The sequence below is a fragment of the Anomaloglossus baeobatrachus genome, chromosome 10 (assembly GCF_048569485.1).
Source record: "Anomaloglossus baeobatrachus isolate aAnoBae1 chromosome 10, aAnoBae1.hap1, whole genome shotgun sequence".
NCBI lineage: Eukaryota > Metazoa > Chordata > Amphibia > Anura > Aromobatidae > Anomaloglossus > Anomaloglossus baeobatrachus.
Genome location: NC_134362.1, coordinates 57,053,907 through 57,125,995, shown reverse-complemented (window position 1 = coordinate 57,125,995; position 72,089 = coordinate 57,053,907). Strand labels below are relative to the sequence as shown.

At 46.6% G+C, this 72,089-nt stretch overlaps 3 protein-coding genes across 6 annotated transcripts in view; 1 reads left to right on the top strand and 2 right to left on the bottom strand.

Moving 5' to 3' along the window:
* Positions 1–144, bottom strand: part of SNX15 (sorting nexin 15) — a 35,841-nt gene extending 35,697 nt beyond the window's left edge. For all 3 annotated transcript variants that reach the window (XM_075326775.1, XM_075326776.1, XM_075326777.1), the window contains exon 1: positions 1–144. This exon is cut by the window's left edge and continues 1 nt beyond it. In XM_075326775.1, the coding sequence (XP_075182890.1) occupies positions 1–89 (89 nt within the window). In that variant the 5' untranslated portion in view covers positions 90–144.
* Positions 145–13,687: 13,543 nt separating this feature from the next.
* On the bottom strand, positions 13,688–33,063 carry ARL2 (ARF like GTPase 2). Its single transcript, XM_075326772.1, has 5 exons — positions 32,742–33,063; positions 29,760–29,870; positions 20,232–20,394; positions 19,918–19,998; positions 13,688–14,242 (listed from the first exon to the last, which is right to left on the bottom strand). Exons 1-5 carry the CDS (start codon positions 32,804–32,806, stop codon positions 14,108–14,110), a joined length of 555 nt encoding a protein of 184 aa, XP_075182887.1. The 5' UTR covers positions 32,807–33,063; the 3' UTR covers positions 13,688–14,107.
* A 61-nt stretch (positions 33,064–33,124) lies between these two features.
* On the top strand, positions 33,125–50,927 carry LOC142255246 (uncharacterized). 2 transcript variants are annotated; one of them, XM_075326771.1, is made up of 2 exons: positions 33,125–33,210; positions 46,809–50,927. In XM_075326771.1, exon 2 carries the CDS (start codon positions 46,852–46,854, stop codon positions 47,881–47,883), a length of 1,032 nt encoding a protein of 343 aa, XP_075182886.1. In that variant the 5' UTR covers positions 33,125–33,210; positions 46,809–46,851; the 3' UTR covers positions 47,884–50,927. The 2 variants fall into 2 exon arrangements, with proteins under 2 accessions (XP_075182886.1, XP_075182885.1); XM_075326770.1 differs by lacking the exon at positions 33,125–33,210 and adding an exon at positions 33,576–33,698.
* The last annotated feature ends 21,162 nt before the right edge of the window (positions 50,928–72,089 follow it).

Sequence of the window (72,089 nt, the reverse complement as noted above, 5' to 3'; positions counted from 1 at the left end):
TCAGCGATCACCTTGTACTCTGTAAATCCCTTTGGATTAGTCCGGGTTTCAGTCACGTGATACCTCCGGTCATACTGAGCCCGGGACATTATAGATCCAAGTCGCTGCTGTCACTTCTTCTCCTTTAAGAAAACAAAGCCTCATGTGATACTGCCGCGCGTGCGCACTAAGCTCACAGTGCCAACCAGCGATTACCGATTAAGGAAATGCGGCTCGCAAAGCGGAAGTCAGCAGCTGCCAACCAGTGGGACTGACGCATGCGTACTTTTTTATTGCAAAATAAATGACCATTTGTCAGTGTCCCGTTGTTTTATGCATGGTGCAGGGCAGGACTAAAGTTATATACACAGATTATTTTCCTTTAATTGGAAAGTGAGAAAGTTGAGGAGAGGGCGTGGTTTCAATACGGTTAGGGGCGGAGTTTGCTGTTAAAGGGAAGTTCCATATACGTGTACTGTGTTCACATGAGTATTTGGTGAGTTTTTTACCTCAGTATTTGTGGCCAAAACCAAGAGTGGAACAATCAGAGGAAACGTATAATAGAAACCCGGGCACCACTTCTGGATTTATCACGCACCCGTGGTTTTGGCTACTAATACTGAGGTAAAAAAAAAACCTCACTAGATCTGAAGTAAAAAAAAAACCCTCACAAAATACTCAGCGTGTGCACGTGGCCTAACATTTCAGTCCTATACTGAGCACTTCAGCTTCATATAATATCCAATTTTACTTATGTCACCTATGGAGTATTTTTCCCCCTTTCCTTTACAAAGCTACATTTCTGAAGACATTTCTTAAAGCATAACTTTAAGTTTGATCCAATTTTTTACATTTTCTAGGTCTTAAGATCCTGTGCAGATTGGTCAGAGGCCTAAGACCCCCATCGATAGCTCAAAAGACCCCTCAGATGTGCACAGATCATGCCTGATCGCACAGAGTGGAAGATGGGCACAGGAGAAAGTATATGGCCTTCATTCATCAGTTATCGTGTGGAATTTGTTTACTTTATTGCACCAAATTCTTCAAAATGGAAGAATCGTTCAAAAAAAGTTTTCCTTAGACACCAGTAGAGCTTCTCATTCAGCCAGATCAGATCTCATACTTTGCACTGACGAGGGACAATCATCCCGACAATCATCTCTGCAAGGAGAAAAGTTTTCCCCTTTAGACACAAAATGAAAAAAGCTGTTTTTGACAATGTGTTTACTGACTTTTTAAGCACAAAAAGTCACATATTGTGCTAAAGATAAATAAATGGTCTGCACTCAGCCTGAGATGAAGATGGTGCCAGTGAAAAAGGGGGGTAAATCCCCAAATCATATAATAATAAATTCACTGCAATCGTTTTTTAGGTGAAATAAACGTGAGCAAAATTTATTGAAATGTGAAGAAGCAAACATCCAACGACGTTTCGATCCTCCGAGTCTTTATGAAGTCGCTGTCTGATGGGTGACTGCAGGGTGAAGGGTACAGTGCACTGGAGCACTAAGGCAAATGAAAGGGGTGCCTTGGAGATGTGTTATGCTAGCGCAGCCGCGCTGCTGGAGAGGAATTTAAAAGGTCGAAATTGATGGATCTGCAAAAAATATACGGAAACAGAAAACCCGACCCATGATGATGAACAAAAAACAAAAAAACAGAGAAACACAAAAAATAGACTTTTTAAAAGGTGCAAATTAATAGAAGAATAAGGTACAAATAAAAAAAAAACCCAAAAAGTAGTAAAAAAAAGATGCACAAATGCAATAATAAATCAGGCCCTAGGTGTCCGCACTCTGCTCAGTGTCCTCATGCAGGAGCGGCGCCCTTCTGGGGGTCTCACAACAGGCCCCCACCAATAGGCAGAGTTGTATTACTTGTTTCCAAGATCCTAACCGAATAATAATAATATTAGCACATACCTCCAATTAGAAATGTAGTATAGTTCTCCTGATACAGCCATGTCACTTACCTCATGTGCAGGGCATTGCAGGAGCTTAGGTATCTATGGTTACAGCCATGAGCAACTAACTGTCACTATATGAGTGGATGTAATCATGGATACCTTAGCTGCAATGCCCTGCACATGAGGTAAGAGACATGGCTATATCAGGAGAACTATACTACATTTCTATTTGGAGGTATTTGCTAATATAATATTATTATTATCACACCTACCATATACTGGGATAGGGATACCTCTCTATTAAATATTTAATAAATAAAAAAAAAAAGTACCAAAGTTTACAGTATTACACTGCAATGATTCAAACATCCAACTTTCACGGTCAGAATACAGAGCACAATGTCTTGACCGGCCGGCGATCTCTTCCTCCTAAGCATAAATGGAGCTATTGGACAAGAGACCCGGGGACCAGTCTGGACATCGGAAATCATACTGGGAAAGTCGGATGTGTGAAACCAGCTTGATAAGCATTCAGGGATTTACGTCCATAAGGAGGGCGCCTGCTATACGCACAGTGAGAGAATATAGGGGCCCTAGATCAACCATACACTGCTTTATGATGGTCCATACATCACTTACAGGGTTATTCTCTCTAAGGATTCGCTCCTATGTGAGAGTAACGGATGCGATATGCTAATGACCCACAGCTCAGGCTCTGCTGCGAGCGTGAGCCGAGTGTCATGCGACTGTGATCTGATCTTGCGATCAAGTCACAGTTGTGAAGCTGAGGACGGGCTCTGCGGAGGAGAGGGAGGGGTTAATCCCCCCATCTCCTCCATATTCAGCCTGTGCATATATCGCACTGCACTGGGATAACATCCGAGGGCAGTCCGATGTTTCTCTCGCACCCATACACTTGAATGGGTGCGAGTGATACGGCTCTTGCAGACATTCACAGCATGCTGCGATTATTTCCGCAGTCCGATTAGAGCTGAGGAAAAACACGCAGATCTGAGCTGCAGCATTGTCTAAGATGGGGCCGAGTGCAATGCCAGATTTTCTCACATTGCACTCGTGCGAGTCATACGCAAATGTGACTCTGTCTTAATGGTCTCCATTTTACTTCTGGTAACACGTCCTAGGGTGGGGATTTATGAGCAGTGATTACCACCCATTTAAGGGCCGAGTCACACTGGCGTATGACTTGCACGAGTGCAATGCAAGAAAATCTCGCATAGCACTCGGCCCCTATGTAAGACAATGCTGCAGCTCAGATCTGCCAGTTTTTCCTCAGCCCTAATCGGACTGAGGAAAAGAATTGCAGCATGGTGCAAATCTCGGATCGCTCGCACCCATTCAAGTTTATGGGTGCGAGGGAAACATCGGACTGCACTCTGATGTCATCCAAGTGCAGTGCGATATACGCACAGGCTGACAATGGAGGAAATGGAGAGATCACTCTCTCCCTTTAGTCCACAGCTGTGATCCAATAGCAAGATCAGATCACAGTTGCATGACACTCTGCACACGATCGCAGCAGAGTGGGAGCCAAGGATTATTAGCATATCTCATACCATGCTCTCGCATTACATGCCATATGCTAATGTGACTCCAGCTTCACTGACTGCTCGTAAACCCGGCTCTGACACGCACTCTCAACTCGCTCAGCATTTACCATGCTGGAGCCTACTTTCAGGCTTACATCACCGAGGCTATCAAACTCATTGATACAGATCTCCACTCAAGGACTTTAGTGACCTTCTCACAGTTACATGAATGAGTTTTTGAGGCTGTATATTTTCACTATGCAAAAAAAAAAGGTTCAAATCTTATGCCCACTGTTGTTTTGGTTTTTTTTTTAAATGCAGCGTAAATTGACATGCAGTGCATTTTTGAAGTCTGCACCATGGTAATTTCCCATGTAGGCAGGCTGAGTGTGATGTGCAAATTGTCCCCAGAGAATTTCATCAGATATGGAAAATCTGCACCAAAAGAAGGGAATTTTGTTTACTTACCGTAAATTCCTTTTCTTCTAGCTCCTATTGGGAGACCCAGACAATTGGGTGTATAGCTACTGCCTCCGGAGGCCACACAAAGTATTACACTTTAAAAAGTGTAACCCCTCCCCTCTGCCTATACACCCCCCGTGCATCACGGGCCCATCAGTTTTGGTGCCAAAGCAGGAAGGAGGAAACTTATAAATTGGTCTAAGGTAAATTCAATCCGAAGGATGTTCGGAGAACTGAAAACCATGAACCAAAAGAACAATTCAACATGAACAACATGTGTACACAAAGAACAACCAGCCCGAAGGGAACAGGGGCGGGTGCTGGGTCTCCCAATAGGAGCTAGAAGAAAAGGAATTTACGGTAAGTAAACAAAATTCCCTTCTTCGTCGCTCCATTGGGAGACCCAGACAATTGGGACGTCCAAAAGCAGTCCCTGGGTGGGTAAAAGAATACCTCGATAAAAAGAGCCGAAAACGGCCCCCTCTTACAGGTGGGCAACCGCCGCCTGAAGGACTCGCCTACCTAGGCTGGCATCTGCCGAAGCATAGGCATGCACCTGATAGTGTTTCGTGAAAGTGTGCAGACTCGACCAGGTAGCCGCCTGACACACCTGCTGAGCCGTAGCCTGGTGCCGCAATGCCCAGGATGCACCTACGGCTCTGGTAGAATGGGCTTTCAGCCCTGAAGGAATCGGAAGCCCAGAAGAACGGTAGGCTTCAAGAATCGGTTCCTTGATCCACCGAGCCAAGGTTGACTTGGAAGCCTGCGACCCCTTACGCTGGCCAGCGACAAGGACAAAGAGCGCATCAGAACGGCGCAGGGACGCCGTGCGAGAAATGTAGAGCCGGAGTGCTCTCACCAGATCTAACAAGTGCAAATCCTTTTCACATTGATGAACTGGATGAGGGCAAAAAGAAGGTAAGGAGATATCCTGATTGAGATGAAAAGGGGATACCACCTTAGGGAGAAATTCCGGGACCGGACGCAGAACCACCTTATCCTGGTGAAACACCAGGAAGGGGGCTTTGCATGACAGCGCTGCTAGCTCAGACACTCTCCGAAGTGATGTGACTGCCACTAGGAAGGCCACCTTCTGCGAAAGGCGTGATAGAGAGACATCCCGCATCGGCTCGAAAGGTGGTTTCTGAAGAGCCGTTAGCACCCTGTTAAGATCCCAGGGTTCCAGCGGACGCTTGTAAGGTGGGACTATGTGGCAAACTCCCTGCAGGAACGTGCGGACCTGCGGAAGCCTGGCTAGACGCTTTTGAAAAAACACGAAAAGCGCCGATACTTGTCCCTTGAGAGAGCCGAGAGACAAACCCTTGTCCATTCCGGATTGAAGGAAAGAAAGAAAAGTGGGTAAGGCAAACGGCCAGGGGGTAAAACCCTGATCAGCGCACCAGGATAAGAAGATCCTCCAAGCCCTGTGATAGATCTTGGCGGACGTTGGTTTCCTGGCCTGTCTCATGGTGGCAATGACATCTTGAGATAACCCTGAGGACGCTAGGAGCCAGGACTCAATGGCCACACAGTCAGGTTGAGGGCCGCAGAATTCAGATGGAAAAATGGCCCTTGAGACAGCAAGTCTGGTCGGTCTGGGAGTGCCCACGGTTGACCCACCGTGATGTGCCACAGATCCGGGTACCACGACCTCCTCGGCCAGTCTGGAGCGACGAGGATGGCGCGGCGGCAGTCGGACCTGATCTTGCGTAACACTCTGGGCAGCAGTGCCAGAGGAGGAAATACATAAGGCAGTCGAAACTGCGACCAATCCTGAACTAATGCGTCCGCCGCCAGAGCTCTGTGATCTTGAGACCGTGCCATGAATGCCGGGACTTTGTTGTTGTGCCGAGACGCCATGAGGTCGACGTCCGGCGTTCCCCAGCGGCAACAGATCTCTTGAAACACGTCCGGGTAAAGAGACCATTCCCCTGCGTCCATGCCCTGGCGACTGAGAAAGTCTGCTTCCCAGTTTTCTACGCCCGGGATGTGAACCGCGGAGATGGTGGAGGCTGTGGCTTCCGCCCACAGCAGAATCCGCCGAACTTCTTGGAAGGCTTGACGACTGCGTGTGCCGCCCTGGTGGTTGATGTACACGACCGCCGTGGCGTTGTCCGACTGTATTCGGATCTGCCTGCCCTCCAGCCACCGCTGGAACGCCTTTAGGGCTAGATACACTGCCCTTATCTCCAGAACATTGATCTGAAGGGAGGACTCTGTCGGAGTCCAGGTTCCCTGAGCCCTGTGGTGGAGGAAGACCGCTCCCCACCCTGACAGACTCGCGTCCGTCGTGACCACAGCCCAGGATGGGGGCAGGAAGGATTTTCCCTTCGACAAAGAAGTGGGAAGAAGCCACCACTGAAGAGAGGTTTTGGCTGCCAGTGAAAGAGAGACGTTCCTGTCTAGGGACGTCGACCTCCTGTCCCATTTGCGGAGAATGTCCCATTGAAGTGGACGCAGATGAAACTGCGCAAAGGGAACTGCCTCTATTGCTGCCACCATCTTCCCTAGGAAGTGCATGAGGCGCCTCAAGGGGTGTGACTGGGCCCGAAGGAGAGAGTGCACCCCTGTCTGCAGCGAACGCTGTTTGTCCAGCGGAAGCTTCACTATCGCTGAGAGAGTATGAAACTCCATCCCGAGGTAAGTCAGTGATTGGGTCGGTGTCAATTTTGACTTTGGGAAATTGATGATCCACCCGAACCTCTGGAGAGTCTCCAGAGCAATGGTCAGGCTGTGTTGACATGCCACCCGGGAGGGTGCCTTGACTAGAAGATCGTCTAAGTAAGGGATCACCGAGTGGCCCTGAGAGTGTAGGACCGCCACCACTGCTGCCATGACCTTGGTGAAGACCCGTGGGGCTGTCGCCAGGCCGAAAGGCAGTGCCACGAACTGAAGGTGTTCGTCCCCGATGGCGAAACGCAGGAAGCGTTGATGCTCTGGTGCAATCGGCACATGGAGATAAGCATCCCTGATGTCGATTGATGCTAGGAAGTCTCCTTGTGACATCGAGGCGATGACAGAGCGGAGAGATTCCATCCGGAACCGTCTGGTTCTCACGTGTCTGTTGAGCAGTTTGAGGTCCAGAACGGGACGGAATGATCCGTCCTTTTTTGGCACCACGAACAAGTTGGAGTAAAAACCGCGACCACGTTCTTGAAGGGGAACGGGGATCACAACTCCTTCTGCCTTCAGAGTGTTCACCGCCTGAAAAAGTGCATCGGCTCGCTCGGGGGGCGGAGATGTTCTGAAGAAACGAGTCGGAGGACGAGAATTGAGCTCTATCCTGTAACCGTGAGACAGAATGTCTCTCACCCATCGGTCTTGGACATGTGGCCACCAGGCGTCGCAAAAGCGGGAGAGTCTGCCACCGACCGAGGATGCGGTTTGGGGGGGCCGAAAGTCATGAGGAGGCCGCCTTGGAGGCGGTTCCTCCGGCGGTCTTTGTAGGACGTGACTTAGACCGCCATGCAGAAGAGTTCCTCTGGCCCTTCTCTGACCTGTTGGACGTGGAGGAATGGGACCTGGGTTGTATTTTTCGTTGCTGAGGTCTGTTTGGTTTGGACTGGGGTAAGGACGAGTCCTTTCCCTTGGATTGTTTAATAATTTCGTCCAATTGCTCGCCAAACAAACGGTCGCCAGAAAATGGCAAACCGGTTAAGAACTTCTTGGAAGCAGAGTCTGCCTTCCATTCGCGTAGCCACATGGCCCTGCGGACTGCCACCGAATTGGCGGACGCTACCGCTGTACGGCTCGCAGAGTCCAGGACGGCGTTCATGGCGTAGGACGAAAAGGCCGACGCCTGAGAAGTCAAAGACACAACTTGCGGAGCAGAGGTACGTGTGACCGCATTAATCTCAGACAGACAAGCTGAGATAGCTTGGAGCGCCCACACGGCTGCAAAGGCCGGAGAAAAAGACGCGCCTATGGCTTCATAGATGGATTTCATCAGGAGCTCTATTTGCCTGTCAGTGGCATCCTTGAGCGATGAACCATCTGCCACTGATACTACGGATCTAGCCGCCAGTCTAGAGACTGGAGGATCCACCTTGGGACACTGAGCCCAACCCTTAACTACGTCAGGGGGGAAGGGGTAACGTGTGTCATTAAGGCGCTTAGTAAAGCGCTTGTCCGGAAATCCTCTGTGCTTCTGGACAGCATCTCTGAAGTTAGAGTGATCGAAAAACGCACTCCGTGTACGTTTGGGAAACCTAAACTGGTGCTTCTCCTGCTGCGAAGCCGACTCCTCTATAGGTGGAGTTGGGGAAGAAAGATCTAGCACCTGGTTGATGGATGCTATAAGGTCATTTACTATGGCGTCCCCTTCAGGTGTATCAAGATTGAGAGCAACGTCAGGATCGGAGCCCTGAGCTGCGACCTCCGCTTCATCCTCCAGAGAGTCCTCATGCTGAGACCCCGAACAGCGTGATGAAGTCGGGGAAGGTTCCCAGCGAGCCCGATTAGCCGGTCTGGGACTGCGGTCCGTGTCGGAGTCCTCACCGTGGGACCTAGGTGTCACCCCAGGAGCACTTTGCTGCGCCGACCGAGAGGGACCTGGGGGCAATGAACTCACAGTGCCCTGGGCCTGTGTTACCGATCTGGACTGCAAGGCTTCTAGTATCTTAGCAGACCATTTGTCCATAGACTGAGCCATGGATTGTGAAAGCGACTCAGAGAGTTTCTCAGCCAAAACTGCAAACTCTGTCCCTGCCACCTGGACAGTGGAAGCCGGCGGTTCTACCTGAGCCGAGGGTCCCACCAGTGCCCGAGGCTCCGGCTGAGTGAGTGCCACAGGGGCCGAGCATTGCACACAGTGAGGGTAGGTGGAACCTGCAGGTAACATAGCCGCACAAGAGGTACAGGTTGCAAAATAAGCCTGTGCCTTGGCACCCTTACTCTTTGCGGACGACATGCTGTTGTCTCCTCTGAGAGTGATCAGTGAGGGTATATAGCCAAAAGCAAAATAATGTGGCCGAACAGAGAAAATGTATACAATATATACACTTCGGCACCCTAGGGGGGCCAGCACCTGGTAACCGGTGTGGCTTACCGACCGCCCAAAGCGGTTGTGTGTCCACCAGATTCCCTGCCTGGGCCTCCCAGAGCTGTAGAGCTCGTTCTGAAATCCTCCACCGGCAGAAGTGATTGTAACAATGGCTGCCAGAGTTCTCAGGGGAGGAGGGAGCCGTGGGCGGTGACTAATAAAGTGCGGGAATCTGGTGCCCCACAGTGCTCAGTGAGGGGGGAGGAGAACAGCTAAGTATGCTCCAGCCCTCACTGCCGACGTCCAGTCGGCCGTCCCGCCCTTACCCCTGACTGGCAGGCCCGGGGGCGGGAGTTATGGTACTAGGCCGCAGAAGCCGGGGACTAAATTTAATAACGCGGCCGGCGAACAGGCGCGGTTGGCGCGGTAGTCCCGGTCGTCACAGAAAAACAGCAGCCGCTGCAGCGTCTGTAACACAGGCGCTCCATGCACCGTCCCCAAGGGGACACAGAGTACCTTTTAGATGCAGGGCCTGTCCCTGATGATACCCAGTCTCCTGTCCGTCAGATTCCCCCAGGGGCTGCGGAGGGAGCCTGGTCCCAGTGAAAGGTGACCGGTTAGGATCCCACTTCTCCCAGAGCCTCTAAGGGATGGGGAAGGAAAACGGCATGTGGCTCCAGCCTTTGTACCCGCAATGGGTACCTCAACCTTGACAGCACCGCCGACTTAGTGGGGTGAGAAGGGAGCATGCCGGGGGCCCTGTGGGGGCCCTCTTTTCTTCCATCCGATACAATCAGCAGCTGCTGCTGACTAAAATGTGGAGCTTGCGTGGATGTGTGCCTCCTTCAACACAAAGCATAAAACTGATGGGCCCATGATGCACGGGAGGGTGTATAGGCAGAGGGGAGGGGTTACACTTTTTCAGTGTAATACTTTGTGTGGCCTCCGGAGGCAGAAGCTATACACCCAATTGTCTGGGTCTCCCAATGGAGCGACAAAGAAATGCATGTAATCTGCACCCAAGTGTATGAAAAAACTTCTGTCAAAGCCAAATACCAGAAAGCATAAAAAACAAAGCAGCTTTATTTAAAGGATGACCTTAAAAAAAAAAAAAAAAAATCACAGCATCAAAATCGGATAAAAACAGATCCTCATAGTGAGAACGCAGCTCTAGAGAGAATAGCTCCGTAATATGGTATCCAAAACATAAAGAAAGAAAAAAAATTCTGTAGGATCCACATAGAACTTGGCACTGTGGACCCCCTGCATTTATTATACGCAGACCTGCTCTGCACTTGCTGGGGATTTCACTGTACACATTTGTAATCTTAAGGCCCAGTCACACAAAACAACTTACCAGCGATCCCAACAACGATCCAACCTGATAGGGATCGCTGGTAAGTTGCTAGGAGGTTGCTGGTGAGATGTCACACTGCGACGCTCCAGCGATCCCACCAGCAACCTGACCTGGCAGGGATCGCTGGAGCGTGGCTACACGAGTTGCTGGTGAGCTCACCAGCAACCAGTGACCAGCCCCCAGCGCCGCGTGGAAGCATGCTGCGCTTGGTAACTAAGGTAAATATCGGGTAACCAACCCGATATTTACCTTGGTTACCAGCGCACACCGCTTAGCGCTGGCTCCCTGCTCTCCTAGCTACAGTACACATGGGGTTAATTACCCCATGTGTACTGCAGCTACATGTGCACAGAGCAGGAGCCAGCACTGACAGCTGAGAGCGGCGGAGGCTGGTAACGAAGGTAAATATCGGGTAACCAAGGTAAAGGCTTCTTGGTTACCCGATGTTTACTGTGGTTACCAGACTCCGCAGAAGCCGGCTCCTGCTGCCTGCACATTTAGTTGTTGCTGTCTCGCTGTCACACACAGCGATGTGCGCTTCACAGCGGGACAGCAACAACTAAAAAATGGCCCAGGACATTCAGCAACAACCAACGACCTCACAGCAGGGGCCAGGTTGTTGCTGGATGTCACACACAGCAACATCGCTAGCAACGTCACAAAAGTTGTTCGTTAGCAGCGATGTTGCTAGCGATGTTGTTTAGTGTGACTGGGCCTTAAGGCCTCGGTTCCACTTGCGATTAAAGGGAACTTGTCACCTGAATTTTCACTATGAAACTAAAAGAATCCCCTTCTGCAGCTCCTGGGCTGCGTTCTATAAAGGTTCATCTTACTACTGGCCCCCCTTTCAGACCTAAATAAACACTTTACCATAGCAAAAGCTAATTTTTTATAATGAGGTTTGCTGGCCCCGGGGGAGGGCTGTATTTCTTCCGTTATTCCCCCTCCTGCCGCTGTTCGCCGTCCCCCTGTGTTGATTGACAACGATGAGGCTGCCGCCCTCATGTCACGCAAGGCTCCTGAAGTCTCGCGCATGCCCAGTGGCACCATCGCGGGACTGAGCGCTGTTCAAATCGCAAGCGCCGGTGATGTAATTGCGCAGGCGCGAGATTATGGGCGGCGCTGTGACCAGCGTCATCCAAGTACCCGCCCATAATCTCGTGCCCGCGGTAATAGGTAACGTGGATGATATGGCCAGCGCTTGCGCATAACGGTGGAGGCAGAGGGAAAAGCGCGGGCACGAGATTATGGGCGGGTACTTGGATGATGCTGGTGATGACATTCACAGCGCCGCCCATAATCTCACGCCTGCCCTGCGTTTAGATGTCATCCGAGTGCAGTGTGCTGTACGCAGAGACAGGCAGCGGAGGACATGGGGAGAAAGTGCTCCCTCTCTCTTCTATGCTGCCGTGATCTGATTGCAAGATCGGCTCACAGTCGCATGACTAGGCTCACACAGGTGAAACAATGGATTTGCAGTGGCCAAATCCAAAGCAGGGCAGAGAGAAGTGCGCATGCGATGCGCAGCAGCACAATGGAGGACACTGTGTGGCTGACATAGGATGCGTCTTCCACACGGAGCAGGGAAAGAGGACGGCGATCACAAGAAGACAGGTGGCACCAGGTCAAGTCCAGTGACGCCCAACGAACCGGACAGCCCCGCAGATCAGGAGACAGGTTCCTTTTAAATGCTGAGTTTTTAAGAGCAACTTGCTTTACAAGCTCACTGTGTTTTCACTAAATGCTTCCATTTGTCTTTTTGGTCTACCCATAAAGCTCTTTATTTAGTTTGAGCCATCTTCCAAGGAGAAGACACCAAAAGAATTGTCTTGTCATAGACTTGAGCGAGTACCTAACTATTCGTACTCGCTATACACATAACGAGTACTGTCAAATACTCGCGTATTCGTTCCGCATAGTGTGTGCAATGCAAGTCAATGGGGAGAAACTGGCAATGTAACGAGTGACCAGAGTGCCGTACTATTCATGTGAATAGCGAATAGTGTGGAATTCGGGTCACTCGTTACATTGCCAGTTTTCCCCATTGACTTGCATTGCACACACTATGGCTGGTTTCAGACGTCCGTGTTTAATCAGGTACCAGTCACACGCATGGTTATGGTCATACGTGTGTCATACGTGTTTGCATACGTGTGACACGTACCAGGTAAAACACGTGTCTCTGTAATGAAAAGATTTTCTATATTTACCTGTATCCGGCTCTGCTGCGTCCCGCTCCTGACCCCCGCTCATTATTTTCATTGATTATTCATTACCTGAGGATCTGGAAGCCGGAGCATCGCGGGGACAGGCTGGGTACAGCACAGCTGAGGACAGCACCGGGGACAGGTGAGTATACAGCAGTTTGTGCAGTGATATCCAGGGACTCATCAGGGTTCCCAATGAACTCTCATGAACCCCTGGAAGTCACCACCATGACACTCACTGTAGCGCAGTTGTCGCAGGGGTGTCATCAGGAGGTCAGAGTTCATTGGGAAAGCCGATGACCTCCTGGACGTCTCTGCACACACAATGCTGGCAGGATACTCACCTGTCACTAGCGATGTCCCCAGCGATGCTGTCCTCGGCAGTGCTGTCCTTGGCGGTGCTGTCTCTTTTGCTGTCACCGCGATGCTCCTGCTCTCAGCTGCTCACTGCGGTGAATATCAATGAAAATAATGAGCGGGGGTCAGGAGCGGGAGGCAGCAGAGCCGGAGACAGCATCACTGGATACAGGTAAATATAGAAAATCTTTTTAATTTAAAAACTTGTGTTTTCTCCGGTGCGTGTCACACGGATCACATCAGTGTGCGGTCCGTGTGACATCCGTGCTGCTGGAGAAAAAACAGGCACGTCTCCGTGTGAAATAGCGGGGCCACACGGTCCGTGTGAAAACATGGCCATGTGAGTACACAATAGGGTAACATGAGTATGTGTGACATCAGTGTTAAAAACGGATCTCACACGTACCTAAAACACGGACGTCTGAAACCAGCCTATGCGGAACGAATACGCAAGTATTAGACAGTACTCGTTCTGAGTATAGCGAGTATGAATAGTTAGGTACTCGCTCAGCTCTACTTGTCACTTCTTTTAACCACTTTGTATGTTTTGAAGCCTCAAACAATTAAAAGACTGAACCTATGAACAGCAAGTGAATATGACATTGAACCTATGCATTTCGATCTTTTGAGCATCCTCGGCGCATTTTTCTCAGCCACGTTTTAGTGTAGACCCGCCTGAAAGAGTCTTCAAGTGCACGTACCCTAAAAGAGTTGCCCAAAGCATTTTAACGGATTGCCATCTCAACCCCTGATGAGATCTTAGGTATCAGGAGAGGATATACGAGTGAATCTGCTTTGTAACTCGTTTGTCATTTGGCTTTTGCAAGGCCATTAATACCTCTTGTAATTTATTCACAGAAGCAACATCACAAATAAGATGCACTCGGTACATTTTAATAATTTAGAATGCAAATTTAATTTTTTGGTGGAAAATGCTTTGTTTTTCTGCCCCACATTGCACAAGATTTATTAGATTATTGTTGGTTATAGCATCCCCAATCCTTCCCATGCAGGTAGAGGAATGTTACAAGTAGTTTCATTCTTCTGGTTGTCAATTACAGGTGAATACCGTATGTTATCCTTCCTGCAGCCACATTGCAGGACACCAGAGACCTGGTTTTCTAGTAAAAGCTGTGATTCCTTAAAGACCAGTCATATCAATAACGACTTGTGCCTCTTGGCGCGCTCGTCATTTCATCATGTCTGACTGTCATGGACCTGTTAGACGCTGGATCAGTTTTAAGAAAAAGTTAATAAATAAAAAAGGCCATTTTTTCCACTTTCTCCTTCACTTCTTCTACCCGGTATTATTCAGTCTGCTGTAAAAATACGAGAAGAGATATCGTCCAGTAACCAGTCTATCCCTATTAGGAGGTTCTCTCCAGTCACAGCACTACATCCCTGTATGCACCAATGATGTGTCTTGATGTTATCCAACTCCAATGCCTGCAGGAAAACAGAAAGGGAAACCAATGTTAGGGTCCAGATCCAAATCATACATTAAAAAGGTATCAAAAATGTTCTTTTAAATTCATTTTATGGAAAACGGTTAAACAACAATCTAATATATAAAGCTGTATGTATGTATGTGTGTATGTCCACTAAAGGAATCCGCATCGTCGCATTTACAATCACAAAATTTTGCACAGACGCCTCATGTGACTGATGGAATGTCATAGACTATGTTTTGACCAGAAAATGTAACCCTGCGCTTTACAGTTACTCTTAAAGTGAATGGAGCTGCGAGCTACAGGTCATTAATAGGAGATGTGATTGGATGCTATAGGAACAAAGGACATTCATAGCAAAAGAAGCTTATGTGTGAGGTAATATGATGTCGGAGGAGAGACAGGAAAAAAAAAAAAAAAAGACAGACGGGGAAAGAGAGACAGACAGACGGGGAAAGAGAGACAGACAGACGGGGAAAGAGAGACAGACAGACGGGGAAAGAGAGACAGACAGACGGGGAAAGAGAGACAGACAGACGGGGAAAGAGACAGACAGACGGGGAAAGAGACAGACAGACGGGGAAAGAGACAGACAGACGGGGAAAGAGACAGACAGACGGGGAAAGAGACAGACAGACGGGGAAAGAGACAGACAGACGGGGAAAGAGACAGACAGACGGGGAAAGAGACAGACAGACGGGGAAAGAGACAGACAGACGGGGAAAGAGACAGACAGACGGGGAAAGAGACAGACAGACGGGGAAAGAGACAGACAGACGGGGAAAGAGAGACAGACAAACGGGGAAAGAGAGACAGACAAACAGGGAAAGAGAGACAGACAAACGGGGAAAGAGAGACAGACAGACGGGGAAAGAGAGACAGACAGACGGGGAAAGAGAGACAGACAGACGGGGAAAGAGAGACAGACAGACGGGGAAAGAGAGACAGACAGACGGGGAAAGAGACACAGAGATAGAGAGAGACACAGAGACTGATACAGAAACAGACAGAGAGATAGACACAGACAGACACACAGAGACTGAAAGGGAAAGAGAGACCGTTACTATCCCAGGCAAAGCATGGGTACTACAGCTAGTAATACATACGGTATATTCCACAAGACTTCTGCAGAAGTTGGAAACTAAGGTACAGTACTATGCTTTGTTCTTCAAAAGGTCTACAGTATATAAAAGGAGCTACTTAGGTACACGGATCACTACATAGTTTGATATTAGCAAGACAATTAAAATCCATGTTGTGTTGAAGAAGCATAAAAACAATATACAGGGCACTCTTCTGTCCTCAAACCAAAAGAACAAGCTCACAATTTAAAAACGGTTCAGATCTAATAAACACAATAAAACTTTTTGCTACCCACTGAAGATTCCCACCTACATCTCCAAAGTACGGTACTTTTCGCTATATAAGATGCACCAAATTATAAGACGCACCCCAAAGTTAAAGAAAAAAAAAAGGCGGGGGGCCTGTCTTATAATTCAGTAGTGTCTTATTGGTGGGTGGGGGGACAGCAGCAGTGGTGGAGCGAGGTCACAAGAGGCAGGAGCAGTGGTGGAGTAGGGAGATGCTGTGGTGGGTGTCCCAGAAGTTCACTGCAGGAGCTGTGAGGCAGGGACATCCAGAAACTGTCAGTGGTGCGAGCTTCAAAGAAATGGCACCTGTAGTCGGCCCATGTGCAGATTGAGCTATCGGCTCAATGACAAGCAGACATCTCATCTGCACACGCACCACCTCCAGGCGCCATTTCCCTAAGTCCGTTGCAGGGAGACCAATGGGCCAGAGGAGGCGCGTGCGCAAATGAGATCTTGAGTCGAGAGCTACATCTGCATATGCACCGACTCAGGGTGCCATTATTTGATGTTTGCACTGCCAACGTTTTCAAGATGGCCCCCGCAGCACAGCGCCCGATACCTCCTGTGACCACTTTTCCCCACCTCTTGGTAAGCTACATTTGGATTATAAGACGCACCCCTCATTTTCCTCCCAAATTTTTGATAGGTAATGTATGTCTTATAATCTGAAAAATATGGTATATGTAACCTTTAACTGGTAACATAAATGATACCCCAATTGTGGAAGCCCGTCTGCTCCGATGATTTCCTGATATCCCATACCTTATTACATTTCGGAGGGCTCCTGTATCATCATACACTGTCTTCTCAGAAGTGATTATTGTATTTACGGAAACAACCCTAACCCTTAATGTTGGGGGAGAATTACCAATCAATTTTGTAGCTAAAAAGTTTCTGGCAAGAAATCAAGTTTCTGTAACAACATTTTGGTATGATGACTCCATATTTCCTCCTCCCATAGTCCAACCAAAAATGCTCTTTCTTAAAGGGAACCTGTCACCACTTTTTCGCCCTATAAGCTGCGGCCACCACCGGGCTCTGGTATACAGAATTCTAACATGCTGTATATAAGAGCCCAGGCCGCTGTGAGAACATAAAAAACACTTTATAATACTTACCCAACAGTCACGCGGTTGGCCATATAGGCGTCTCCATTCTCCGGTGCCGCCTCTTTCGGTCATCTTCATCCTCCATCATCTGAAGCCGCGGTGCATGACGGGTCCGACGTCATCCACACTCGCCGGCATTCAGGTCCTGAGCAGGGCAGATCAAAGTATTGTAGTGCGCCTGCGCAGGACCGGCGAGTGTGTATGACGTAGACACATCATTCACCCAGGCTTCAGAAAGAGGACGAAGATGGCCGAAAGAGGAGGAGCCGGCACCGAAGAACGGAAACGCCCATATGGCCAACCGCGTGACCGTGAGGTAATTATAAAGTGATTTTTATGTTCTCACAGCGGCCTGGGCTCTTATATACAGCATGTGACAGGTTCCCTTTAAAGGAGTTCTCCTGGTATAGGATATTGATGATCAATCCTATCCCCAGGATAGACCATCAATATGAGCAACTGCAGCTGTTATTAGCTCCAGGAGCAGCTGGTTTAGCCTTCGGTCACACATTCGCTTCTTGGTCAGTATTTAACCTCAATATTTGTAGCCAAAACCAGGAGTAGGTGATAAACACAGAAGTAGTGCCCGTGTTTCCATTATACTTTTCCTCTGATTGTTCCATTCCTTGTTTTGGCTTATAAACACTGATGTAAAATACTACTGTGTGACGTTGGCCTAATGTGTAAGACGCTGCAGATCAGCTTTTAGTCTCTTGAACTGATGTCCAGTTCTCAGCATCGGCCATTATACAGCGAACAGAGCTGCGCAATACAGCTCTGGACCATGTTCTTATCCCACTGTCGTCAAAGCTACCGTGTTTTTCCAAAAATAAGCCCTAGCAGGGATTTTCAGCATTTTCGGAGAAAGGCTTAAATATAAGCCCTCCCCCGAAAATAATCCCTAGTCCCGGATCAATAATGAAGTGTCCGTGCAGCTAAAAAAGATACAGATACTGCAGGACACTTCATTATACACAGCGGCACCTGGCAATTACACTCACCCGACACTGAGCGGCAGGACCTGCAGTGATCACACACCCGCACACATCACATCACATCACATCACATCACACACACACACACACCAGATCTCACACACATCGGATCGCACACACAACATCGGCTCACACGCAAACCACAAATCACACACACACACACACACACACCAGATCTCACACACAAACATCGGATCGCACACACAGTCAGATCGCACACATAATCAGATCTCACACACAAACATCGGCTCACACGCAAACAACAAATCACACACACACAAACATCAGATCGCACACACATCGGATCGCATACACACTCACCTCATCCAGTGACACCGATCTCTTCTCGGCGGGAGAATCCGAGAGGTAGTGCGGTGCAGCGCGACGAACAGGACCTGCGGCCGGACATGTGACTTGCTCTCATTCCCTGCTGCCGTAAGTGGTGGATGTGATGTGATGTGTGTGTCTGCAATCGGCTGTGTGTGTCTGCGTTCGGCTGTGTGTGTCTGCGTTCGGCTGTGTGTGTCTGCGATCGGCTGTGTGTATCTGCGATCGGCTGTGTGTATCTGCGATCGGCTGTGTGTATCTGCGATCGGCTGTGTGTATCTGCGATCGGCTGTGTGTATCTGCGATCGGCTGTGTGTATCTGCGATCGGCTGTGTGTATCTGCGATCGGCTGTGTGTATCTGTGATCGGCTGTGTGTATCTGCGATCGGCTGTGTGTATCTGCGATCGGCTGTGTGTATCTGCGATCGGCTGTGTGTATCTGTGATCGGCTGTGTGTATCTGTGTGATTGGCTGTGTGTATCTGTGATCGGCTGTGTGTATCTGTGATCGGCTGTGTGTATCTGTGATCGGCTGTGTGTCTGATCTGCTGTGTGTGTCTGGGATCTTCTGTGTGTGTCAGCGTGTCAGCCAGCAGCAGGGTAGGACGGCGTGCAGCACCGACTGGAGATCACAGGAGGACCTGGGAACCACGCAGACGTCCTGGTCTGGTGAGTATGAGTCTCCTGGAAAGTGGGGGGGGGTCTGCTTTTTTGGGGGGTAAACTTATCCCCAACCGTGTTTCTCCAAGAATAAGACCTCATCCAAAAATAAGCCCTAGTGCTTTTTTGGGGGGCAAAAAAAATATAAAACAGTGTCTTATTTTTCGAAAAACACGGTAATAGGGACTGATCAGTGGGGGTGTTGGGTGTCAATACGCCCAGCAATCATTATATGTATATATTTACACACACTGGGTACACAGTAAACATTCCACAGGCAGCAATACTGGCCCAGTGCCTGGTGTTTTGTTATTATCTTTACATTTTATCAATTTTGGATTAAGAATTCATATAATTGATCCAGACAGCCAACATGGCACTTGCTATGGAAACCTTATTTTGCAGCCGTGCTGTCCATCAGACGTGACATACGAGTGAAGTATAAGGCTAGGGCCCCACTTTGCGCTTTGAACCTGCGTTTCTGCAGCGTTTTGAGCTGCAGCGTTTTATGGCCAAATGGCTTGCGTTTTGTTTTTCCATGTTATCCTATGAAAATTGTGAAATTTCTGACCCCACTTTGCGTTTTAAAACGCTGCGTTTAATTTGCATATTTTGTGGCAAAAACCATGCGTTCAAAGAAGCAACATGTCAATTGTTTTTGCCATTTTGGGTGCGTTTTGCTGACATTGAAGTCTATGAGAAATGGCAAAAAACAAGATTCCAGCAAATTCCTGCGTTTTACCTGCTTCTCCAGTGCAGAAAACATGCGTTTTGGACTTCAAAATAATGAATTCATATGTCCCTTTACACACACACAGACACACACACAGTCCGACAATTAAAAATAAGAATTTTAATAAATTATTGCTATTTTTCCAATAAATATCATATTACCGCTATAATTTCATTAATCTATGTTCATTATTTTTCACAAAAAAATAGGTTTCTTTTTTTCCAATTTTTTCATTGAGTTTGACTATTTAATCTTTATTTAGCAGTGTCATGATGTTCAAAACGCATCTATCAAAACGCAGGTGGAAAAGCAGGTAAAAAGCACTGAAAACGTATCAAAAATGCGGTAAATATGCATGCGTTTTCAGCGCTAAATTTCTGAAAAAGGCAACTTTGGTCAAATCAATTAAGCCCAAAACGTGCGTTTAGAACTGCAAGTATGTGAACGCAAAGTGGGGCCCTAGCCTTAGAAAGCACTCACCTCTCGGATAGCATCTTTACACAGTGCACCAGGCAAATCTTGTTTATTAGCAAATACCAGTAATGTTGCTCCAGCCAACCTCTGAAACGAAACAAAAGAGACATGATGACTAAATATCTTGCCAGAACAGGACAACTATGAATCGTTGCTTCCATCTCTCCACATTAAGAAGACACATGAAATCGGAATTTACTGCAAAACGTCACTTTTAATACATTGGATAAATACATAATTAACAATTCTCTAATAATTAAAAAATATAGTATATGTACCACCCCTCCTAAAAGAAACAAACAATGTGCGCATATTCCTACCTCTTCCAACAAGAGCCCGGCTAGTTCCTGCGCACAATCTTGTAGACGGGCACGGTCCGCGCTGTCTACCACCCAAATCAATCCATCTGTGCTCTCAAAGTAATTCCTCCAATATGAACGCAGGGACTTCTGACCTCCAACATCCCACATATTCAGTTTGAACCTAAAGGAATATACACATTAGGCCCCGTTCATAAGTCGGCTATTTTTGTGTACATGGCCACCTGTTTTTAGAACACGTGACATTATAATCTATTGGGCCATCCACAAGTGCAGACAGGTGAAAGTGAAACATGCCCGTCAATGAATGACGTAAAGGGCAGAACACAGAGGTCATCAGAGATGCATCTGCACGCCGCCTGTTGATTGGGGCTGTTCATGTGTTCACTCTCTGTCTCAGACCAAGATTACGCAAAAAAAAAACCCAAAAAAAACCCCACATGAAACACATTTTTTATCCAATTTGTTGATAAAACTTGCCCTTCCAGGTCAATAAGGAAGTGAAAAAATAAATAACTAAATAAATAAATAAACCAGCGCATGAATCATCCCTGTATTTTTTTTTTAATAATTTAGTGCGTAAGAGAAGCGTGAACATTTTTTTGCTAAGGCAAAATTAAATCCAAACACAATGATTAAAATGTTCTGCATTTTCCAAAAAAAAAAAAAAAAAATCTGCTTGAGGCTAAGCATGACTTCCCACCGTACAGTGCCGTGAATTTTACAACTGAAAACTAGCTTTATTCACTCTTCACAATAAAACATGCAGCAAATATGCAACCTTGATATATACATATACACACACACATTATATATATATATATATATATATATATATATACACACACACACACACACACACATATATATATACACACACATACACATATATATATACACACACACACACACCATTTTTCGGACTATAAGACACACCCTGGTTTTAGAGAAGGAAAATAGGAAAATAAAATTTTAAGCATAAAATGTGGTCATGACACACTGCACTGTTATGGGGCGAGGATCTGCTGCTGACACTGTTATGGGGGTAATGTCCCCAAATTCTCTACTAAGGTACTCCAGCCTGGTAATGATCCTCCTGCCTTGTATAATATATGTCCCTCATCCTGGTATAGCCCCATCTTGCCATATACTGACATCCTAGTATGTACTCCCATCCTGCTATATACCCTATCCTGGCATATGGCCGCATCCTGTCCTGCTATATACCCCCATCCTGGCATATGGCCGCATCCTGCTATATTCTCCCATCCTGGTATATATGCCATCATCCTGCTATATGCCATCATCCTGCTCATAACATACCCCCATCCTGCTCATAACATACCCCCATCCTGCTCATAACATACCCCCATCCTGCTCATAACATACCCCCATCCTGCTCATAACATACCCCCATCCTGCTCATAACATACCCCCATCCTGCTCATAACATACCCCCATCCTGCTATATATCCTGCATCCTGTGGCACACACAGAAAAATAAAACAAACATTTACATTCACCTTTCCTCGCTCCACGCAGCCTCGCTCCTCCTCCATCTGTGCTAGCAGCGCTGTGTGGAGCCGGCCACGATCCCTGCAGCATCGCAATGTCCTCCTGCCTTTGCCGGCGCGGCCGTGTGGACACGTGTGCACAGCGATGACGTCATCGCTGTGAGCACCGCTATGACGTCATCGCTGTGAGCACCGCTAGTCTCCACACAGCGCGGCGGCAGACAGGAGGAGATCGCGGTGCTGCAGGGATCGTGGCCGGTGAGTTATACTGATTCACTGCACCGCGCACTGATGATGATGTGCGGAGGGGGGGGGGGGAGTGAATACAGCCGCACTTGATCACTCCAGGCTGTAGTTGCCAGGGGTGATCATGCAAGCAGGCTGTTTAGTATGCGCGCACCCCCCGCCCGTCATCCCGCCCACCTGTCAGGGCTGGCTTCAGCGCTGAGAGATGATGGGCGGGAGGATGGGCGTGCATATGAAATGAGCGAGCCTACGTGGTCAGGGCAGGCGCTGCTGCAGCCTGCTCATGCCACCGATGACCTGCTCCACCGCAGCACCCTCATTCCCCGCAGCCCTACAGTCAGACTATAAGACGCACCCCCCACTTTCCCCCAACATTTGTGTAAATGGGCTAAAGAGTGTAAGTATTTACAGAGACCTATCCAAAGTTAGATAGTGGTGGTTAGGCTGTGTTCACACAGGGAGTTTTTGAAGCTATTTTTTCTGCAGGAAAACCTGATCTCTTGGCAGTTCAAAAGCTGTGTTTTGGTGTGTCATTTGTCTACAGTGCTTGTTTAAATACAATTAGTTTCATTCACATAAAATACAGTTGTTTTATTTTTAACTCTGTGCTTTTAATGGTGAGAAATGCGGTAAAAACACTGAAAAAATTGACATTAAAAAAAAAAAAAGCAACAGTTTTCCATTTCAGTCAGGAGAAAAAAAAGCAAGTGTGTCTGTGTGCATGAGATTTTTGGAATCTCACAGGTTTTGCTGGTACTGTATAAAGCAGATTTTTATTAGCATTTATTTGCATAAAACCAATGAAGAAAAGATGCAAAAAAAAACTGCAGCAAAAATGTACTGTGTGAACAGAGCCTTAAAGGGAACCTGTCAGGTCCTTTATGCACCCAGAACCACAAGCAGTTGTGGATGTATATTGCTAATCCCTGCCTAACCGTCCCTGTATACACTAGAATAGATAAAGAGATCTTTAGAAAAGAAGGGAATTTTGTTTACTTACCGTAAATTCCTTTTCTTCTAGCTCCAATTGGGAGACCCAGACAATTGGGGTGTATAGCTATTGCCTCTGGAGGCCACACAAAGTATTACACTTAAAAGTGTAAGGCCCCTCCCCTTCTGGCTATACACCCCCAGTGGGATCACTGGCTCACCAGTTTTAGTGCCAAAGCAAGAAGGAGGAAAGCCAATAACTGGTTTAAAGACCAATTCAATCCGAGGAAACATCGGAGAACTGAACCATACCACATGAACAACATGTGTACCCGAAAAAACAGAAAAACCCCGAGAAAACAGGGCGGGTGCTGGGTCTCCCAATTGGAGCTAGAAGAAAAGGAATTTACGGTAAGTAAACAAAATTCCCTTCTTCTTTGTCGCTCCATTGGGAGACCCAGACAATTGGGATGTCCAAAAGCAATCCCTGGGTGGGTAAAAGAATACCTCATGATAGGGCCGTCAAACGGCCCTCTCCTACAGGTGGCCAACCGCCGCCTGAATGACTTATCTACCTAGGCTGGCGTCTGCCGAAGCGTAGGTATGCATCTGATAATGCTTGGTAAAAATAAGTAGACTCGACCAGGTGGGTGCCTGACACACCTGCTGAGCCGTAGCCTGGTGCCGTAATGCCCAGGATGCACCCACGGCTCTGGTAGAATGGGCCTTCGGCCTTGAGAGAACCAGAAGCCCAGTAGAACTGTAGGTTTCAAGAATTGGTTCCTCGAGCCCCCGAGCAAGGGTGGATCTGGAAGCTTGCGACTGTTTACGCCGACCAGCGACAAGGACAAAGAGTGCATCCGGGTGGCGCAGGAGCGCCATGCGGGAAGTAGAACCTGAGTGCTCTCACCAGAACCAACAGATGCAAATCTTTCTGAAATTGATGGACTGGACGAGGACACAAAGAAGGTGAGGTGATATCCTGATTGATATGAAAATGGGATACCACCTTAGGGAGAAATTCCGGAACCGGACGCAGAACTACCCTGTCCTGGTGAAGGACCAGGAAGGGAGTTTGTATGAGAGCGTTGCTAGCTCGGAAACCCTCCTAAGAGACGAGACCGTTACTAGAAGGCCACTTCCCGTGAAAAACGGGAAGGGAGACATCCTTCAAAGGCTCGAAAGGCGGCATCTGGAGAGCAATTAGAACCTTGTTCAGATCTCAGGGCTCTAACGGCCGCTTGTACGGAGTGCTGAGAAGACAAACTCCCCGTAGGAACGTGCGTACCTGAGGAAGTCGTCGTTTCTGAAAAAATACAGATAGCGCTGAGACTTGTCCCTAAAGGGAACTGAGCGACAACCCATTTTCCTACCTAGATTGCAGGAAGGAAGGAAACATAGACGATGCAACCGGCCAGGGAGAAACACCCTGCGCCGAGCACCGAGATAAGAACATCTTCCACGTCCTGTGGTCAATCTTGGCGGACGTTGGTATGCTAGCCTGTCTCATGGTGGCAACCACGTCCTGAGGTAATCCTGACGACACTAGGTTCCAGGACTCAATGCCACACCATCCGGTTGAGGGCCGTAGAATTCAAATGGAAGAATGGCCCTTGAGACAGCCAGTCTGATTGGTCTGGTAGTGCCCCCGGTTAGCCTACCGTGAGGCACCACAGAACCGAGTACCACAACATCCTCGGCCAATTTGTAGCGACGAGGATGGCGCGGCCGCAGTCGGTCTTGATCTAGCGCAGTACTCTGGGCAACAATGCCAGAGGTGGCACCTAAGGTAGCTGGAACTGCGACCAATGCTGAACTAAGGCGTTTGCCGCCAGAGCTCGATGATTGTGAAACCGTGCCATGAAGCTGGCACATTGTTGTTGTGCCGTGACGCCATTAGATCGACGTCCGGCCTCTGTCAGCGGCGCCAGATCTCCTGAAACCCGTCCGGGTGAGGAGACCATACTCTTTCGGCCACACCTCAGCGACTTAGGAAGTCAGCTTCCTAGTTTCCACACTTGGGATGTGAATTGTGGATATGGTGGATGCCGTGTCTTCCACCCACATCAGAACCTGCCGGACTTCCTGGAAGGCTTGCCGGTTGCGCGTTCTTCCTTGGTGGTTGATGTATGCCACCGCTGTGGAGCTGTCCGACTGAAGTCGGATATGCTTGCTTTCCAGCCGCTGTTGGAAGGATTGTAGGGCAAGATACACTGCTCTGTGTTCAAGAACATTGATCTGTTGAGGGACGTCGACTCCTCGTCCCATTGGCGGAGAATGTCCCATTGTAGTGGACGCAGTAAAACTGCGCGAAAGGAACTGCCTCCATTGCTACCATCTTACGTAGGAAGTGCATGAGGCGTCTCAATGTGTGCGACTGGTTCTTAAAGAAGAGCTTGCAGCCCGTAGTGAATGCTGTTTGTCTAGCGGCAGCTTCACTATCGCTGAGAGAGTAAGAAACTCTATGCCTAGATATGTTATCGATAGGGTCGGGGTCGGATCTGACTTTAAAAAGTTGATGATCCACCCAAAACTCTAGAGAGTCTCCAGCGCAACGTTCGGGCAGTGTTGGCATGTTTCCTAAGAGAGTGCCTTGACAAGTAGATCGTCTAAATACGGGACCACAGAGTGACCCTGAGAGTGCAGGACTGTGACTACTGCTGCCCTGACCTTGGCGAAGACCAGTTGGACTGTCGCTAGCCGGAAGGTAGAGCTACGAACAGAGGGTGTTCGTCTCCTATAATGAAGCGTAGAAACGCTAGTGCTCTGGATCAATCGGCACGTGTGGATAAGCATCCTTGATGCCTAATGATGCTAGGAAATATCCTTGGGACCTTGAGGCGATGACATGGCGGAGGGATTCCATCCGGAACCGCCTGGTGTCCACGAGCTTGCTGAGCATTTTTAGATCCAGAACGGGACGGAACGGCCCGTTGTTATAGGTACCGCAAAGAATTTGGGGTAAAAACCGTGACCTTGTTCCTGAAGAGGAATGGGGGTCATCACTCTTTCTGCCTATAGAGTGCACCCTGTTTGCAGAAGAGCAGCGGCCCGGCCGGGAGGTGGAGAAATTCTGAAGAATCGAGTTGGAGGACGAGAAGTGAGCTCTATCCTGTACCCGTGAGACAGAATGTCTCACACTCAATGGTCATTGACCTATGGCAGCTAAATATCGCCAAGGCGGGAGAGCCTGCTACCGACCGAGGCCGCAAGTCATGAGGAAGCCGCCTTGGAAGCGGGTTTTCAGACTGTCGCTTTTTTGGGCGAGACTGAGCCCGCTAAGAATCTTAGCTCCTCTGATCCTTTTGAGTCCACATTGGACGAGGAAAAATGGGACCTGCCCGAGCCTCGAAAAGGCCGAAAACCCCGACTGCCTCTTGCTCTGTTGGGGTTTGTTGTGTCCGGGCTGAGGAAAGGATGAATCCTTACCCCTGGACTGTTTGATGGTTACATCCAACGCTCACCAAACAGTCGGTCAGCAGAAAAAGGCAACTGGTTAGGCAACCTTTTTTTGGAAGCAGAATCTGCCTTCCATTCACTTAACGAGCAGACCAGGCTCTGCTTAAAAACACGGAGTAGCGGAGGCTACCGCCGCACGGTTCGCAGAGTCCAGGACAACCTGAATCGCGTAAGAAACAAATGCAGACATTTGAGAGGTTAAGGATGCCACCTGCGGCACAGATGTACGTGTAACCGTGTCAATCTGTGTAAGACAAGCTGAAATAGCTTGGAGTGCCCCAAGGGAGAGAATGCCGGAGCCAACGGTGCGCCGACAGCCTCATAGATGGCTTTCGACCAGAGATCCATCTGTCTGTCAGTGGCATCTTTGAGTTTGCAGTTCCATCTCCCACTGCAACTATGGATCTAGCTACAAGCCTGGAGATTGGAGGATGACGCTCGGGACATTGGGTCCAGTCCTTGACCAAGTCAGGGGACAGGGATAGCGTGTATCCTAAGCCGTTTGGAGAAGCGCATATCTGGATAAGCGTGGTGTTCCTGGACTGCCTCTCTGAAGGCAGAGTGGTCCAGAAAAATACGTGAAGCTGACTCCTCCACTGGAGGAGCTGTGAGAAATAACCCACATTCTATAGATGGACGCTATAAAGATTATTTACTATGGCGTCACAATCAGGTGTATCCAGATTGAGAGCGGTCTCAGGATCAGAATCCTGAGCCGCTACTTCCGCCTCATTACACAGCGAGTCCTTCTGTTAGGACCCTGATGAAACCGAGGCCGCTCATAGCGAGCCCACTTAGGCTGTCTGGGACTGACGTCCGTGCAGAGCCGTGACTCTGGGATGCGTGTGACATTCCCGGAGCTGTTAGTTATTCACACTGAGGGGGGCCATGGATCAATGATTCAACAGTGCCCATATTGTGAGAGACATGTCCGGACTGCTAGGCTTCTAGTATCATAGCCATAGTCTCAGAAAAACTGTCAGTAAATACTGCAGACACCGTCCTCATCCCCTGGCCATTAGTGCATACAATGGGAGTCTATGTACCTGCCGGCCGTATAGCCGTACATGCTGTACCAGCTGTATAGAAAAACATGTGGTTCTGCACCTTTGTTTTACACAGAGAATATGCTGATAACTCCTCCGCATAATCCAGGAGGGTATATACAACGTGCGACCAAACAGTGCAATGTATATAGTACAAGCATATCTATAAGTGCACTTCTGCACTAGTGGGGTTAGCACCACAGGTGCTGCTTAACGCCTGTTACAGCGATTGTGTGACTATCAGAATGCCAGGGTCTTCCACACTTGTCTCTGTATCGTACAGAAACTGACACTAATGGCTGCCGGTGTCCTTGTAGAGAAGGAAGCCGTGGGCGTGCCTGAGAAAGTGCGGGAATCCGGATTCACAGTGCACACAGTGAGAGGGGTGGAGTATGCAAAACATACTCCAGCTCTCAGCTCTGCTCTATGCAGCGTCACGCCCCTACCCTGACTGTCAGGGCTGTGGGCGGTAACGAAGGGAGACTAGGCCCAGAAGCCGGGGACTCGAGTTAACAGCGCGGCCGCCGTAAAAGCGCGGGCCGCGCTGAAGTCCCCGGCGCACCACAAGTGCCAGCCGCGCCGCAGTTCCAGCAGCCGGCGCGACCGATTCATAGAAGTGGCCAGCGTCCCGCCCCTCTCCTGACTGGCAGGTCTGGGGGCGGGAACGAACGGAAGCAGGCCGCAAAAGCCGGGGACTCTAGTTATCAGCGCGGCCGCCGTAAAAGCGCGGGCCGCGCTGAAGTCCCCGGCGCACCACAAGTGCCAGCCACGCCGCTGCCAGCGGCCGGCGCGACCGATTCCTGGAAGTGGCCAGCGTCCCGCCCCTCTCCTGACTGGCAGGTCTGGGGGCGGGAACGAACGGAAGCAGGCCGCAAAAGCCGGGGACTCTAGTTATCAGCGCGGCCGCCGTAAAAGCGCAGGCCGCGCTGAAGTCCCCGGCGCACTACAAGTGCCAGCCGCGCCGCAGTCCCTGCGGCCGGCGCGACCAATTCCCATAAGTGAGCCTGCTTCAGCAAAGCTGAATGAGGCCATGGCACAGGCGCCGCAGCGCTGATGTCCCCCGGCGCACTACAACACCCAGCATGCTGCGGTGTGAGCGCCAAATGCACGGGGACACAGAGTACCTTGAGGAAGCAGGGCCATGTCCCTGATGTACTCCGCTCCATCCAGCATCTTCTCCAGGGGCTGTAGATGGAGCACGGTCTCAGTGCCTGGAGACCGGTAAATCCCACTTCACCCAGAGCCCTGTAAAAAGGGATGGGGAAGGAATCAGCATGTGGGCTCCTGCCGCCGTACCCGCAATGGGTACCTCAACCTTACAAACACCTCCGACATACAGTGGGGTGAGAAGGGAGCATGCTGGGGACACTATATGTGTCCTCTTTTCTTCCATCCGACATAGTCAGCAGCTGCTGCTGACTAAAAAGTGGAGCTATGCGTGGATGTGTTGCCTCCTTCGCACAAAGCACAAAACTGGTGAGCCAGTGATCCCACTGGGGGTGTATAGCCAGAAGGGGAGGGGCCTTACACTTTTAAGTGTAATACTTTGTGTGGCCTCCAGAGGCAATAGCTATACACCCCAATTGTCTGGGTCTCCCAATGGAGCGACAAAGAAAGTATTTCTAAAGATCTTATATCTTATGCTAATGAGCACAGGGACTAGTCCCCTGGGCGTTGCTTTCCTTGCTAGTCGGCCCCATTAGCATGTTAGTACGCCCCTGTGAGTATTCTAACATGCTAATGAATGTGCAGTGTCACAGGATGATCTCACTCACCTCTCCGCTACCATCGCATCAGAGTCCTAGATTTCTGGCTCAGTGCACATGAACCCGGACTTCTGGTCATGCGCACAACATGAGTTTGAAGCCATGATGCGTACATTCAGCTTCATAGTGCGCATGACTGAGAGTCCGGGGTCATGCGGCGATGTCAGCGGAGAGGTGAGAGACATCATCCTGGGACGCAGCACATTAATTAGCATGTTAGCATACTCACAGGGGTGTACGAACATGCTAATGTGACCGACTAGAAAGGGAACTAACGCCCAGGGGACTAGTCTCCTCGCTCATTAGCATATGATGTAAGATCTTTAATAATACTTTTTCTAAAGATCTCTTTATCTATGTTAGTGTATACAGGGTCGGTTAGGCAGGGATTAGCAATATGCACCCAGAATTGCTCGTGGTTCTGGATGCAAATTGGACTTGACAGGTTCCTTTTAAAGTGAAACTGTCAGATTTGAACATGGATCTTTAGATTTAGTACAGCAGATATAGAAGAGAGAGGTATATACAGCTGCTGCAGGATGTACAGCATATATGATGGTACGTTACCCTCGGTGTTCCAGAGTCTTGATGTTGAATCCCAGAGTTGGGGAAATTGTATTTATATCTTCACCATTAAATTTCTTTAGGATTGTGGTTTTCCCAGCGTTATCTAAACCGCTAACAATGAGTTAAGAGTAATAGACAGAAGAAAAGCAAACTACTACTACATGAGTTTTATCAAAACTACAGCAAGAAACCCAGGTAGTGATTCACAGGCAGAATCAGGTTGTCTGCCCCTTCTTTATGCAAAAACTGGGTGACGTGTCCCTTTAAAAGAGAACTTGTTACTTGCCATAAATGTATAGGCCCCAATATATGAAGACGGACAATATTCATGCCGATCTTGATGAGGGCGTTGTGGAGTAAGACGTTCACAACTCATTCAGACGGACTCAAGTAATATTTCCGGCGTAGGGAACGTCACTGCTTATCTTCAATCTGGCGAGTTGTAGCATCTCACCCCCGTTCCGCCTACTTTGTCAGAGCTGAGCTAAACTGGAGTAAAAAAGCCAAGCTGCAAAATTTTGCGCAACTCCGGGTTGCACAAAAATATTGTGACTTTTCACAGCGATTTGCACCTGAATTCTGGTGTAATCACTTTAATGAATGTGGGGGGAGGGGGCATCATTTTATTTTTTTTTTTACTCGGTGTAAATGTCATTCTCCTAAATGTGGTGCACTTTTTTTTCTATTCTTGAGAAAAAAAATTTTTTGGAATAAATTATGTTCCCTGGATACAGATTTGTTCTTTTTTAGCTATCTTGGCATGATCCTAAACAAGACTCCCATAGAGGAGAGCCGAGGACCGCATCCAGGTAGCTAAGAGGACTCAACTTACATACAGGGAAGAGATGGCCAGATCTGGGGAATGGTGTGGGGCAGGAACAAAAGATAAACATTGCCGGATTTAGGAGCACCAATTTAAAAAAAAAATATATTGATCTTCCTTAAAGATCAACAGATTTGGGGCCTATTAGCTGCGGCCACCACCACCGGGCTCTTATATACAGCATTCTAGAATACTGTATATAAGAGCCCAGGCCGCTCTGTAAAACATAAAAATGACTTGATAATACTCACCTAAACGGTCGGTGCGGTGCAGAATGGTCAGATGTGTATCTCTGTTCTCAGATACTGGCGCCTCTTCTTTCGGCCATCTTCGTCCTCCTTCTTCTGAAGCCTGGGTGCATGACGCGTCCTACGTCATGCACACTAGCCGGCATTGAGGTCCTGTGCAGGGCAGATCAAAGTATTGTAGGGCGCCTGCGCAGAACACGTCATGCACCCCGGCTTCAAAAGAAGGAAGACAAAGATGGCCGAAAGAGTAGGTGCCGCGCCCGGAGAACGGAGACACCCATCTGCACCGAACTGTTTAGGTGAGTATTATAAAGTAAATTTTATGTTCTACACAGCGGCCTGCGCTCTTAGGCTATGTGCGCACTAGAAATGTGAAGTTTCTCAAGAAAATTTCTTGAGAAACTTCTGGGAGTGAAAGATTTCCGGACCTCAGGAAAAAATCCGAACCAAATCCGCATGCGGATTTGCCGCGGGTGGGTCCCTGCGGATTTTGCAGGCTGTACTGCCGAAATCCGCAGGGTACCTGCGGAAAAGAATTGACATGCTCATTTTCTCAAGAAATTTTCTCGAGAAATTCTTCTCAAGGAAATTTCTTGAGAGAAATCCGCAGCGTGCGCACAGCTATTTTTTTTTCTCATAGAATTTGCTGGGAAATGTCTGCACAAAGATTGCAGACATTTCTCAAGAAATTTCCACGGCAAATCCGCGGGTAAATCCGCGGGTAAAACGCACTAGTGCGCACAGAGCCTTATATACAGCATGTTAGAATGCTGTATATAAGAGCCCACTGGAGGTGGCCGCAGCTTATAGTCCCCAAATCTGGTGACAGGTTCCCTTTAAATACATATCCTCATATACTGCCCTGTGTCCCCGCCGGTCTCCTGGCTCGTGACATCAAGTGATTGCTCCAGTCTTCACATCACATCTAAATGTAAGAGAATTTCTGTTCTGGTTTGGATAGAATGTGAAGTCTGCAGCTGATCAGTGGCAGAAAAGATCAGACATCGTCTGCTGGAAGAGGAAGCCACGAGACCGGCAGGAAACACAGGCAACAGACAGTTGTGCGGAGAAACAGTGGAGGTCCGGTAGGTATATGTTTTGTGGCCTTTTTTATACTCAGTCACTCACTCTCTTTCTTTCTTTTGACTCTGCAAAACCTTTAGTGTTGCTCTGATTCATTCTTGTCTGGACTATTGCAACTCTATAATAAGTCTCCCTCTTACTAAACTCTCCTCTCTCCAATCCATCTTGAATCCAGCAGGCAAGATCATATATCTGTCCAACCATTACACTGATGCCTCTACCCTGTGCCAGTCTTTGCACTGGTTGCCCGTCCGCTAGAGGTCCAATATAATCACTCCCACCCACAAATCTCTCTACAGTTCTGCACCGTCCGACATCTCCTCCCTCATCTCTAGCTACCACTCTAAGGCCGAAGTCACATTTGCGAGTGACTCGACCGAGGATCGCAGTGCATCGGCTATCAACTCTTCTGCCAGGAATGTGCAGGTGGACAGAAATACATGGCCAGGTCAGGAGAGTCGCTGGCCTGTCTGAGTGATGCGATGCAATCCTAGAACAAGTCACACCCATGTGTGACTGCAGCCTAACCATCCTCTCTGTTCCACTAATGACCTAAGCCTGACATCCTCTATAATGCAAGCCTCCCACTCCCATCTCCAAGACTTCCCTCGTGCTGCACCAATAGTCTGGAATGCGTTACCCCCAGAAAATCTGATTGATTTCCAGTAGCCACAGTTTCAAGTTTATATATTCATTATTAATATCCCCATGGGCCATTTTTTTGTGCTATAAAACACTTGTTTTAACCCTTTACGACTATCCCCACGTTGCCCCCTGTGCTCAGCCCACTCCTGCCCGTGACAGGTCCACAGCTGGCCTCCAGGATACAGCATGAGCAGCCGCACCTCCCGCTCCTTCTGCTTCATCTTCTTCAGGATGGTCAGCAGCCCCATGATACCGACCGAGCTCACCTCCTAGACAGCCAGTAACATCAGGGTGGAGCCTAGAATGTACGGGCTCCTTCCAGGTTTGTGGGCGTGGCCAGCTTGGTTGGTGGGCCTGACGATATTTCCTCCTGTCCACTATAATCATGCAAGGGGGTGACTTCGCCCCCTGCACCCACTATTTTGGGGTCTCACCCCCAGACCCTGCTTCTATTATAAACAGCTCCATGTTTATTCCCTCTGGAAAACATCGGACTGCATTTTGAGCACGCCTCTATATCACGTGCCAGATTACGTCATACCTGAAAGGAGCCCGTACAGTCTAGCATCTACGTCATCAGAAGCCGCACACCAGTCACATGACCAACATTCTCCTCGGGCGAGAAGACCAATCAAACACGCCGTTATAGAAGGTGCGTATTTTCCTTTTTTTTCTTTCTTCAAACAACTTTATGGGTATATGAACACTGTTCAGCCCTTTTCGTTGAAGAATGTCACATTTTTTTCCTTTTTTTATATCCGTACTCTTTATATTATAAAGATCAAGTGCGACATTTTATTTTCTGTGAAGACCAATATTATAAGGCCCATATAAACAATAACGCCACGGAGATAATATGTATCGGGACCCCGCGGCCTTGTGTAGTATTAGGTAGGATTACTGCGACAATGGCGGGGGGACATCCGGGTGGGGGTAACTAAAGAGTTTCCCGCCCTGGGCCCCGGTCACGTGACCTCGCCTCAGCAGCGCGGCGTCCATCAGCCGGGTACCGGCGGGCGGTGATTGGCTGGGCGTTGCCATGGGGATGCGGCGTCGCCGGCGTGTGACCAGCCTGTCCGGCCATCTTTTGTGTGTCGGATTGTGTGTGGAAGCGCCGAGAGGAGCGGAGCTGAGGAGCGGGTGAGTGGCCCCCGGGGAGGAAATGTCTCCGTGACGGGGCAGCAGGGGAGGAGGCCGCGGTCAGAGGGGCGCAGGTGAGGGCGGGGGGCTCGGCGTGAGGAGAGGCAGGAGACACAAAGAAGGCGCGGAGCAGGCGGGCAGGAGAGGGGCTGACGGGGAGAAACTTAGGAGGCTCACAGGGGCGAGAGAACAAAGGAGGGCGGGGAGAGGCGCTACCTGCCGGCGGCCGGCACAGCTCCGCAGGTGTTCACACTCGGCGGATTCCACCATAACCGCACAGGGCTGAGGTCCAATCCCATCCGGTCCACCCCATGTGGAACCGTGCGCGGATTGTGCCAGGATCCAGTGCGGATTTAGCCCAACCGCTGCGGATTCACACAAGAGCGGCCAGTCCACAATACCAAGCCGCTTTCCTCAAAGTTCTCCCAAATCGCAGCCCCCTTTACGTTGTGTTTCCATGGTGACCTTTCCCTGATCCCCATCCGTCTCTGTACACCACATGTGATCAATGCGTGTGTGCGGGGTCCACGACAAACCCAAAATACTCTGCAGGGGCGTAACTATAGTGGGTGCAACACAGGGGCATCCGGGCCCAGGTGACCCTACACATGATAATTGGGGGCCCATAAAGTTACATCACATCCAGTCTGTGTCGGGCTCTGCAGGGCTGAGACGTCAACTTAGTAAGGCCTCCACACACACATGGGGCGACGACCAATATGGCCTCTGCAGGGATTCGGTCATTTAGTCACTCGCATTGTTACAAAACTACAGCCCCCTGCACTGTTTAATCCTTCCCCCTTCCGTCCGACTAGTCTATTGTCAGATACCAAGCAACCAAAGCCGAAGGACTCGTGTAGACACGTCTATGTATTTTTATTTTTTGCATAGAAGGAAAAAAAAGACCATTTTTTACGAATAGTAGTAAGGAAAAAGAATTTCAGCTCACCCGTATGTGTGCTCTCTCAGTTCCAGCAGGGTGCACGTAGTTCACCAGACAGGCAGGTCCGTAGGTAAAGTTGAGAAGGAGAGGAGTAGGGACTCTGCACCAATGCCAAAAGAGAAAAATTTATATAAAATGAAAACTTTATTGGGTCATGTTTAAAAATTCAAAAAGCCACGATTCCATAAACGTCATGGTTTGACGCGTTTCGGACAATAAAATATGAGTAAAGTCCTTAATCATAAGCCATAAGCTTGTGATTAAGGACTTTACTCATATATTTTACTGTCCGAAACGTATCAAACCATGACGTTTATGGAATCGTGGCTTTTTGAATTTTATAACATGACCCAATAAAGTTCCTATTTTATATTAATTTTTCTCTTTTGGCATTGGTGCAGAGTCCCTACTCCTCTCCTCATTTTTCACGAATGCCTGGATTAGTTTTTTTATCCATCTTTATTTGTATTACTTTTTCACATATACAGAAGGAAAAAATTCAAACTTCTACCCATTAAATTATTTAAAATTGTGCAAACACTCAGATGACCCACGGCTGGCATCTGTGCTGTTGTTTTGTGTTTTTTTTTTTCTTTAAAGGGAACCTGTCACCAGATTTGGTGACTTAGCTGCGGCCACTACCAGTAGGCTCTTATATACAGCATTCTAACATGCTGTATATAAGAGCCCAGGCCTCTGTGTATAACATAAAAATCACTGTATAATGCTCACCTAAAGGGTCGGTGCGGTGCAAACTAGTCAGATGGGTGGTGCCGTTCTCTGGTAGCGGTGCCTTCTCTTTCGGCCATCTTTGTCCTCCTTCTGAAGCTGGCGTGCATGACGCGTCCTATGTCATACACATTCGCTGGCATTGAAGTCCCGCGCAGGCGCACTTTGATCTGCCCCAGGCAGGGCAGATCAACGTATTGTAATGCGCCGCTGCCGCCTGCGCAGGACCGCAATACCGATCTGTGTGCATGATGTAGGACGTATCCTGCACCCAGGCTTCAGAAGAAGGCAGACTAAAATGGCCGAAAGAGAAGGCGCAGGTCCCAGAGAATGGCGCCACCCATCTGACTAGTTTGCACCGCACCGACCCCCTAGGTGAGTATTATAAAGTGTTTTTTATGTTTTACCCCCGGCCTGGGCTCTTATATACAGCATTCTAACATGCTTTATATAAGAGCCCTGTGGTGGTGGCCGCAGCTTATAGGCCCCAAAACTGGTGACAGGTTCCCTTTTAAACAGACCCATTTGGTTTGAATGAACAGATTTTGGTCCATGACTCAGCGGAAAAAAAAAAAAAAATGGAGTCTTTTTTTTTTTTTCTTATTACCTGACAGTTTACAAAAATCACGGACATGTAAGCAACAGATGTCTGAATGAGGCCGTACACTGACATTAATGCAACATTTGTTGATATCTGTGAGCACGTTAATATACAAATGCAATAACTGCCTGAGAGGGATCCTGCTCCCTGAAATCTATATCCACGTTACAAAAAAAATGTGTTTGAGTGCGGAGTTTAGGTGCTTTACGTATATAAACCACTCGATGTGTTCGGCTCAGTACGAGCCACTTGCTGTCTCTAAATGGCTTGCTCTGGGGGGAAAATCCACATTATCAGGTATAGTGTGTGTGTGTGTGTGTGTGTGTGTATATATATATATATATATATATATATATATATATATATATATATATATATATATATATATATAATATATATTATATATATATATATAATATATATTATATATATATATATAATATATATTATATATATATATATATAATATATATTATATCATTACTGACTTCCAATGAGGTTCAGGGCAAGTCCAGGTCTCTAACAGAACTTTAGCTAAAGTCTTGCCGAACCCTAACTTTAAAGGGAACCTGTCAGGTCCCATATGCATTCTGAGCTATAAGCAGTGTGTTGTGTGGCCTATTAACCCCTTCCTAGCCATTCTTTGTTGTAATATTGTAGAATATGAAAGTAATAAAAAAAACCATTTTATTACTTACATATCCGCTATGTAAATGAGCAGGGTCTCTAGCCCCATGGGCGTCACATTGCCCTGTGGGTCTGAGATACCATGGATTTACATGTGCGACGTCACCATCAGCGTCTTCAGATCCCGCGCGTGCTTACCATTCCTGCAGCCGTCATGAGGGTTCTCACTTCTCTGCTTCAGATTCGCCCTGTGCATGCGCAGAAGACTCCTGCGAGCACCCTGATGACTGCTGCAGGAGTGGTAAGTGCGCACGCGCGAAATTTGAAGACGCTGATGGTGACGTCGCACATGTAAATCCATGGTATCATGCCCACAGGGTGATGTGACGCCCCTGGGGCTAGAGACACTGCTCATTTACATAGAAAATATGTAAGTAATAAAACGGTTTTTATTACTTTAATATTCCACAATATTACAACTCTAATAATATATAAACTCTCCTTGACATTAGAACACCAAGAAAGAAAAGTTGTGGAATTAGAGAAATCTCAGAATGGGTAGACCTGTTAATGATATGCAGATGATGGCTAAATTGAAACCAATTTTTCAAAACCTCTTGATTTATTCAGTATCGAATAAGTAGGACACTTTGGAGAGATGGAAACACCACTGGTTCCACAACCAAGTGTACCACCAAGCTGTTAGTGTGCCCTGAATGAAGCCTAGAGGGGTCCAGCTAGCGTACATTATGCCACCCCACGTCATCCTCACGGGAGGAGGACCGGTGTGATGTTCCATCGTGAAGGCCTCTTCATGGAGTTGTCCACGTGGTCTCAAAGTAGATTCTGAGAACAGTGGTTAGTGATGCATTGTGTACTGCAAGTGAAATGAGGCGTCACATGTTAAGGCGTCAAACAGGTTCTACACAATCTGTCAGGAGGTGTTTGCACGACGTTGGCTAGTAGGCAGACGTCCAGCTACAGGTGTCCCATTGTCCTCACACTAGCGCTTTCATAGACTTTTATGGTGCAGAGCAAGATGGAGGCTGGAATGGCTGCGTATCCTCTTCACCGATGATTGTGCTTTTGTCTTGGATTAAATGATAGCCTGGAGACCACATGAACAGGCCTTACCAAGGGAACACGAAAGCACCCCAGGACTGTTTTTCAACATAACATCAGGCTGCATCTTGCTCGTGCTGTTGTGAGCAGCCTGCGGGGCCGAAACGTGCTGCCATGGCCTGCAGCGTCTCCGGACTGGTCTCCTATGAAGAACATCTGAGATGTCACTGGTTGCCAATTACACCGAGCGCAGCCAACAGTGGATCTAAATTTGCCCAAGTGCATTCCGCATATCAGAACCTTCCTCAGAAAACTGGGGTATTTATAACCTCATTGATAGTAGCCAATTAAGTGTGGGGATTTCTGCATGTGGCGCTCATCCTTGATAGTGAGTAAATCGAGTTGGTTTATAGGTGTGCACATGATGGAAAAGTGGAAACATCATTAATGCGTCTATCCATCCTGCAGTTTCTTTAATTTCATAGCTTTTCCTTTTTGGTGTTGCAGATTCAAGTGTGTGTGTTGCATATATTATTATTATTATTATTATTATTATTATATAGCGCCATTTATTCCATAGCGCTTTACAAGTGAAAGAGGGTATACATACAACAATCATTAATAGTACAAAACAGACTGGTATAGGAGGAGAGAGGACCCTGCCCGCGAGGGCTCACAGTCTACAGGGAATGGGTGAGGGTACAATAGGTGAGGACAGAGCTGGTTGCGCAGTGGTCTACTGGACTGAGGGCTATTGTAGGTTGTAGGCTTGTTGGAAGAGATGGGTCTTGAGGTTCCTCTTGAAGCTTTCCACGGTAGGGGAGAGTCTGATATGCTGTGGTAGAGCATTCCAGAGTATGGGGGAGGCACGGGAGAAATCTTGTACGCGATTGAGGGAAGAGGAGATAAGAGAGGAGTAGAGAAGGAGATCTTGTGAGGATCTGAGATTGCGTGCAGGTAGGTACCGGGAGACTAGGTCACAGATGTAAGGAGGAGACAGGTTGTGGATGGCTTTGTATGTCATGGTTAATGTTTTGAACTGGAGTCGTTGGGCGATGGGAAGCCAGTGAAGGGATTGGCAGAGTGGCGAGGCTGGAGAATAGCGAGGGGAGAGGTGGATTAGGCGGGCCGCAGAGTTTAGGATTGATTGGAGGGGTGCAAGAGTGTTGGAAGGGAGGCCAGAAAGCAGGAGGTTGCAGTAGTCGAGGCGGGAGATGATGAGGGAATGCACTAATGTTTCTGTAGATTCTTGGTTAAGGAAAGCACGGATCCGGGAGATATTTTTGAGTTGTAGTCTGCATGAGTTGAAGAGGGCTTGGAGGTGCGGCTTGAAGGAGAGAGCAGAGTCGAGGGTCACTCCAAGGCAACGAGCTTGTGAGACTGGGGTGAGTGAGCAACCATCAAGTTTGATGGAAAGGTTTGTTGGAGGAGATGAGTGAGGAGGAGGAAAGACAATGAACTTTCCTGTCTAAAAAAGTAATTATTAACTTTTATTTTAATAGGCATTTTCCATGTCTGCAGGTCTTTGGGGTCCCAAGTCCAAAAAAAACATCCACTGTTTGCTCAAGACTACTGAAAATTGTGCATCTTGTGAGGCAAGAGTGCACAACTCCTTCCTAAGTGTGCTCACAAAGTGCCTTATGGATACATTAGAAATCCCTGCTGTTTTATCTGTACTCTACTTTGCGCTCTCTCAGGCAGATGATGTGTCCTCCTGGCTCATGAGCTGCAATCTTTTGAGCAATCAGTAGTGCTCTCAGGACCCAGGCCTCCACTGATCCTCAGACATGAAAAGTGCCTGCAAAATATCATATATCAATATACAGTGGGAGAAACAAGTATTGAATATATTTCCAATTTTCTAAGTAAATGTATTTCTAATGGTGCTATTGACATTAATTTCTCTCCAGATGTCAGTAACAACTCATCCAATCCATACAAAGAAATCAAACTATAGATGTCCATAAATTTAGTGACATAAAATAATGAGAAATGACACAGTGTAAAGTATTAAACGCTTACTGAAATCTATTTAATGCTTTGTGCAAAAGCAGCTTAAAGTCGCCTCCTGTATGGAGAAACTAGTGGCATGCATTGCTCAGGTGGGAATTTGGCCCATTTTCTTCCACACAAACACTCTTCACATCCTGCAGGGCCTGTGGGCTCCTTCTATGAACTGAGCTTTATTTCGTTCTATAAATTTTCTATTGTATTCTGGTCAGGGGATCGGCTCGGCCATTCTAGCGGCTTTATTTTCTTTCTCTGAAACCAATTCAGAGCTTCCTTGGCTGTGTGTTTGTGATCATTTTCTTGCTGACATGTTCACCCTTGTTTCATCTTCATCATCCTGGACCATGACAGCAGATTTTTTATCAAGAATGTCTTGGTAACTTTGTTCATTCATCCTTCAATTATATAAGGTTTGCCAGTGCTGTATGCTGAAAAAGAGAATCGCACTATGATGCTCCCATCTCTGAACTTCACTGTTGGTATGATGTTTTGGGGGGGATTTGACTTTTGGCCTTCAAACAATGGACTGTATTATGGAATCCGAAGAGTTTTGGTATCATCTGACCAAACTATAGTCTTATAGTATTTTACAGGCTTGTCTAGATATTGTTGAGCAAGCTTTACTTGCGCGTGAACATGATTTTTTTCCGCAATGGAGTCTTGCATAATGAGCGTGCATACAAGCCATGAGGGTGAGTAGATTACTTATTGTTTTTTCTTTGAAACAATTGTACCTCTGATTTCCAGGTCTTTCTGTAGCTCTCCACAGGTGGTCCTTGGTTCTCTACAGAGAATTCTTTTAACTTCTGTGTCGGAAATCTTGCGAGGAGCACCTGATTGTGGCCGGTGTATGATGAAATGATGTTCTTTCCACTTCTGGATTATAGCCCCAATAGTGCTCACTAGAATCTTCAATAGTTTGGAAATTCTTCTGTAACGAATACCATCAGTATGTTTTTGCAACAATAAGGTTGTGAAGAGTTTGAGACATCTCACTGGTTTTACCCATCATGAGATGTTTCTTGTGTGGCTGCTTTGTAATGAAACACCCTTTTTCTGGGCAGTCAGTTGAACCAGCTATTTTTCACTAAGGCTGCTTTCACACATCCGGTTTTTGCGGTGTGGCACAATCCGGCTCTTTGCAGAAAAAACGCAACAGTTTTTTTTGTTTTTTTTTTTTTTGCCGCCGGTTGCGTCTTTTCCGCATAGACTTTCATTAGTGCCAGATTCTGCCTCATGGCCTTGCGTTCGGTCTGGTTTTTGCCAGACTCTGCATATTTAGCCGATGCGGAGGCCGGATGGAACGTTGCCTGGCACTTTTTTTATCCGGCAAAAAAAACCGCATCCAGCCGATGCGGCGCTTTTTCCAATGCATGCCTATGGATGCCGGATGCGGCAAGAACCGCATCCGGCCACCGCATGCGTTTTTTTTGCACTGCGCATGCTCAGTAGCGTGCCGCAACCGGCAAAAACCGGACGGGCCGCATGTAAAAACTTATGCAAAGGATCCGTTTTTTTCGCTGCATCCGTTGCATAGATTTTAGAGCCGGATTTAGCCGCACTGCTAAAACCGGATGTGTGAAAGCAGCCTAAAGCTGGGTTCACACACAGCGACAGCGTCAACGACGTCGCTGTTACGTCGCCATTTTCTGTGATGCAACAGGAACCTAGTAAGTCGTTGTTATGATCGCTGCTTAGCTGTCAAACACAGCAGACGCAGCAGCGATCATAACGACACGCGTCGCTGTGGAAGCCATGCTGCGCTTGGTAACCAAGGTAAATATCGGGTAACCATTACCCGATATTTACCTTGGTTACCAGCGCACACGCTTAGCGCTGGCTCCCTGCTCTCCTAGCCAGGGTACACATCGGGTTAATTACCGATGTGTACTCCGGCTACGTGTGCAGAGAGCCAGCGCTAAGCGGTGTGCTCTCACGCTGCCAGTGCCGGCTCCCTGCTCACGTAGCTGGAGTACACATCGGGTAATTAACCCGATGTGTACTCTGGCTAGGAGTGCAGGGAGCCGGCACTGGCAGCGTGAGAGCGGCGGTGCTGGTAACTAATGTAAATATCGGGTAACCAAGGAAAGGGCTTCTTGGTTACCTGATGCTTACCGTGGTTACAGCTTACCGCAGCTGCCAGATGCCGGCTCCTGCTCCCTGCTCGCTTCAGTTCGTCGCTCTCTCGCTGTCACACACAGCGATGTGTGCTTCACAGCAGGAGAGTAACGAGCAAAAAATGAAGCAGGACATTCAGCAACGAGCGGCGACCTCACAGCAGGGGCCAGGTCGTTGCTGGATGTCACACACAGCGACAGCGACGTCGCTGCTACGTCACAGAAAATGGTGACGTAGCAGCGACGTCGTTGTCGCCATTGCTGTGTGTGACACCACCTTAAGTGTCAGGATTGCTTTCTAATTACTGATAGATTTCAGCTGGTGTCGTGACTTTCCAAAGGCTTTTTGCACCTCTCATTCTGCATGTGTTCAATACTTTTTCTCTGTGTCAGTTTCTCATTATTACACCACTAAATTTCTGGACATTTCTGGTTTGATTTCTTGTCTTGTGTGGATTGGATAAGTTGTTAGTGACATCTGGTGAGAAATTAATGTCAATAGCACCTTTTTAGAAATATATGTACTTAGTAAATTGGCAACGTGTTCAATACTAGAGAGCGTTCATCCTAAAACATGTTATGTCACAATGACCAGTCATAAGATGTTTCTGTAGCTTCTCTCGAGTGGTAAGGCCACTTGTTAAATTTTTTTTTTTTTTTTACTACAAGTTTGAGGAAATTTTTTACCATAATCTAAATTTTTTTACGGCAAGTGATTCATGTTTTCCAATTGATGCAGTTAGGATCATTTTTACACCATGAGCTTTAGTTTTTATTAGTACCATTTTGATGTAATTGCTATTGCTTTATTTGCCATTTATATTTGAGCGGCTGCGATGACAAACCTGCAATTTAGCCGTTTTTATTTTAATTTATCCATAAGTAACTTTTTATTATTTCTGATCATTTTAAAAGCCTCGACGATGCCTATTATGTTGTGCTTTGTTTTGTGTTTATTTTTTGGTTATTTTTTTTTTATGGCCTAGGGTGCAGGGAATTGATTTAAACTTTTATTATATACAGTAGTGAGGAAAAAGAATGCTGGAAACTAAAGCGGGCTTTAAATGCTACGATATATCAAACGATATGTCGTCGGGGTCACGTCGTAAGTGACGCACATCCGGCATCGTTTAACATATCGTAGCTTGTAATAGCTGTGAACAAGCAAAAATACTCACCTTAGGCTATGTGTCCACGGGAGAATGTAGCTGCGGATTTTTCTGCATCAAAATCCGCAGCTTTCCCGCAAAATCCGCACCTTTTCAAAGGTGCGGATTTACCGCGGAATTGCCGCGGATTTGATGCGGATTTTGGTGCGGATTTTTTTTCCCAATTTTAAAGCCAAAATCCGGATGAAAATCCGCAACAATAATTGACATGTTGCAGATTTTTCCGGACGAAAATCCGCACGATTTACGCTGCGGAAAAATCCGCAGCGTGGACACAGCATTTCCAAAATGCCATAGAAATGGCTGGGGAGTAGCTGTGCTGCAGATTTTCGGGAAATCCGCGGCTTTTCCGTGAGAAATCCGCGGCAAAATCCGCGCATTTTACGCAGCGTGGGCACATAGCCTTATCGTTGTTCATTGACACGTCTCTCATTTTCTAAAAATCGAACGTCCGGTTGTTCATTGTTACAGAGGCAGCACACATCGCTGTGTGTGACACCCCGGGAACGATGAACACGGCTTACCTACGTCCCGCCGGCAATGCGGAAGGAAGGAGGTGGGCGGGATGTTACATCTCCGCCCCTCCGATTCTATTGGCCGGCCGCTGTGTGACGTCGCTGTGACGCCGAACGTCCCTTCCTCTTCAGGAAGTGGATGTTCGCCGCCCACAGCGAGGTCGTTTGGAAGGTAAGTATGTGTGACGGGGGGTTACGACTTTGTGCGGCACGGGCAAGAAATTGCCCGTGCCACACAAACGATAGGGGCGTGTGCGATTGCACGAGAAATTGATACGTGTAAGTGAAAACCCGCAGCTACCTGCGGAAAAGAAGTGACATGCAATTGTTTTTGCTGCGGCAATCCTGCAGCAAAACATGCAGCTGTCAAAATCTGCCTAGTGGGCACAGGATTTTTTTTTGCCATAGGATTTGCTGGTGATTCACTGCAGAGATGTTATGAACATTTTCTGCAGCGAAACATTCAGCAAATCCGCAGAAAATCCGCGGCAAAATCCGGTAAGTGCGCACAGGGCCTAAGGCTGCTTTCACACATCCGATTTTTCCTGTGCGGCACAATCTGGCGCTTTGCAAAAAAAACGCAACAGGTTTTTTTTTTTTTGCCACTGGTTGTGGGTTTTTTGCATAGACTTTCATTAGTGCTGGATTGTGCCGCATGGGCTTGTGTTCGGTCCGGTTTTTGCAGCATGCGGCAGATTTAGCCGATGCGGCAGCCGGATGGAACGTTGCCTGGTATGGTTTTTTGTCTGGCAAAAAACCCCACATCGCGCCGCATCCGGCCGATGCGGCGCAATTTGCAATGCATGCCTATGGATGCGGCGTCCTGCGGCAAACACCGCATCCGGCCGCCGCATACGTTTTTTCCACTGCGCATGCTCAGTAGCGTGCCGCAAGCGGCAAAAAACGGACGGACCGCATGTCAAAAACTTATGCAAAGGATGCGGTTTTGTCGCCGCATCCGTTGCATAGGTTTTTGAGCCGGATTGGCCGGCTCTGCTAAAACCGGAGGTGTGAAAGCAGCCTAAAGCAGGCTTTAGAATGCTTTAAAAAAAAAAAAAATAGTATTGAGTTATTTTTAGGAATTAACAAGATTCAAAAGTGAATGAACTTGAAATCTAAATAATTGAATTATTTCATGTGATCGCCCTTTCTCTTAAAAACAGCATCAGTTCTTCTAGGTACACTTGTACTTGCACACAGTTTTTGAAGGAACTCAGCAGGGAGGTTCTAAACATCTTGAAGAACTAACCACAGATCTGTGGATGTCAGATTGAGGAAATTCTTCAGTTTCTTCATGAGATCTCAGACACTTGATGTTTAGATCAGGCTCTGTGGAGGGCCCGATCATCACTTTAGGACTAAAAGTTCTTTATGCACATGTGTTGTGGTCCTGCACCAGAATGCATTTGGAGCCGATCAGATTCCTCACTGATTGTATTGCATGTTATATCAAATCTTATTTTATTATATTTTGAGCATATAACCATGACAAACATTTACAAATTGACATATTTGGCTTCACATATCTGAGGTCATAAAAAATAAATAAATAAATTCTCCAACTTTTGGTAGGATATTTTGCTTCCTTGCAGCTACAATGAAGCTCTGAGGTCTAATCAACAGCAACCCAGCCCTAAAAAGGACATCTTCCCTAGGTCTTCTACCATCAATTAATATGCAAATAATTATTTACACATTACAAAATCCCCAGAACCCTAACTTGTCTAGCAGTAAACTAAAAAGATCGAAGAGAAATAAAGAAAAAAGGTAATAGGAGAAAGGGAGAAAAGGCAGGGGGGGAGGGGGAGAGTAGGGTAGCCAGTCTACCCCCTCAGGAGCTTTGTATTGCATATTGGATAAGTATCTGCAACTTTGCAGCTTCCTTTGCACAGCTGCGTACATTTTTGCACAGCACTGTGTCTATAAACATCCAGCTATTTATGTACAGGGAAAAACCTGTCAATCAAGTCAAATGAGCATATTCTTATCCTGATTGATGGCCTGTGGTGTGCAAATACCCCAACATCCCCTCCTTGTTCAGTGCTGTACAGAACTATTTGTTTAGTTGCAATCTGTAACTAAAAGCTTTGATTCATTTATTTTATTTATTTATTTTTAAGATTCTTTACTAGACAATTTTCTGGTTTAGGAAACCCCTAGAATGCTGTGCAGCAAATTACTTTATGTGAGCTTTTCAATTTCAAATCGCTACTACCGTGTGTGTGTGTGTGTGTGTGTGTGTGTGTATATAGATAGAGATATATATATCTCTATCTATCTCTATATGTAATGATGGCCACTTGTTGTTCTTTACTTAGCTGCTTTTTTCTTGCTATAATACAAATTCTAAAAGTGGCTTTACACGCTGCAACATCGCAAACGACATCGCTGTAACGTCACCGGTTTTGTGACGTAATAGCGACCTCCCCAGCGACATTGCAGTGTGTGAAACACATCAGCGACCTGGCCCCTGCTGTGAAGTTGTGATCGCTACAAATCGTTCAGGACCATTCTTTGGTCCTTTGTTTCCCGCTGTGCAGCATGATCGCTAGAAAGTCTCAGTGTGTAAAGGGGACTTTACAGCGACTTCGTTAGCGACTTCCCTTTCAAAAAGCTGCTTTACAACGTCCCCAATGACTAGCTAGGTCGTTCTTCAGGTCCGGATCGCTGTTGCGTCGTTGGCCAGGTTTGCCTGTTTGACAGCTCACCAGAGACTTTGTAGCGATCCCGGCCAGGTTGGGATCGCTGGTGGGATCGCTGAAAGTCTCAGTGTGTAAAGGGGCCTTAACAGTCTATTCAGTAGGACTATCAGCTGTGTATTCACCAGACTTCCACACAACACAACTGATGGTCCCAACCCCATTTATAAGGCAAGAAATCCCACTTATTAAACCTGACAGGGCACACCTGTGAAGTGAAAACCATTTCCGGTGACTACCTCTTGAAGCTCATCAAGAGAATGCCAAGAGTGTGCAAAGCAGTAATCAAAGCAAAAGCTGGCTACTTTGAAGAACCTAGAATATAAGACATATTTTCACTTGTTTCACACTTTTCTAAGTATTTCATTCCACATGTGTTAATTCATAGTTTTGATGCCTTCAATGTGAATTTACAATTTTCAGAGTCATGAAAATAAAGAAAACTATTTGAATTTGAACTTTTGGTCTGTACTGTATATATATGTATAAAATATAAAAACACACACACTATATAACTATATATAATGAATTTTTTTTTTCTAACAAACTGCACTTGAAAATGCAAATCCCCTTTTAAGAGTTTAAAAATGAATATTGTCTAATATTATGTTTTTGTTTTCTTTGTTTCTGACTAAAAGGGAAACAAAATACTTGGTATATACCTGAACAGAACGCCAAGCCATGGTGAAGATTTTTGTGGGTGGTGTATCGCCATCTGCTTCCCCTGAAGAACTAAAGAAGCTCTTTGAGCGATATGGCCAGGTAAATGAGTGTGATATCCTCAAAAATTATGCCTTTGTTCATATGGAGCGCGAGCAAGATGCCCATCGTGCCATCGGTGAGCTGCACAAACAAGAATTTTATGGGTCTCATCTCACCGTGGAATATGCAACCTCCAAGATCCGGAACGCCACCAAAATCTACGTGGGCAACGTGTCAAGCAGAGCGACCACATCCCAAGTAAAAGAGTTGTTTGAGAAGTTCGGCAAAGTTGTAGAGTGTGACATTGTCAAAAATTATGCTTTTGTGCATATGGCCAAAGAGAGGGAAGCCATGGATGCCATTTTGCACCTCAATGACACTCCGCTGGAGGACCAGAAGATTTTCGTCACACTGTCTAAAAGCAACAACGCTCCAAAGAACTCCAAACTGTCTTCTGCAAACGTGGTGGCAACGTCAACTGCGCCTCCACCCCCTCCCCCGCCACCACCTGCTTATTACTTCCACCGTGGACGCATTCCACCACCCCCAGCTCCTTTCTCTCCATTTCCGCCACGTTCTTGGTATGAAAGGGAGTACTACGAAAGGTACACCTATGATTTCTACGACCGAAGCGGGCTTGGTGCTCGTGCAACGTATGACAGAGCCCTTACTCCAGCCGCTGTGGTGGCCGCAGCAGCTGCAACCCTGCCGGCGGCTGCCCCTGTCGCAGCTGCTGCCGCCCCTCAAGCACAATCATCAATCAATACGGCCTTGGCTCCTGCAGCGTACAGGGACAGAAGTCCTGTAGGGCGAAGAACGGCCGCAGCGGCCGCAGTTATGGCACAATATGCAGATCCTTACGGTTCCACTCAAGCTTACAACCAGAGCTACAGCCAAGCCTATGCGTCTGCATTCTCTCAATATAGCTTGGGAGCAGCAGGTTACAGTCCCGCCGAGTACTACGAGAAATATGCTAACGGGTATGCAGGCCAGTACAGCCAAACTTATTAAGCCACGAATCCACCCACACTTCTTCTTCTTTTTTTTTTTTTTTCCCCTCCACCCCCCTCCCCCCCCTTTTTTTTCTTTTTTTTCCCCCCCAGTCTGCTTCTTCTTTTACCCTCTCCAGAAAGATGAGAGAATACATAACAAAACGTTAACAGACTGGTCGGATTTAATCCTCTGTCTGCTGATGAGATAGGGACGCAGAAAATGGGAAAATAATGGTTATTATACTGTTTTAATGTTAGTCAGTTTAATAGTTCCTGTTTTGTACAGGTTAGAGAAACTAAAATATTAGCATGTTGGTTTTTTATTTTTTTTGTTTTATTTTTGGAACAAGGACTTATCCTCAAACAGTTATCAAGCAGTGTGTATATATGTGTATGTATATATACACACATATTACAAGTATAGGCAGGATTAGGAACCATGGGAAATTATTAGGTATTATAACAAGATGGGTACTAACCAGTGGGGAGGAGAGGAGGTTTAACTCTTGTGAAGCCTTACATTACATCTGGGCTTAGACTACCCGAGACACGTATATAGGGTACGCTGCTCACGAATAACCAGTTAGCTTATAGTATTTCAACTTGTATAAAGCTAAAGTTAGCACATAATAAAATTGAGGCTTATTTTTCTATAAGACGCAAGGAATGTAAAAAAAACATTTTTGGCATAGACTATTCATCTTGGCTATAACTTGGAGGGTTAGATACAGAGTGAAGACTGATTAGATTTCTTTGGGCAGTAGGTACATACAATGACTAGTGTTGAGACTATAGCATAATTGTAGCAGTCATCAGTAGGTTACAGGCCATAGGGATTAGGTTTAAGGCAATCCATCAGAAGGTTTATGCTATGTAATCTGAGAACACTAATATGTAGGTGCGGAATCACAGATTCTAGTGAAGCATTACTTTGTATTGAAACTATCAGTGTTTTATCAGCAGGAGATTATCACTGCATGACTAGGTGTTGCATACCAGAAAGTCCTGCTGATATTTGTAACTCTGCTCTCCCCACTGATTATCAGCTTGTTGACAATATAAAATGTACACAGCTTGTTGACAATATACCGTGTACACAGAAAGCTGCCAATCAGTCGCGTGGGCTCAGCATTCCCAGCTCTGCTAGATCTGCAGCAGAGAAAACTGTGATTATATCACAACTGCAGCATCCAGTAAAGTAAATGATACATCACTGGACTGTTTGGCCCATGGCACCTAGTTCTGCAATGATAATCTCCTGCTTATAAAACACTAGTTGTATTTAAACTATGATTGTTTTATCAGCAGATTATCACTGCCGGACTAGGTGCTAGGTACTAGTTTACTACATGCTGCAGTTGTGGAAGAATCAATTTTCTCTGCTGCAGAGCTGGGAATGCTGAGCTATGTATAACCCCACCCATACTACTGATTGGCAGCTTTTTGTGTACACTGTATATTGACAGCAAGCTGATAATCAGTGGTGGGGGTAGTTAAACAGATTATCTGGACTGTCTGGCATGTGGCAAGCAGTCCTGCAGTGATAATCTCCTGCAGATAAAACACTGATTGTATTGAAACTATGTGAAGCATATATCTAATCTGTGATTCTTCACCTACATAATGATGCTCTCAGGTTAAGTGGCAAAAAACTGCTGATAGGTTCCCATTAATATACTAATACATAATGTAAATGGCGAGGGGTTTATACACCGAGGTCATGCTACAAGTCTATTAGTAATTAAAATCAACTCCACTAAGAGGGGTTGTCTCACTCGGATGAGCTACAGATGTTATAGTGGTGTTATATTGGTGTTCCCAATGTTTGATTCCCCCCCCCCATGTAATATTACATTCCTGCTGCAGGGAAAATATGTGACTGGCAACCACTTCCGCTGGTTCTATCCAGATTATTTGCAAAAAATGGTTGTTTCACAAGTAATGTGGGAGCTATTTCTCTACTCTAAGTGGCTTCATGACTTAATTTAGGGGCAGAAAAATCCTTTCATGTGTAATTTTGTGATTTATTCACTATAATGCAGCCAATAAGGTGCAGTGAACTTTATATAAGAACATGTTAAGGGGGTTGTCACAGATTGGGACAAATGTCTGCAAACTATTGAATCGTGACAGTGTGTGGTTCCAAGGGTGTTCTCGGAGCGAGCGGGCGGTCACATGACAATGTATGCGGCTTGCATACTCGCGGTTACGTGCCAAATAGACTCATCTGCGTTTTCTCAATTCGGTTCTGTTGAATGTAGCCGAACACAGAGATCTCAAGTTTGCAAACCGCATACAGATAAGTGACCGACCCCTCGCAACGAGAATATTGCTAATCGTTACATCTTGTTCACCCTGATTCAGCAGTTTACAGTCAGAATTTTGACCAAAGTTTAGACTAAGAATCAAGGATGAATGGATCGGAGGTATAGATAAATAAACCCACGAGCCATAGTTAGGTGATAAGTGCCTATCGCCAGCAAATTGCTAGAATAAGGGCAGCAATCCTCCATTACTTCTCACTGAGATTGGGATTGAATGGGACAGCATCTCATAGACATGACTGGAGCAGCGGTAGTAAGGCACAGTCCTACTATTCCTAAAATTGAGATCAGCCACATAGTTCTCCTGCAGCAGTCATAATGTAATATTAGATGACCAGCTATGTAATTGGATCTGCCATAGTGAGGGCTGTTGTCCTCTCTGGCTAATTCAGGGGAACCTGTCACCAGTTTTTCGGCCTATAAGCTGCGGCCACCACCACCGGGCTCTTATATAGACCATTCTAACATGCTGTATATAAGAGCCCAGGCCGCTGTGAGAACATAAAAAACACTTTATAATACTTACCTAACGGTCGCTCGGTTGGCCATATGGGCGTCTCCGTTCTCCGGTGCCGGTGCCTCCTCTTTCAGCCATCTTCATCCTCTTTCTGAAGCTGCGGTGCATGATGCGGCTACGTCATATATATTCGCACTACAATACTTTGATCTGCCCTGCTCAGGACCTGAATGCCGGCGAGTGTGTATGACGTCGGACCCATCATGCACCACGGCTAGAGAAGGAGGACGAAGATGGCCAAAAGAGGCGGCGCCGGACAACAGAGACGCCCATATGGCCCACCGCGCGACCGTTAGGTAAGTATTATAAAGTGTTTTTGTTATCTTACACCCCCAGCCTGGGCTCTTATATACAGCATCTTAGAATGCTGTATATAAGAGCCCGGTGGTGGTGGCCGCAGCTTATAGGCCAAAAAGCTGGTGACAGGTTCCCTTTAAGGGGTTTCTGAGCAGAGGGGACCCCTTCTATGACCTCTTCATACGCTTCAATGGGGATTATCATGAAGTGTTTATCTGGCACTGCCTTGCCAATAACATTATGACCCCATGAACCTGCCAATACATGTGTGTCCTCGTACAATGGGACGTCTGCCGAGAGTATGGGGTCCTAACGTCATTTGCTCTGTAGTGCATCGGATGACTCCTTTAAAACCACCTGGATTAAGCCCCCCTCATAAGAATAGCTGGGAAAGCTTCCTCTTAATTATTACTAATAGACCTAAACAGACTTTTGTGTATTTATGAAGACCGCTTTATACTATAAAAGTACAGAACAGGGTGCAGCCGGCCTCCGATAATAGGAGAAAACTTCATTTTTATGGAAAAACCCTCTAATCTATATTTTACCATTAATTACAATTCTAATGTTATCTGATCTCATTGTAGGTCGCAAAAATGGAGTATAGCAATGTAATTAGGCAAACAGGAGAGCATGACTTTGAGCCCTTAGTGAGCGCATTGATCCAGCAGATGTCGCATCCTTTCGTAATTGTAGAAAATCTTTTTTTTTTGCTTTTTTTTGCATGAGCAGCTGACTGAGCGCAGAATAGGTGAATGGTGGTAGGTGAAATGTCGCTTACATCAGCCATTCTGTGTTAAATTACACATAATTTTGTTAACAATTTCCTCTGTTGCTCTTGGAAATGAGCCAGCACCCCCAGATTAATCACCCAAAGTCCTACATGATTTATATGGGATCCTATAGCTCCCCTGACATGTCTGTTGTAGGAAATACATGCATTCACCATGGAAAAACAATTCCGTAGCATCTCATATCTGGCCTTCTCTTGGACATGTATAAATAGGACAACTGGGTGTCTACGTGGCATGATCTTACATACTATGATCCACCTTGTATTGGTATGCACCAAGTGTTAATGCGAAGATGTCAGAGGAGTCCAGCTATCTAGTTTCTTCATCAATGTCAAGGGAGTGATGGGACATTTTCAACATGCCCAATCCTTTATTCTAGCTGCTGCTAGAGATTCCTGATAGTGGCTTATTAATCCCCTTGCCATTTAGATTAGATACACGCTTGAATGGTCTGGGAAGGTATATACATGGGGGTGTCTGGAAGCAAAAAGGAAAAATGTTCAGCAGCCTGAAGACCCCTTTATTCAGGCTATGGGTGCGGATGGGTCCATAATAGTGATGAGCGGGCACCACCATGCTCGGGTGCTCAGTACTAGTAACTAGTGATGAGCGAGCACTACCATGCTCCGGTGCTCTATACTCGCAACTACTGATGAGTGATCACTACCATGCTCGGGTGCTCAGTACTGGTAACTAGTGATGAGCGGGCACCACCATGCTCGGGTGCTCAGTACTAGTAACTAGTGATGAGCGAGCACTACCATGCTCCGGTGCTCTATACTCGCAACTACTGATGAGTGAGCACTACCATGCTTGGGTGCTCAAGTACTGGTAACTAGTGGTGAATGGGCACTACCATGCTCGGGTGCTCGGTACGCATAACGAGCAGTCGGACGGACATTACTCGTGTACAGAGTGTAATGGAAGTGAATGGGGAACTCAAACATTTTTCCAGAAGATCTTCTTATTGACTTCTATCATACTCGATACATGAGTCTTGCCCATCCTAGCATCCAACTGCCCGTTACGAGTACCCGAGCATGGTAGTGCTCACTCATTACTAGTTACCAGTACAGAGCACCCAAGCAATGGTAGTGCCCGCTCATCACTAGTTACGAGTATCGAGCACCTGAGCATGGTAGTGCCCACTCATCACTAGTTACGAGTACAGAGCACCCGAGCATGGTAATGCCCGCTCATCACTATTAGGGACCCATCCTCACCCATTGCCTGAATAAAGGAGTTTTAAGCTGCCTGTTTAAGAGTACCGAGCACCTGACATTGGTAGTACTCACTGATCACTAGTCCAGAACTATATACATTTCCGACATGTCGAATTTAGAAACACATTTTTATTTTTTTTTTTTTAAAGGGACCATACCCTTGAAACTTATTGAAAACCTCCATAAAACATGTTTAAGAATTTGATCTATTCCCGTGTATTCTTCCGAGCCCTCGGATACTCCGCAGTACGTGGAGGAACCGGAGTGTCATGACAGTAGACGCACAGAGCATTTCATATACACGGAGTGTCTGAATGTACAATTTAAGGACAGTTCTAACTATAGTAAAGTAGTCTATGATGTGCATGTTTTAAATGAGCGCCCTATTTGCTCTCACAACAGTGTAAACCATGGTAAATCTGAAAATATATTCCATTTTTACAATATTAGTTTATTTTGATTGCATCGGCAAAGATTGCCCTTTCATAGTTTGTGATATGTTCAGATCTGGTTGTTACAATGTATAGATATCTAGTGTTGCATAAAATTCTGTACAAAGTTAAGATGTGTAAGTAACGTTGGCATACTCAACCAACGACAAAAAAATTACAATTTTTTTTGTGTAGGAAACAGAATGCACATATATATTAAAGACTATATTAAAATAGGTAAAAATGTATTAATGTCACTGTTTTGGTGTATACATTTCCTTTCCAGAGTTGTTAAATAGATGTGGATAGATGTTTTTCAGGGTGAATTTCAATCCAGTCCACGATTAGGTAGTTTATAGAGTAATGTTTCTACCGTAAAATACAATTGGTGCCCCCTATAATTTAAGGAGACTGTTTGTAGGATACAATACCTAATCTCTGCCTTGGTCAAATGACCATTCTTTATTTCTCTGTCCCGTTAGATGGGACTGGCAGTGAAATACTATTGGGAGGATAATGTGAACACTTCAGCATGTAGCTCATTGATTATTGAAAAGGTGATGCCTTTTATTGTAAAGTTTCATTGTGGCAGTGAGGAGAAATCTAGTGTAGAAGCCACACACCGATCAAGCTGGAAGTGCATTGGGGGCGTGTCAGTGCACTTGAGCGGCTTCTTGACACACCCACAGTGCACTTCCAGCCGGATTTGCATATGACTTCTATGTTCGATTTTGCATTACTGGCACAATAATTAATCTTTCAAAAAAAAAAAGTATCTCTAATAAGAGTGCAAGGGCTTATATAACCATATCACTTCTTCCACATGTACAAACCTTCATAGGTTCCCGTTAAAAGGGTGGTTCACCCATATTTTTTATTTTCTAGATCGATATTTTGTTGAGAAATAATGTTTCTCTCCAATACCTTATGTTGGCAATAGTGCCTGTGAGAGGCGCTATTGTGGACCGCTGTTCCCTTGATCCGTGATCTCGGGGATCCGGTGACGTCACGTCAAGTTCCGGACACGTCACATCCCTGCGGCCGGCCCCAGTCTTCCTGAGTGACTAGGCGGTGTTTCTGGACACGTCCCATCCCTGCGGCCGGCTCCAGTCTTCCTGAGTGACTGCGCAGTGGGCGGTATTTCCGGACACGTCACATCCCTGCGGCCGGCTCCAGTCTTCCTGAGTGACTGGGCTGTGGGCGGTGTTTCCAGACACATCACATCCCTGCAGCCGGCCCCAGTTGACTGGGCTGTGGGCGGTGTTTCTAGACACGTCACATCCCTGCGGCCAGCTCCAGTCTTCCTGAGTGACTGGGCTGTGGGCGGTGTTTCCAGACACGTCACATCCCTGGGGCCGGCCCCAGTCTTCCTGAGTGACTGGGCTGTGGGCGGTGTTTCCGGACACGTCACATCCCTGCGGCCGGTCCCAGTCTTCCTGAGTGACTGGGCTGTGGGCGGTGTTTCCGGACACGTCACATCCCTGCGGCCGGCTCCAGTCTTCCTGAGTGACTGGGCTGTGGGCGGTGTTTCCGCACACGTCGCATCCCCGCTGCGGCCGCAGTCTTCATGAGTGACTGTGCTGTGGGCGGTGTTTCACCGCTTGTCACAGCTCAGCGTGGCGCCTGTTTGCTGCGCTCTGCTGTGAGGGAGGAGGGAGATGACTGGCTGTGACGAGCGGTGAAACACCGCCCACAGCCCATCACTCACGGACACTGTGGCCGGCCGCGGTGTCAGGAACCTGACGTGACGTCACCGGAGCCCGGGGGTCACGGAGCGGGGAACAGCGGTCTGCAATAGCGGCTCTCACAGGCACTATTGCCAACATAAGGTATTTGGGAGAAACATTTTTTCTCAAAATAATATTGATCTAGACAATAAAAAATAGGGGTGAACCACTCCTTTAAGGGTGACTAGCCAGCAGAGTTTTGTGTATTAAAGGGTAAATGGAGCAGGGTGTCAATGCACTTCAGTGTTTTGGTGCAACCTTTTTGGAAATTTTAAACAGTAATAGTTTGGAAGAATCTTTAAAGGGGTTTTAGACCCCTTCTCATTCTCCCATGTTTGTCCCCGTTATACTTGCCTGTGGTGCCACCTCTTGCTCTCCCAGGGGAGGTTGTTATGTCACGTGATCCCTGCTCCCAATCACCATTGGCTTCACTGTCCCCGCTTTGGAACATATAAGTATTGAAGTGCGACCTGCGATGGGAACAGTGAAGTCAGTGCTGATTGGGTGGTAGAGCAAGTGCTGGGACGGGAGACTAGTAAATGGTTTTTGTTTTAACGGGGGCCAACGTGTGGAATGAGGAGGGGTTGTCATAGTAGTGGACAATCCCTTTAAAGAGTTGACCAGGGTTAGAAATACATTGCAGCTTTCATTTACAAATAGTGCCATGCATGGCCACAGGTTGTCTGGTATTGCAGCTCAGCTCATTCACTATTCATTATTGATCAGCCTATGCAAAGTTATGTAATACACCATTGCTTTATTTTTCTTCCTACTCTCTCAAAACACCATGCTGAAAGTGCTGCTTTAACTGCCTAGTTCATGATCTTTTACAAGCTGCTTTGAACTGCAGCTCTAGTGAGAATCCGTGCTCAAACTATTTCCAAATACTTTCACTCTATTAGTCTCTGCTTCCATTCCTCCATACTCAGACGGTGTGTGTGTGTGTTTTGGAAAAATCGTTTGATCAAGGATTCTTGCTAGAGCTGCAGTTAAAAGCAGCTTTTAAAAGATCATAAACCCGGCAGTTAAAGCAGCACTTTCAGAAAAAAAAGAAAATGGCCTGCAGTAGAAAGATTTATAATTTTGCAGAATATGATAAATACAAAAACATAGTTTTTATTCTTTTTGAAGGGGTGTGTGGGGGGGGGGGGAAATGAGCTGTAATACCAGCAAGAAAGCAGCCATGTTTTTTAATTATGGTCAATTTATTCAAGAAGTGGGTTAAAAAAAGAGAACATCAATGTAAGAAAATTGTTTTCCAAAAACTTTTTGAAACTTTTTCTTGATGTATAATAAGACACAACATTGGTGAGATGTCGGAGGAGGTGACAAGATGTGATGTTTTGCCCCTATAGGTGATTGTACCGCTTATCTCGCAGCTCCATGTATTCTCTGCATGCTCGATTGCTCTAACATCTTATTTTATGAAGTTATATTGTCATTTGCAAAAAAAAAAAATCAAACTAACGGCTCCTTCCTTCCATCGTTATTTGCCGTAATCTTGTTTTGCAACCCTCCGTCTACGAGCCGGCTCCTTCCCTCTCGTTACCCTTGTGTTACCCTCGCCTTTCAACAATGGTCTTTCCATATTTCACAAGACTCTGCCGATTTTAAAGATGCAATAAACACGTTTCGGAAGAATACCACGCCGCGCTTTTCCTCTCCCGTGACGCTGCATTGTGTGAATATGACGTTGCATCCGGTTTCCGTCGAACTTTCTGCACCGTTTCCTCCCGTCCTTATGCCTGTCAATGTGAACCGCAAAAAGGCCATTCATTCTTACTCAAGACATAGCCTTGCTGCTTTCCTTACACAAGGGTTGCTATTAAGAGCGATTCATCCAGTAAAAATTACAATACTGCGGGTTTTTTTGTTTTTTTATTACAGAAGCACATTACTCAAATAAAAAAAATTACTAATTCAGTTGATTAATGATCAGATTAAGAATGAATGGAACTTTAAAAAAAATGACTTAATCATTAAATATCCTATGTTGAATTTCAAGTGAAATGTGACAAATTGCTTTGTAATTAAATAGTTGAGTCGTGTACTGATCTGTGTTTGAGGATTCCGTGACGCTCCTCACCCGCACCCTTCCGCTCTTATTTTTCCGCCTCCGTCCACGCTTTCTCCACTTGAAAAGATGGATGCAACAACGTACACCTTTGTCTTCTTTTGCAGACAAATCTCCAACTTTTAACCCCTTTGTCCCCCCAAAAAAATCATGGTTGAATTCGTGACATAGACAGCAGATAAAAGTTGGGTTCTAACGAGGGGAAAGAGAGTTTGTGGGAGTCCATGAAAGGTGAGTAAAAAGGTCACTACACTGTTAATACATTCTCTATTTTCAATGTGTTATCACAAGCGCAATAAACTGGTAAAGTGGCTAAACACCCCATGAAGCGGACACCTCCCTATTTACATGTTTTCCTGGTACAGCTCAAGGTGCATGCTTCTAACTTAGGCTAGGTTCACATTTCCGTTGTTTATCATCAGTCACAATCCGCCGCTCTGATAAACAACGCAATCCGTTTGGCAGATTCTGTTGATTCCCATAGACTTGTATGATTGCGACTGATGCCCTTGCGTTGCATCCTCCGCCCGACTGATCAATCGTGGAACGACTGACCGTTGGGCGGCAGGAACATAGCATGTAACGTTTTTTTTGAGCAGCGGAATCCTTATGTTTTCACTGCGCATGCTCAAATCTTGTGTTTAATTATTCAAATGAATGTCTCGGCGGCCGAACGATCAGCTGATCGCCCGGCCGCCGTCTTTTGAGACTTTGAGAGCGATCAGCTGATCGGCCGGCCGCTGGCTTTTGAGAGCGGTCAGCTGATCGCCCGGCCGCCGGCTTTTGATAGCGATCAGCTGATCGCCCGGCCGCCACTGATCGCCCGGCCGCCGGCTTTTGAGAGCTATCAGGTGATCGCTCTCTCTCGTTTTACAACGGAATCCTCTTTATGATGACAATGAATTCCAATTCTTCTCATCCGTTGTACAACCCATCAGTCACAAGCGTCAAGCAAAGCAGGTGACTGATGCAAAACAACGGAAATGTGAACCTAGCCTTAGAAGAGTGGAAACCCACTATCATACTTCTGGGTGTGGCTTTTCTCCTGTGAAAACAAAGGGCTAGACATGTTGAAATTCAATATGCCTAATCCTTTTATACACAAGTGCATCGCAGTAAATTAGATTATCAAAAAGTTAATATATTTCAGTAATTTAATACAAAAATGGAAACATACTGTATATTTAATGTCATTACATGCAGAGGGATCTATTCCTATATATTATATAGTCATTACACACAGAGGGATCTATTTCTATATATTATACTAGCTGTACTACCCGGCTTTGCCCGGGTTAATAACTGCTAACAAAATAGAAACCACAAAACAAATAGATATAAATGCAATTATAATGTCTGTCTCCGCCTCTGTATATATCTCTCTGTCTCTCTATCTCTTTATTTGTCTTTCTCTTTCCCTGTCTGTCTGACTGTCTCTTTCTCCGTGTCTCACTCTCTTTCCCTGTCTGTCTATCTATCTCTGTCACGTTCCTTGTCTGTCTCTTTCCCTTTGTCTCTTTCCCTGTGTCTGTCTCTTTGTCTGTCTCTTTCCCTGTCTGTTTCCCTGTGTCTGTCGCTGTCTTTTACCCGTCTATGCCTGTTTCTTACCCTGACTGTGTCTGTCTCTTTCCCTGGCTGCATTGTGACACGCCAACATTCCATATAAGGGCGTGACTGCGCATTCTTCTGAAGTTCTGGCTGCACTGTGGCTCCCAGCTCCATTCGCTTTAATGGAGGCAGGTTTTTTGGTGAATAACTGTAAAGCGCGGGGTTAAAATTTCCCCTCAAAACATAGCCTATGACGCTCTCGGGTTCCAGACGTGTGAGTGTGCAAAATTTTGTGGCTGTAGCTGCAACGGTGCAGATGCCAATCCCGAACACACACACACACACCCCCACACCATTACACACAGAGGGATCTGTTTCAAGTGTTTATTTCTGTTAATGTTGATTATTATGGCTTACAGCCAATGAAAACCCAAAAGTCATTATCTCAGAGAATTAGAATATTATATAAGACCAACTGAAGAAATTATTTTAAATTCAGAAATGTTGACGCGTACTGAAAAGTCTGTACAGTAAATGCCTCAATACTTTGTCAGAGCTCCTTGTGCATGAATTACTGCATCAATGCGGCGTGGCATGGAGACGATCAGCCTGTGGCACTGCTGAGGTGTTATGGAAGCTCAGGTGTCTTTAATAGCAGCCTTCAGCTCGTCTGCATTATTGGCTCCGGTGTGTCTCATCCTCCTCTTAACAATATCCCATAGATCCTCTATGGGGTTTAGGTCAGGCGAGTTTGCTGGCCAATCAAGTACAGTGATACTGTGGTTAGTACACCAGGTATTGGTACTTTTGGCAGTGTGGACAGGGGCCAAGTCCTGCTCGAAAATGAAATTTCCATCTCAAAAGCTTGTCGGCAGAGGGAAGCATGAAGTGCTCTAAAATTTCCTGGTAGACGGCTGCACTGACTTTGGTCTTGATAAAACACAGGGGACCTTCACCAGCAGATGACATGTCTCCCCAAACCATCACTGATTGTAGAAACTTCACACTACACCTCAGCAGCTTGGATTGTGGTCTCTCCACTCTTCCTCCAGACTCTGGGACAGCGATTTCCAAATGAAATGCAACATTTAATTTAATCTGAAAACAACACCTTGGACCACTGAGAACAGTCCAGCTCTTCTCCTTGGCCCAGGTAAGACGCTTCTGGCATTGTCTATTGGTCATGAGTGGCTTGTCACAAGGAATGTGACACTTGTAGCCCATGTCCTGGATACGTCTGTGTGTGGTGGCTCTTGAAGCACTGACTCCAGCAGCGTCCACTACTTGTGAATTTCCCCCAAATTTTTGAATGACCTTTTCTTAACAATCCTATCAAGGCTGCGGTTATCCCAGTTGCTTGTGCACCTTTTTCCTTCCACTTTACTTTCCATTAATATGCTTGGATACAGCCCTCTGTGAACAGCCAGCTTCTTTATCTTTACCACTGACCTTTTTTGGATTACACTCCTTGTGGAGTGTATCAATAACTGCCTTCTGGACATCTGTCAAGTCAGCAGTCTTCCCCATGGCTACACCCTACTGAACCAGACTAAGGGACCATTTTAAATGCTTAGGAAGCCTTTGCATGTGTTTTTGTGTTAATTATTCTAATTCTCTGAGATAATGACTTTTGGGTTTTCATTGGCTGTAAGCCATAATCATCAACATTAACAGAAATAAACACTTGAAATATATTCCTCTGTGTATAATGACTCTATATAAGGTGTTTCCCTTTTTGTATTGAATTACTGAAATAAATTTACTATTTGATGATATTGAGAGACACTTGTAGATAGACCTCTTCAAGATGGCTCCTTACACATTAGATGGCTGGGGTTGCTGCAGGACCGCATTGTGTGAACTGATGTAAAGCCTACCTGTGTCAGAATTTGCCAAAGGATCCAAATGGCACATGTCCCATTATGTATTATCCACCCTGGATCCTAAAAATATTTAAGGGGTTATCTGGCTTATTTTACTTTTTGTAATTTCACTATTGGGCTACATTGGGGCAGGTAAGTAGATAGTAATTACCTACCCACCCTGCTTTCAGGCTCTCCCCCGCCTCAGAGTGGTCACGTGACCACTCCTGCCATTATTTTGCTGCTTCATGTGATATGTCAACAGAGGCTGGACCTTGTTGACGGGCATCACAGCCGATATCTGTTGCCGCCCTGCAGCCGGCCAGGTTCAGTGCGACGAGCCCCGCCCCTCTCATCCTTCCCCACATTCCGTACTCTCCCCCGCTCCCTGTGCTCTGCTATCTGTGCTCTGTATGTGCCGGCGTCGTGGACAAACAGGGCTGCCCTCTCTGTCTAGGACACAGTCAGTGCGGTTTGCCACAGGTCATTGTGATGTATGGGCCCGGGTAACTGTGTCCAAGCTACCCCGTGTGCTGTCTTTCTCCTTACAATGTGATGAATGCAGCCTCCGGCATTCCTGGCTTTTGAATATAGCCAGGAGCAGAGAGCAGGGACGTCAGCTGACACCAGCGAACAACAGCACAGCTCTGCATCACCTAGCTGTAAGCAGGCTGCACTCATCACAGCACGGAGGAGAAGATAAAGCATGGATGAGAGAGGGGGGCAGAGAAGAGAGTGCACGAGTGAGATACAGAGCGGGGGGAGGGGGGTGGCAGAGAAGACAGTGCATGGGTGAGATACAGAGCTGGGGGAGGGGAGGGTGGCGGCAGAGAAGACAGCGCAGGGGCAGAGAAGACAGTGCACGGGTGACATACAGAAGAGAAGACAGTGCACGGGTGACATACAGAGCTGGGGGAAGGAGGGCGGCGCAGAAGAGAGTGCAGGGAGAGAGAAGAAAGTGCACGGGTGAGACAGCGGGAGGGGCAGCAGAGAAGGGAGTGCAGGGGGAGAGAAGAAAGTGCACGGGTGAGATACAAAGTGGGAAGGGAGGGGCGGCAGAGAAGACAGTGCATGGGTGTGATACAGAGCGGGGTGGAAGCGGCAGAGAAGAGAGTGCAGGGGGAGAGAAGACAGTGCACGGGTGAGAGATGGAGGAGGCAGCAGAGAAGAGAGTACAGGGGGGGGAGAAGATGGTGCACATGTGAGAGATGGAGGAGGCGGCAGAGAAGAGAGTACAGGGGGGAGAGAAGACAGTGCATGGGTGTGATACAGAGCGGGGTGGAGGCGGCAGAGAAGAGAGTACAGGGGGGAGAGAAGATGGTGCACATGTGAGAGATGGAGGGGGCGGCAGAGAAGAGAGTGCAGGGGGAGAGAAGACAGTGCACGGGTGAGAGATGGAGGAGGCAGCAGAGAAGAGAGTACAGGGGGGGGAGAAGATGGTGCACATGTGAGAGATGGAGGAGGCGGCAGAGAAGAGAGTACAGGGGGGGGAGAAGATGGTGCACATGTGAGAGATGGAGGAGGCGGCAGAGAAGAGAGTACAGGGGGGAGAGAAGACAGTGCATGGGTGTGATACAGAGCGGGGTGGAGGCGGCAGAGAAGAGTGCAGGGGGGAGAAAAGATGGTGCACATGTGAGAGATGGAGGGGGCGGCAGAGAAGAGAGTACAGGGGGGAGAGAAGATGGTGCACATGTGAGAGATGGAGGAGGCGGCAGAGAAGAGAGTACAGGGGGGAGAGAAGACGGTGCATGGGTGTGATACAGAGCGGGGTGGAGGCGGCAGAGAAGAGAGTACAGGGGGGAGAGAAGATGGTGCACATGTGAGAGATGGAGGAGGCGGCAGAGAAGAGAGTACAGGGGGGAGAGAAGATGGTGCACATGTGAGAGATGGAGGAGGCGGCAGAGAAGAGAGTGCAGGAGGAGAAAAGAGTGCATGGGTGAGAGAGCGGGGGAGTTCTGGGGGGGCAGAGGAGACAGTCCGTGAGGGGAGGATTATATAACACTAGGTTTGTGTGAGTATATGTGTGTGTGTGTGTGTGTGTGTATATCCTATAGACTCACATTATGGGCTAGATATAGTCTTCATTACATAGTATACATGGTATTCATTTATCTGTCAGGGGCAGAATACTGACAGGGAATGTGTGTGCACTGTGCAGAAGGCGGGCAGGGGACGGGGCTGGACACTGAGGCTGGGCAGTGCCAGCTCTGACTGTGAGGTTTGGCAGAGGAAGATTTCATGTTTGGTTGAGCTGCAGGTAAACAAAGAGCTGCAGAGAATAAAGGGATAATTCAAGAGGAACAAACGTTAGTAAACAAAAAAAAAAAATAATGTGGGGGTGTTTTATATGACAATACAGCACAGATTAGCGTAAACATTTTTTTGAGTTTGTCGGACAACTCCTTGTTCTCATTGGAGTATTTTATTTTTTTTTTTATCTATGAATACATTATTTTTATTTTTTCACCATATGCCTCCATCCATGTTCTGAGCTGTGTACCCTATGCTTACACTTTCATATATCAAATTCCCCCACATTCAATTACAGGGGGATTTTTCCCGAAAAGCACCAGGGCTACATTGAGTACTTGCCACTTTTGCTTACTCTCTACAATATGTCAGTCATAATTTTGTATTCATGGTTAACTTATGCCGAGTGGAGTTGAACTTCTGTCCCATTCAAATTAATTTAAAGGGGAGGACCAGAAAAAAAAAAGCACATAAAGCCAGGTTTGTTAATGTGTTTGACAGCTTTCTGGTTCCAATTACCACATTAAACATAGTTATTGCAGTCAATGGAGTCAATTTGCTGACCGTACACCAAAGATTTCATAAAATAATTTAGGCATAAAGCAAAAAAATCAAAGAAATTACAAACTACTGAAGTGTATATTACCGATTATCCGAAGATTTGATCTTGAAAAATGTAAAAAAAAACCAAAAATTCCATGTAGTGCATGCTGTTAAAGAAAAAAAAAATTGTGCTCATGAAAAATGGAAAAGATTTTGAAAAGTGAAGTTCACACCAAAATGTAATTTAAAACCTCAATTTATCCTGCAAAATGAGGTCTGTCAGTGGGAATTTGTTTTTAAAGTGGTTTTATTGTGCAAAATTAATAACACACAAAAACCTATATAAGGCCCTGTGCGCACACTGCGGTTTTGCTGCAGAAAATGTTCATAACCTTTCTGCAGTCATCCCCAGCAAAAACTATGGTAAAAAAAAATGGTGTGCGCACACTGCAGTTTTTTTCCTCTAGAGGTTTGCTGCAGAATTTCTGCAGCAAAAAGAATGAGCATGTCACTGCGGTACCTGCGGTTTTTGCTATAGATAATGGTCAAACAACCCGCAGGGACCAACCCGCTGAAACGTGCCCCATGTTCAGCATCCTGTCACCACACATGCCCCATGTTCAGCATCCTGTCACCACACATGCCCCATGTTCAGCATCCTGTCACCACACATGCCCCATGTTCAGCATCCTGTCACCACACATGCCCCATGTTCAGCATCCTGTCACCACACATGCCCCATGTTCAGCATCCTGTCACCACACATGCCCCATGTTCAGCATCCTGTCACCACACATGCCCCATGTTCAGCATCCTGTCACCACACATGCCCCATGTTCAGCATCCTGTCACCACACATGCCCCATGTTCAGCATCCTGTCACCACACATGCCCCATGTTCAGCATCCTGTCACCACACATGCCCCATGTTCAGCATCCTGTCACCACACATGCCCCATGTTCAGCATCCTGTCACCACACATGCCCCATGTTCAGCATCCTGTCACCACACAGCCCTCATGTTCAGCATCCTGTCACCACACATGCCCCATGTTCAGCATCCTGTCACCACACATGCCCCATGTTCAGCATCCTGTCACCACACAGCCCCCATGTTTAGCATCCTGTCACCACACAGCCCCCATGTTTAGCATCCTGTCACCACACAGCCCCCATGTTCAGCATCCTGTCACCACACATGCCCCATGTTCAGCATCCTGTCACCACACATGCCCCATGTTCAGCATCCTGTCACCACACATGCCCCATGTTCAGCATCCTGTCACCACACATGCCCCATGTTCAGCATCCTGTCACCACACATGCCCCATGTTCAGCATCCTGTCACCACACATGCCCCATGTTCAGCATCCTGTCACCACACATGCCCCATGTTCAGCATCCTGTCACCACACATGCCCCATGTTCAGCATCCTGTCACCACACATGCCCCATGTTCAGCATCCTGTCACCACACATGCCCCATGTTCAGCATCCTGTCACCACACATGCCCCATGTTCAGCATCCTGTCACCACACATGCCCCATGTTCAGCATCCTGTCACCACACATGCCCCATGTTCAGCATCCTGTCACCACACAGCCCCCATGTGCAGCATCTTGTCCTCACATATGCACCATATTCAGCATCCTGTCCCTCACACAAGCCCCATGCGCAGTATAATGTCCCTCATACAGCCCTTATTCCTAATGATGTCCCCACGCAGCCTCCATGTGCAGCATCCTGTCCCCACACATGCCTACATGTGCAGCGTCCTGCCCCCACACAGCCCCCCATGTGCAGCGTCCTGTCCCCACACAGCCCCCCATGTGCAGCGTCCTGCCCCCACACAGCCCCCCATGTCCCCATGTGCAGCGTCCTGCCCCCACACAGTCCCCCATGTGCAGCGTCCATCCTGTCCCCACACAGCCCCCATCTGCAGCATCTTGTCCCCACACAGCCCCCATGCTCAGTATGATTTCCCTCAAACACACCCATGCACAGTGATGTCCCCACACAGCCCTTTGGAATATAGTCTTATGTCACTACACAGCTCCTATACAGAATGAGGTTCCCACACAGCCCCCATGTAAAGTATGATGTAAAAAAAGCTACTTCTTTCACTCCGTCACCCCCCCCCCCCCCTCCCCCTGCTGCTTCGGTCTGCACTGTGTTCTACTGACGTCACTACATTCTACCTACTGCACTTTCGGATGCAAAGGCTCAATGATGAATTGGGCCCTTAATCCCTGTGGCTCTATGGAATTGAATTGAAATTAGCAAATGGGCATGTGGAGATCTAAGGAAGGCGTCTTTGTGTTATATGACATACAAATACAGCTGCTGAGAAATACGCCTTAATGGGATTATATCATTCACTGTCAGGAGTTTCAGGTTTCCATGCTTTTCTCAGCTCTGCGGTTCCTTTCCTTTTTTAAAAATAGAATTTCATTCCAGCAAGTGAAGTAAGTAAAACTATTTCCTTTGGAGAGGTTTTCTCCCTTTCCTGTGCTTGAATGGCACCCCATCTTTACCAAAAATATAGGAAAAAAAATAAAATAAAATAATTTATATATATATATATATATATATATATATATATATATATATATATATATATATATATATAAAATAAAAAAATTAATATATAGAATTAATATATATAATTAATTTTAATATATATATATATATATATTTGATATATAAATATAATTAAAATTAATTATTATTAAAATATCTCACGCAGCAAAAAAGCAATCTGAAACCTCGCAACATTTTCACACAATGAGAGGTTGGGCCTCAATGAATTTCAGCCATAATTATCTCATTACACATAAGGGACCTGCGCAGCATTTTACAAAGCCAATACTATATGAGAAAGTTTAACACAATACTGTAACATGAATACTTTTCCCACCAAACCTTACAGGGGATGTACACCCAGCAAATGTGTAACAGGAATTTCACAATGGTACTAAAGGTCATAACTTTGTCTGATATTTTGCAAATGCCTGTAGTGAATCCTAAAAAGAAAAGGAAGGTGTAATGAAGTGCTATAATGTATCGCAATATAGCACAAAAGTGAGTACACCCCTCACATTTTTGCATATATAACACTGAAGATTCTGACACGATACAATGTACAATGCCAGTGTGCAGCTTGTACAACAGTGTAAATGGGGTGTCCTCTAAAAAAAAAAAAAAAAAAAATTAAAAAGCAAGACAACCATTAAAGAGAACCTGTCACCACTTTTTCGGCCTATAAGCTGCGGCCACCACCAAAGGGCTCTTATATACAGCATTCTAACATGCTGTATATAAGAGCCCAGGCCGGGGGTGTAACATAAAAAACACTTTATAATACTTACCTAACGGTCGCACGGTTGGCCTTATGGGTGTCTCCGTTGTCCGGTGCCGGCGCCGCCTCTTTTGGCCATCTTTGTTCTCCTTCTTTTCTAGCCGCGGTGCATGACGGGTCCGACATCATCCACACTCGCCGGCATTCAGGTCCCGAGCAGGGCAGATCAAAGTATTGTAGTGCGTCTGCGCAAGACCGGCGAGTGTGTATGACGTAGCCGCATCATGCACCCAGGCTTCAGAAAGAACAGGCGCCGGCATCGGACAACGGAGACGCCCATAAGGCCCACAGCGCGACCGTTAGGTAAGTATTATAAAGTGTTTGTTATACCTCCGGCCTGGGCTCTTATATACAGTACATACAGCATTCTAACTTGCTGTATATAAGAGCCCGGTGGTGGTGGCTGCAGCTTACAGGCCAAACAAGTGGTGACAGGTTCTCTTTAATGTCTAAGCTGCTGGCAAAAAATGAGTACACCCCTAAGTGAAAATGGTCAAGTGGTGCTCAAATTGTTAATATTTTGTGTGGCCACTAGTGTTGAGCGGACCTGGATCGGCAAAATATGGATTTTTTTTTTTCTTCTGTCTCTCTTAGGCATGGAGGTTACTAGAGCTTTACCGGAGCTGGTGGATGTTAGAGACCTTGGGCTCCTCCACCTTCCATTTGAGGAGGCCCCAGAGATGTGCAATAGGGTTTAGGTTTGTAGACACTTGGCCACTCCAGCACCTCTACCCTCAGTTTCTTTCTCAAGGTACTGGTAATCTTGGAGGCCTGCTTGGGGTCATTGTCATGTTGGAATACTGCCCTTCGGCCCAGTTTCCAAAGGGAGTGGATCATGCTCTGCTTCAGTATGTCACTGTACATGTTGGCATTCATGGTTCCCTCAATGAACTGTAAGGCTGGGATCACATTTCTGTCATTTTGACGGAAACTGGAGCCGCCACAAATGCAGTACAATTCATTTATTTACAGTGGAAGTGCAACACCATGCGGACACATGAGGTTGTCTATGAAGCACACAACCTCATGGTGTCATGCTTTCACTGTAAATAAATGAACTATACTGCATTTGTGGCGGATCCCGTTTCCGTCAAAATGACGGAAATGTGAACCCGGCCTAACTCTCCACAGCCGGCAGGACTCATGCAACCGCAAACCATGACCCTCCTACCACCATGCCTGACTGTAGCCAGGACACACTTGTCTTTGTACTTCTCACCTGGTTGCCACCACACACGCTTTACACCATCTGAACCAAATACGTTTATCTTGGTCTTATTAGACCAAAGGACGGTTCGAGTAATCCATGTTCTTGGACTGCTTGTCTTCAGCAAACTGTAACTTTCTTGTCCATCATCTTTAAAAGAAACTTCCTTGTTGGATGACACCCATGCAAACAAATGTGATACGGTGTGTGGTCTATGTTCTGAGCAATGTCAGGCGGACTCCCCACCCCTGTATTCTCTACAGTAATGCAGGCAGCACTCATACGTCTGTTTTGAAAAGACAACCTCTGGATATGACGCTGAGAATATGCACTCAACTTCTGTGGCCAACCATGGCGAGGTCTGTTCTGAGTGGAGCCTGTCTTGTTAAACCGCTGTATGGTCTTGGCCACTGTGCTGCAGATCAGTGTCAGGGTGTTGGCAATCTTCTTATTCGAAGTTCCCAGAAAAATTACAATATATGAATAAGGTATCAAGAAAACATCTTTATTAAAATGACAATAAACAATAAAAAAATGATACAGAACAAAGGATGATAAAACACAGGATGGTAGGAGAAATAGGTGGTCAATAACAAAAAAAAATATTTTTTTTTTATATTTTATAATGTGTGTGACAATATATTGCACAAACTGCTCCTGCTGGGTCACAGTATATCTAAGGGCAAATAATATTGAGTATGTGTATCCAAAGTGCCAAGTCACAGATGTAATGATAAATGAACGGTACGGTAACACAATAAAGAAGTTAATATGAATGCCAGTATTGCAGTACAATTCTTGGTTTATAAGATTAATTTTTTAACCAAAAGCCTGGTTAAAGTATAACACGCAATACTGTATACATATGAAACAATGATCAACTAAAGTGCTCAAAGTGTCTTAAAGGGAACCTGTCACCAGTTTTGGGGCCTATAAGCTGTGGCCACCACCAGTGGGCTCTTATATACAGCATTCTAAAATGCTGTATATAAGAGCCCAGGCCACTGTGTAGAACGTAAATATCACTTTATAATACGCACCTAAACGGTCGGTTCGGTGCAGACTGGTCGAATGGGTGCAGCGCTTCCTCTTTTGGCCATCTTTGTCCTCCTTCTTCTGAAGCCTGGGTACATGATGCGTCCTACGTCATGTACACGCGCCGGCATTGAGGTCCTGCGCAGGCGCACTACAATACTTTGATCTACACTTGCTCTGCCCATCTTCACTGTACGGACTGTTAAGGCGGCGTTACAAGGTACGATATATCATGCGATCTGTCGTCGGGGTCACGGAATGTGTAATGCACATCCGGCATCGTCAGAGATATCGTACCATGTGACACGTCCGAACGACTGTTAACGAGCAAAAATACTCACCTTATCGTTGCTCGTTGACACGTCGTTCATTTCCATAATGTCGTTCCTCCTTCTGCGCACCGGTTGTTCGTCGTTCCCGTGGCAGCACACATCGCTACGTGTGACACCCCAGGAACGACAAACAACAGCTTACCTGCGTCCCGCCGGCAATGCAGAAGGAAAGAGGTGGGAGGGATGTTACTGCCACTCATCTCCGCGCCCTACGCTTCTATTGGGCGGCGGCTGTGTGACGTCGCTGTGACGCCAAACGACCCTCCCCGTTCAGGAAGAGGATGTTCGCCGCCGACAGCGACGTCGTGAGGGAGGTAAGTGCGTGTGACGGGGGTTTAACGACTTTGTGCGCCATGGGCAATGAATTGCCCGTGACGCACAAACAACGGGGGCGGGTGCGATCGCACGATAAATCGTTGCGTGTAACGCCCCCTTTAGGTGAGTATTATAAAGTGTTTTTTATGTTCTACACAGCAGTCTGGGCTCTTATATAGAGCATTCTAGAATACTGTATATAAGAGCCCACTGGTGGTGGCCGCAGCTTATAGTCACCAAATCTGGTGACAGGTTCCCTTTAAACACTTAAATCCCTGTGATGATTGCACTACGTTCAAGCTTCTTTGCTCGCATGACCACCATGACATACCTGTACGTCACAATTCGGAAACACATTTTCCTTTATGACATACATGTACGTCAAATGTCCGGAAAGGGTCAAACAGATTTATAGGACGGACAAAAGTAGTGAAATCATCCGTACACCATATGCATTTGTGCCTAAAATAGTTGAAAGCTGTTTTTAGTTACTATAGCACGGCCACTTACTGAACAAGAAATTACAAATTGGTCTTGGACAACCCCTTAAAGGGGACATGTCATCAGAAAGTGACTTATTGGGGTTGTTACATATAGTTTTAAAAAAATGTTGCCAATTTTTTTTTTCTTCACATAGCTGTGTCTATATCAGACAAAATAAAAGAATTTTAATCATGCAATTTTCACACTGGCCACTGGGGCTTTTATTTTTAGGCCTGTGTGCCCATAATCTGGGTTCACAGCGTTTTGGACGCAGCATGTCTTCACTGCGTCCAGAAAACTGCATTGTACACTACAAGCACAGTGGAGGGGATTTCTAGAAATCCCATGCACACTGTGCTTGTTTTTACCGTAGGGTAAACTGACCTGCGGTGCGGCTTTCCGAGCCGCAGCATGTCAGTTCTTTGTTGCGGAGACATGAGTGTTCTCCGCAGCGAGAACACAGCGAAAGACCACAACTGAAGGAGTCCGGATCGTAGAGACTCCCAGCCCTGCAGATCAGGACCTGCCACGTCCAGATACCCTTATTTCCTGTCCTCTTCAGGAATAGTTTTCAGCAGGCTCTTTATCATCACAGGAAGGATTACAATGAAGGGTAACACAGCTGATAAACAGGAATAGATGTGAGCGATGCAAAGGGAAGATGAAACCTTTACGGTGAAGTATCTACCGTAAGGGACACCATAGATGACAGTGTGAAATTGGACAGGTCGGATCCTTATCGGATGGTTAGGAGACACATTACTGTCGCCCGAGCACATCAATATTGGTGGGCTTGACCAATAGTTGTGTAAAGTGTATTAGGGCCTTTGGAGTTTAGTAGATTTTAAAGGGAATCTGTCACCAGGTTTTTGCTCCTCCAGCTGAGAGCAGCATAATGTAGAGACAGAGACCCTTATTCCAGTGATGTGTCACTTACTGAGCTGTTTGCTGTCATTTAGATAAAATCAATGCTTTCTCTGCTGTAGATCTAGCAGTTATACAGAGCTTGTGAATATTCTGGACTACCGGCAGCATGCCATGTAGTCCTGTAATGATAATCTACTGCTTATTAAACATTGATTTTATCAAAACTACAGCAGCTCAGTAAGTGACACATAGCTAGAATTAGGATCTCTGTCTCTACATTATGCTGCTTTCAGATTAGAGGGCAAAAACCTGGTGACATTCAGTTTAATCAATAGGTCATTTTCAGATGACCTATTCATTTTAAAAAGAGGTTAAGAGACTGCACCTTTTGAAATTACTTACTAAGGGGACAGAAACCTCTAGTTTAGCTCTTGTTTGCACCCTCTCCGGACAGGAGCATCTCAGCTGCATAGAAATACATGCAGCCGACCCGCTCCTGTCAGGACAGTGTGCGGCTGTGCCGGGGTGATGCAATGCGAGACTTAGCGAATCACCCGCAAGTGTGACTCCGGCCTAATACAGAGCTCAAGAATATGCTGGACTACCTGCAGCACGCCAAGTAGTCCTGTAATGATAATCTACTACTGATTAAACAGTGATTTTATCAAAACGACACTAAGCAGCTGAGTAAGTGACACGTCACTGGAATCAGGATCTCGGCCCCTACTTTATGCTGCTCTCAGATTACATGTTAAAAACCTGGTGACAGATTCCCTTTAACTGAGTTTGTGTAGAGGTATTATCATAATAATAATAATGCACTATAAAAGGTACCACTAAGGGGCTTTAAATATAATAATTCTCTATGACAAAATGTAATAATAATTGTCTTTTTCTTTTTTTTTTCCTCTACATTACAGAAAAATTCCAGAAACCTCATGTTTGAATTGCATAGAAATGAAAGTATATACACCCTAGCTATTGGCACATTCTGTCTTCCCACAATACACAGCCCACCATTATATAACAATCCCCTA

Bases quoted from the DNA above. Each gene is read 5' to 3' on its own strand.
- ARL2 (XM_075326772.1), bottom strand. From the start codon at position 32,806: ATGGGGCTGCTGACCATCCTGAAGAAGATGAAGCAGAAGGAGCGGGAG. The intron at 29,871-32,741 runs GTATCCTGGAGG...ACTCATTGTTAG, and splicing joins GAGGTGCGGCTGCTCATGCT to CGGTTTAGATAACGCTGGGA. The intron at 14,243-19,917 runs GTGAGTGCTTTC...GTTTTCCTGCAG, and splicing joins GTAAAGATGCTATCCGAGAG to GCATTGGAGTTGGATAACAT.
- LOC142255246 (XM_075326771.1), top strand. From the start codon at position 46,852: ATGGTGAAGATTTTTGTGGGTGGTGTATCGCCATCTGCTTCCCCTGAA.